Source organism: Choloepus didactylus, chromosome 5 (assembly GCF_015220235.1).
Source record: "Choloepus didactylus isolate mChoDid1 chromosome 5, mChoDid1.pri, whole genome shotgun sequence".
NCBI lineage: Eukaryota > Metazoa > Chordata > Mammalia > Pilosa > Megalonychidae > Choloepus > Choloepus didactylus.
The window spans coordinates 165,699,805-165,770,291 of record NC_051311.1 but is presented as its reverse complement, the minus strand read 5'-3'; the positions used below and the strand labels follow the sequence as shown (position 1 = coordinate 165,770,291).

The window sequence follows — 70,487 nt, the reverse complement described above, 5'->3', positions numbered from 1 at the left end:
GACTTCCAAGTTGTAACACAAGATAAAGGGGTACAAGTGGGGCCAGTCACAAGTTATTATGATGATTGCAAAGTAAAGATTATATAGTTACACAATAAAACATCATCAAAGATCAAGGTTTCTGGCCTTGAGTACCAGTAGTTTCAGGTTTTACTTTTGGCTATTCTAAAAAATACTAGAAAGTAAAAAGCATCTGTATAGTGATTCAGCAACTATAATCATTTGTTAACTCTTTAACTCTCGGTTACGTTACCATCACTGAATATTAACCACTTCCCTTACAGGCTGATGCAGACTATTTCTTTTTCCTTGAGGATAGTCCTAAAGTATATTATCAGAATCCTGAAATCCAAAACAGGGAAGCCAGCTCTAGAGGCTTCCTACAAATCAAGGATTCTTTACAAGGGGTCTATCCATTGTCCAAAGATAAAATCCAAACAGTGAATTTCTAGTTATGTGTGTGCATTTTTTTCTGGGGAGAGTGTTCATCACTTTCATCAGATTTTCAAACGGGTGCAGTCCAAAATAAGTTAATAACTACTTAGCAATAAGAAAAATGATCAAACATCTGCCCCTAGGATTTTATTTTTTAAACAGAAAGACCATAAATTTAATGGACTTGGAGCAAGAGAGGTTGACCAGGGCAGTCGGTCTCAGGCAGGATCCATGGAAACCAAGACAGAGGATTCTAGAACTCCCCTGGGTAGTGCACAAATATTGACACTCAAACATGAAGGAACAAGAGAGACCGACCTGGAGTTTAGGATTTTTCCTTGGAGTCCCCCACGGTTCTGCCATTGCCCTTTGGGAAGGATTGATGTTGAAATGCCATGACCTGCCAAAGGGGTTAGCTTCAGTCCTTGAGGCCAGGGCTGCTCTTGTGACTGAATATTCCACAGTACCCAGGCCTTGCATCACAGCCCTGGAGTCAAAATGGTAAACTGCAGTCTCCCCTCCCCATTCTTGAATGTTCCCCACAGCCAGAGGCCCTGCCAACCGTATAACAGAAGACATCTCAGGGCCTTCATTGTTTATGGGAATTTTATTTGGCAGTCAAGAAATGTTAGAATAGCATTTCATTCTTGACTGTCCACTCGATGCATCCAGGCTTGCAGCTTTTTTTTTTTTTTTAACTGTATTCCTTTTTTTAAAAAAAATTGAAACAAGTCACATAACACAAAACTCACCCTTTTAAACTGTTTAGTCCAGTGATCTGTAGTATATACACTATGTTGTACAATGATCATCTCTTCCTGTTTCCACACATTTATTTTTTTTTAATTTTGTTATGGTAATATATATATATATGTAACTTTAAAACTATTTTAACCATTTTAAAGTTCACAATTCCATGATTTTAAGTACAATGTTTGTCTATTTCTCACTACAGTCTACTTCCAGAACATCTTCATCATCCCAAACAGAAATTCTGTACCCATTAAGCAACAACTCCCAGACCCTTTCCCACTATCCCCTGGTCACCTTCATATACTTTCTGTTTCTGTGTATTGGCCTATTCTAAATTATTTGTATAAGTGGTATCATACAATATTTCTCCTTTTGTGTCTGGCTTATTTCATTTAGGATGTTTTTTAGGTTCATCCATGTTGTAGCATGCATCAGAACTTCATTCCCTTTTATGACTGAATAATATTCCATGTATGTGGAGTTTTTCCGCATTTTGTTTACCCATTCATCTTTTAATGAACACTTGGATTGTTGGGTTGAATAGCCACCATTTGGCTATTGTGAATAATGCTGTTATGAACTTTGGTATACAGAGCTGGCTTCCCTGTTTTGGATTTCAGGATTCTGATAATATACTTTAGGACTATCCTCAAGGAAAAAGAAATAGTTTCCATTAGCCTTTAAGGGAAATGGTTAATATTCAGTGATGCTGATGTAACTGACAGTTAAAGAGTAAACAAATGATTATAGTTGCTGAATCATTATATAGATACTTTTTACTTTCTAGCATTTTTTAGACTAGCCAAAAGTAAAATCTGAAACTACTGGTACTCAAGGCTAGAAGCCTGATCTTTGATGATAATGCTTTATTGTGTAACTATATAATCTTTACTTTGTAACTGTAAATCCTTATAATAACTGTGCTGGGACAGAGGGAGAATGGGAGTGGTAGCATGGAGCCTGAACTCACAGGGGTGAGCCTGTGGGTCCTGCTCTATTTAGCCTTTATTCAAGGGAAATATGTGATCAGAGCTACTCTGGTTGCCTATCAGTGAGAGAGGATGTTTTTGAGTCACCTCTCTTGCTTTAACTGATAGGATTTCAGTGGTTGATTTATTTCCAAAATAGAGCTGAGAGCCTCTGAGATTCCTCTTGATGAATGGATTGATTATTAGGAGAAAATGAATTACCAGGAGTAGTATAAAAAACATAGATTTACAAAATTTAAAGTCAGCAGTTCTGAGTCAGGATAAACCAGGCCTTGGAAATGGAACCATCACAAGTGGAATTGTCTTGGCTAACACTCCTTGCCAATAGGGAGGCAAATGTTTCTCAGGCTCAGGAGCCCCCTCCTTGAGGCTAGATTATGATGAGTTCAGGGAATAAACTCTGTGTTCTAGGTTCTGCAAATCCAGGAGGGCCCAGAGGGATGCCTCCCACACAGTGTCACCACACCACCTGGCAATTGTTAGGTCTGCTGTATCCTCTGAGCATTACTCCAGGTGAGCCCATGGTGGCCTGCACTGGACTCAACTGGACAAACCATCTCAAAGAATTTCAGACCACCCAGCAGGTCACTCATCTGCCTTGTGGCCCAGGAGTGGCAGACTTGGGCTGAGTCCAGTCCTTTCAACATTAGAACTTATCCTTTGCATCTTCTTCCATCCGGACATGAGCTGCCTGGGTCTTCCAGGACCAGTGGGGGAAAGGAGGAGGTGTAAGGAACATCCAACTGACCTTCTTTCCCAAAGAAATTCTCTGCATATACAGGTTTTGGAAATCTCCCAAATAAACATTGAGTTTAGGGCACTTTCAACCCTGACTGCAAATTCGAATTATCTAAGGGGCACTTAAAAAGTGCTGGTGCCTAGTCCCCATGACCAAGACTTATTTAATTGTTCTGGTGTTCTGGGGGATTGTTTTGGGGATAAAACACTAGACAGGATATTTAAAACCTGTCCAAGGTATTCTATCCTGCAGCCAGAGGTGAGAACCACTTGTTTTAGAGCCTAAAAGTGTCTCCTGGTTCCTCCTGGTTTTCTTGTGGAGAGTAAGACATTATTACCTGATAAGTGTGGTTTTACATCTCTGTCTCCTCAATGGCTCCAGAGCTCTGGCCCTACATCCCGCAGCAGAAGTACGAGTGGGCCTGTAGAGTGGGATCACCACTAGGAGGATTTTCTTCCTTTCTGGATGTGGCTGCTCCATATTCAGGAAGTCCACAAAAGCCAGTCTGAAGTGGTCTGCTGCTAACCACAGATACCCAGGGCATTTTCCCATCTGAATGGGTGGAACCTCTGATTAAGTTATTTCCATGGAGGTGTGGACCCCCCCCCCCCCCACTCAGGGCGGGTCTTGATTTGTTCACTGGGTTACTTAAGAGAACTCAAGAGCCAACACCGATGCTTGCTGATGCTTGAAGATGCGGACAGAAGGATGTCTGGAGATGCTAGATGAAACCCAGAGTTTGCCCTGGAGGAGCTAAGTGAGGTCCACACCTCCATGGTACACTGGTACTATACAAGCCTACAGTAATCACAAGAGTGGGATGAATGATTATATAAAACAAAAACAACAGAAACAAAACAAAACAAAACCAGTGTGGTACCTACATAAGGATATATGTATAGACCAATGGAATAGAATTGAAAGTCCATAAAAAGATCCACATATGGCCAATAAATTTTCAACAAGGGTGCCAAGTTCATTCAGTGGGGAAAGAATAGTCTCCAACAAATTGTGCTATAAAACCTGGATATTCACATGCCAAAGAATGAAGTTGGACTGCTACATCACACCGTATACAAAAATTTTCCTAAATGAATCAATGACCTAAGTATAAGGGCTAAAACCATAAAACTCCTGTAAGATAGCATAGGAAAAAAATTTCTGGAATCTTGGATTTGGCCTTGTACTCTAATATATGACACCAAAAAGATGAGCAACAAATGAAACAAGAGGTATATTTTAGCTTATTGAAATTTAAAACTTTTGTGCTTCAAAGGGTATTATGTAGAACCTGGAAAGACAAGCTAGCAAATGGTAGAAAATAGTTGCAAATCAAATATCTGATTAGTGTTTAATATCCAGAATATATAAAGAACTCTTAGAACTTGACAACAAATAGACAAACAATTCAATGAAAAAATGGAAAAGGACTTGAATAGACATTTTTAAAGAAGATATACAAATGGACAATAAGTACATGAAAATATGCTCAACATTATTAGCCATCAGGGAAATGCAAATCAAAAGCACAATGGAATACACCTTCACACCCACAAGGAAGGGATTTTTTTTTAATTAAACTATCAAGTGTTGGCAAGGATGTGCAGAAATTAGAATCTTTATATATTATTAGTGGGATTGTAAAATGGTGCAGCCACCATGGAAAGCAGAATGGTGGTTCCTCACATAGTAAAATAAGGGATTACCAAGACCCAGCAATTCCACTCTAAGGTATGTATGCAACAAAATTGGAATTAGGAACTTAAACAGATACTTACACACCAATGTTCATAGCAGCCTTATTCACAATAGCTGAAAGTTGGAAACAAACCAAGTGTCCATCACCAGATGAATACATAAACAAAATGTGGTACCTACACAGAATGGAACATAACTTGGCTATAAGAAGGAATGAAATTCTGAGATATGCAGCAACCTGGATGACCCTTTAAACGTTATGCTGAGTGAAATAAGCAAGGCACATGAGATTAAATATTATATGATTTTACTTATATGAAATATCATGAAGTAGCAAATTTATAGAAACAGAAAGTAAATTGTGAAGTTACCAGTGAATGAACTCGAGGTGAAAGGGGGAATTGTTACTTTGTGAAAATAGATTGTTTCCAAAAACAAAACAAAACCAACCCAGTGATCTCCTAGCAAACAATAAGAGAAGGCCAACATCGCAGTTAACCCAAGGTACTGGTTGGGGCAAGCAACACACTAGTTGACCAGCCTGAAATGTAACCAGGTTTTGTGGGAAACAAGACAGTCATGGTGGGTCTTGATAAACATCCCCAAATTCCTTCTGGAAGCCCGTGTGCACGCATGCTCAGTGGAGACCTAAGAGGGCCCTCACTATCTACTCCTTCCTGATTGTGTTGTGATCTGCTCAGAAAGTAAAAGCCAGAGAGTACTTGTAAACTGCTTGACCTTTGAATGAGCTCTCCAAACCACACTTAAATCCACTGGCAAAAGGTGGAAGACTTACAGGCTCAAGGTATTTAAGCACAGTTTCTGGCCACAAAGCTATGCTGACCCACGGATGACCCTTAGGATTCCAGATTTAAAAATAAACCAGGAATTTTACACATGAGCAAAGAAATCAGCAGTACACAACATGGGGGGAAAAGAATGAATTTCAATCCCAGTATTATTTACAAAAGTGGCAAAAACCTAATTTCCACAAAAGGAGAGTAATTAAATAGTGATATTCTAAGAAGCTGGAATGTGATACAGCAATTTAAAATATAATTTAAAGAATACACAATAAAAAGGGAATATTTTCATGATATTATGTTTGATGAGAAAGCAATCTATAGATTGGATAAACACTGCGTGTACAAAACGTATAAAAGAATTTCTCCTCGTGGTTTAAAACAATGTAACAATGCATACTAATGCATAAAAATTAGTATAAAAATTTTTAGTCATGCAATCAGACTCACATGATCTCCTCTCCCCAATGAACTAACTGAAACCCTTTTTGCAACAAGGTAGGGTATAAACAAAGATAGTGAGTAAAGAGTAGGTAACAAGAATTTGACCATAGAAATGTTTGCCAACTGACATGTCCTTATCACTCTTGGAAAGATCTAGGTCAATTTGGATTTTCTGGGAGACACCTCACACCTAAGGAAAAGTGGAGAAAACAAATTTGATTATGCCTCGAGGACCAAACCTGAACTCCCATGCACAGCATTGGTGATGCAGCCTCTGTTCAGATAGCCTGTAGCATCTCCCGCTTCTAGAAAACCAGTCCCCCTCTTGTCCTTTATCTGACTCACAACTGTTTCAAAACTCAGCCCAAGCATCTGTTCTAACCCCTGTCCTGTTTCCTCTGAATAGGGTGCCATCCTGTGAGTTCTCATAGAAACCTCCATAACTGGTTCAGCTCCCTAAGAGGATGGAGATAGCAGGGACACACCATCCTTTAAAAATAAAACAAAACAAAAACATTTATTAGCTTCTCAATCTGTGCAAACATTTTACAAGGCAATTTACAGAATAACCATTTTTGTATCGATTTTATGGATGAGGGAAACTGAGGCCCAGGAAGTTGAGGTCACTTGACCAAATTACACAGACAGAGAGCAGTGGGTCCAGGATCTGCACTCAGGCAATTCAGACACCAGATCTCATGCTCCCCCCAACTTGGAGCAAGTTTAAAAACTTATCAAATTATAAAATTATCAGACTTTTTAGAAACATAAAGAAGGGGGGAAAACTGTCATTCTAGAAAGATTCTTTGGGAATAGTTGAAAGTTCTTATGTCTGGAAAGTACTGTGAATTGGAGAATATCTCATCCCTCTCCTGACTCCTTATCAATCTGCTGAACAACTGGAGGCCACACCTGAGGCCTGTACACAATCTGTACCTTTACTAATAGGTTTTATGAGGACCCAGCCTCAAGTGTGGTCAAAGAAATCTTGGTAATGCAAAATGTACTGGCCAGAAATCAAAAGGGTCCTTCTCTCTTTCCAGTGTGACCTTCAGCAGCTCACTGTTTGTCTTCATACCCCTGCCTAACCCCAAATGATAATTCAGCCCTCCCCGCCACAGGACACAAAGAAGGTGAAAACACTCCATAAACCACAGCCTAACGCAAATAATATTTGGTGAACCATATGAAATTGCCATCTTTGTCAGTCAAAAGTGGCCAAATACTGGCAACTTCACACAATTCAATCAAATACAACTAATAACAACTATCATTGCTGAAATACTCTCTCTTGATATCAACACTCTGTGAGGTGGGAACTATTACTGGTCCGTTTTACACATTAGGGAATTGAGGCTTAACTGTACCAAGATTGTTATACCTGGATCCGATTACATAGCCCATGATTTTTTGGTTTCTGTCGAGAGTTCTGAAGTAAGACACCCAGCATTGCTACTCTCCGCTCTGATATTGATGATTACTGGAAACCAGTTACAATGGTAGGCTCTGGTTTGAGTATTACAAACCCTAAATTATCCCGATGATTTTCCTTACTCACACTCCCTTTCCTCCTTACCTAAAATTTTCCTTCACAAAGTTAGCCATGTGCCCTCGTTAGCCGCTAGGGTTATAGTCACTCATGGCAAAACCCTTGGCTCTGCCTAATTCATCGTTGAAGAATTGCGACTCCTTTATTTGTGGGTCAGAGCGGGATTTTGTGCATGTGTGTGAATATCATTTGCTAATGGGGAGATGCAGCCCAGGTCTATCTTCCTTATCTCACCTCAGGTGCAGGGCTCAGCAGCCTCATTTCTAGCACCTGGAAAAAAGCATCCTTTCCTCTCGTATCCAGGCACCCCCTCAAGCTGGGTGGGAGCAGGGGATGCCTGAGCAGGGACGGCAAATTTTTCCTTTAGCCCTTCACCCTCTTCAGTACAGTGCGAGATCTTTGAGGGGGCAAAACTCATCTCGCATCATCAAATGTTCGGATGTGAAACCCGATGCAACGGTTGTGTCTCGGCTGAAAGCTGTAGGGATGAGTTTTACCAGGGTTGCTGGGACGAGCAGGAAAACCCACGTGCACAGATCTCAGAACCACCCGACCCAGCCCAGCACAACCCCGCAACAGCAAAGCGACCCACATGTAAAAACATTTTTACATTTGCATATTTAGTCACCATCACTGACCACTCTTGGTTTCACTAAGTTACACAGTCCCAGTCTTTATTGGCCATCCTTCCCTCTGGTATCATACATGCCCCCAGTCCTCCTCTTTCAGCTTTACTCACAGACATCTTTGGTCAGTGCACCTACAATACTGTGCTAACCATCACACAGCATTGCACTCTCCATTTCTGGATCTATACAGTCAATCCTGTTTAACATTCTATAATCCTTCAGCATCAAATGCCTGATCTCTACCCTCTTTCTATGTCCTCATAGCTTGTGTTCTCAGCTTTAACTCTCAAAGTTTGTTCATTAACATTAGTTCATATTAGGACGACCATACAGTGTTTGTCCTTTTGTTTCTGGCTAACTTTGCTCAACATAACATCCTCAAGGTTCATCTACATTATTATACGTTCTGTGACTTTGTTCTGTCTTCCAGATGCATAATATTCCATTGTGTGCAGTTTGTGTATCCACTGATCCCTTGATGAGCATTAGAGCTGTTTCCATCTCTAGGCAATCATGAATTATGCCGCTATAAACATTGGTTTACAAATGTCCACTCCTGTCTTAGCTTTCAGTTCCTCTGAGTATATACTTAGTAATGGAATTGCTGGATCATACAGCAATTCTATACTTAGCTTCCTGAGGAACAACTGCACTACCTTCCAGAGTGGCTGCACAATTCTACATTCCCCCCAACAGTAAGTGTGCCTCTTTCTCCACATCCTCTCCAGCATTTGTAATTTTCTGTTCCTTGGATAATGGCCATTCTGGTAGGTTTGAGATGATACCTCATTGTGGTTTTAATTTGCATTTCCATGATAGCCAGTGAAGTTGAGCGTCTTTTCAAATGTTTTCATGTCATTTGTATTTCCTATTCAGAAAAGTGTCTATCCATGTCTTTTGTCCATTTTTCAGTTGGGTTCTCTTTCTGTTGTTGAGTTGTAGAATCTCTTTATATATTCTGGATATTAAATCCTTCCAATATTGTCTTCCATTGCATAGGCTGCCTGTTTACTTTTCTGACAAAATCCTTTGATGTACAAAAGAATTTAATTTTAAGGAGATCCCATTTATCTAATTTTTCTTTGGTTGCTCATGCTTTGGGTCTAAGGTCTAGGAAACCACCTCCTATCACTAGATCATAAAGATATTTCCCTACATTTTCTTCTAAAAGTCTTACAATCTTAGTACTAATGTTTAGATCCTTGATCCATTTTCAGTTAATTTTTGTATACTGTGTGAGAAAGAGCCCTCATTCATTCTTTTGGATATGGACATCCAGTTCTCCAAACACCATTTATTGCAGTGGCTGCTCTGTCCCAGTTGCTTTGGCTTACTGCGTTATCAAAGATCAATTGTCTGCAGATAAGAGGGTCTATTTGTGAACCCTCAATTCAATTCCATTGGTTGGTAATCTATCTTTATGCCAGTACCATGCTGTTCTGACTACTGTTGCTTTGTAGTATGCTTTAAATTTGGGTAGTGTGAGACCTCCCACTTCCTCTTTCTCAAGATATTTTTGGCTATTTGGGGCCCCTTGCCCTTCCAAATGAATTTGGTTATTGGTTTTTCTATTTCTGCAAAGCAAATTGTTGGGATTTTAATTGGTATTGCATTGAATTTATAAATCAGTTCAGGTAGCACTGACAACTTAACTATATTTTGTCTTCCAGTGCATGAACACAGTATGTTCTTCCATATTTGTAGGTCCTGGCTGATTTCTACTAGCAGTTTCTTTTAGTTTTCTCTGTATAGGTCTTTTGTAGCCTTTGTTAAGTATATTGCTAAATACTTGATTCTTTTGGTTGCTATTGTAAATGGAATTTTTTTCTTGATTTCCTCCTCCTCTTCCTCATTACTTGTGTATAGGAAGATTACTGATTTTTGCACGTTGATCTTGTAGCCTGTCACTTTGAGGTATTCATTGATTAGCTCTAGTAGCTTTGCTGTAGATTTTTCTGGATTTTCTCCATATAGAATCATGTCATCTGCAAACAATTAAAGTTTTACTTCTTCCTCTCCAATTTAGATGCCTTTTTATTTCTTTTTCTTGCCTAATTGCTCTAGCTAGAACTTCCAGCACAATGTTGAATAACATTGGTGACAGTGGCATCCCTGTCTTGTTCCTGATCTTAGAGGAAAAGCTTTCGGTCTTTCCTCATTGAGTATGATGTTAGTTGTGGGTTTTTAATATATTGCCATAATCATATTGAGGAAGTTCCATTCTGTCCTTATCCTTCGAAGTGTTTTCTTCAAGAAAGGATGTTGAATTTTGTCAAATACCTATTGTGCATCAATCAAGATGATCATGTGGTTCTTCTGCTTTGATTTTTTGGTGTGGTGTATTACATTAATTGATTTTCTTGTGTTGAACCCATCTTGCACACCTGGAATAAATCCCACCTGGATTTGGTGTATAATTCTTTTAATGTGCTGCTGGATTCAATTTGCAAGTATTTTATTGAGGATTTCTGCATTTATATTCATTAAAGAGATTGGTTTATAATTTTCTGCTTTTGTAGTATCTTTGTCTGACTTTAGAATTAGGGTGATGTTGGCTTCATAGAATGAAGTAGGTAGCTTTCCCCACTCTTCAATTTTTTTTTTGAAGACTTTGAGTGGGATTGGTACTAATTCTTTCTTGAATGCTTGGTAGAATTCACATGTGAAGCCATCTGTTCCTGGGCTTTGCTTTTTGGGGAGCTTTTTCATGACTGACTCAATCTCTTTTGATTGGTTTGTTGAGGTCAACTATTTTTCTAGGAAGTTGTCCATTTCATCTTTGTGATCTAATTTATTAGCATATAATTACTATTAGTATCCTCTCATTATCTCCTTTATTTCTTCAGGGTCAATAGTTATGCCCCCTTTCCCATTTCTGATTGTGTTTATTTGCATTCTCTCTTTGTCTCTCCCTCTCCCTCTCCCCCCCCCTCCCTTTCCCCCCCCTCCCTCCACCCCCTGCTCTCAGCCTAGCTATGGGTCCATTCATTTTATTGATTTTCTCAAAGAACCAGCTTCTGGTTTTCTTGATTCTCTCTATTGTTTCCCTGTTCTCAGTTTCATTAATTTCTGCTCTAACCTTTATTTCTTTCCTTCTGTTTGCTTTGAGGTTAATTTGCAAGTTCTTTCTCTAGATCTTCCAGGTGAGCAGTTATTTCCTCAATTTTTTTTCTCTTTCTTCTCTTTCATTAGAGGCTTTTAGGACAATAAATTTTCCTCTCAGCACTGCCTTTGCTGCATCCCATAAGTTTTGATATGTTCTGTTTTCATTTTCATTTGCCTTGAGGTACTCTTGTAATTTCTTCCTTTACTCACTGGTTGTCTAAGATGGTTGTCTAAGAGTTTGCTATTTACTTCCATATATTTGTGAATTTTCTGACCTTTTGCCTGTTATTGATTTCCAACTTCATTCCATTATGATCCATGAAGGTGTTTTGTATAATATCAATTCTTTTAAATTTGTTGAGACTTGCTTTATGGCCAACATATGGTCTATCCTGGAAAATGATCCATGAGCACTTAAGAAAAATGTGTATCCTGCTGTTGTGGGGTTTCTGTAAATGCCTGTTAAGTCTCGTTCATTTATCATACAATTCAAAATCTCTGTTTCCTTATTGATCCTCTGTGTAGATGTTCTTTCCATTGATGAGAGTGGTGTACTGAAGTCTCCAACTCTTGTTGTAGAGGCATCTACTTCTCCCTTCTGTGTTGGCAGTGTTTGCCTCATGTATTTCAGGGCACTCTGATATAGCATATAAATATTTATGATTGTTATGTTTTCTTGATGAATTGTCCCCTTTAATTGTTTTACATTTGAAGTCTAATTTGTATGATTTTTCTTAACTTTATTTATAAAAAAAATTAAAAAACAAACAGAAACAACACATTTCAAACAAAACAAAGGATTAAGAAAAACAAATAACCTAAAACAACTGCATTGTTTTCAACATACCCTACAACATTTTTGAACTCTAATTTGACTGTTATTAATATAGCTACTCCCACTTTTTTCTGGTTGTTATTTGTGTGAAATATCTTTTTCCAACCTTTCTCTTTCAGCCTATTTTTTAAAAATGCAATTTTATTGATATATATTCACATAATATACTATCCTTCAAAGTGTACAATCATTTGTTCATAGTATCATCATATAGTTATGCATTCATCACCACAATCTTTGAACATTTTCATTATTCCAAAAGATAAAACAAAATTAAAATTAGAAAGAACATCCCAGACATTCCATTCCCCTCATCTGCCCATTTTTACTTTTTTTAAATTAAATTCAGTTTTATTGAGAAATATTCACATACCATACAATCATCTATGGAGTACAATCAGATGTTCACAGTACTATCGTATAGTTATGCATTCTTCACCCCAATCTATTTTTGACCACTTTCTTTACACCAGAAAGAATCAGAATAAGAATTAAAAAGAAAAGTAAAAAAGAACACCCAAATCATCCCCCCCCCATTCCCACCCTATTTTTCATTCACCCTTTGTCCCCATTCTTTTACTCATCCATCCATACACTGGATAAAGGGAGTGTGATCCACAAGGTTTTCACAATCACACTGTCACCTCTTGTAAGCTACATAGTTATACAATCATCTACAAGAGTCAAGGCCACTGGGTTGGAGTTTGGCAATTTTAGATATTTACTTCGAATACATTAAAACCTAAAAAAGTGTTATCTATATAGTGCATTAAGAGTATCCACCAGAGTGACCGCTCAACTCCATTTGAAATCTCTTAGCCACTGAAGCTTTATTTTGTTTCATTTCACACCCCCTTTTTGGTCAAGATGTTCTCAATCCCATGATGCCAGGTCCAGATTCATCTGCAGGAATAATATCCTATGTTGCCAGGGAGATTTATGCCCCTGGGAGTCAGGTCCCATGTAGAGGGGAGGGCAGTGAGATCACCTGCTGAGGTGGCTTAGCTAGAGAAAGAGAGAGAGAGGGCCACATCTGAGCAACAAAGAGGCATTCAGGGGGAGACTCTTAGGCACCATTATAAGCAGGTTTAGCCTCTCCTTGCAGCAACAAGCTTCATAAAGCCAAGCCCCAAGACAAAGGGGTCAGCATGTCAAGCCATCAGTCCTCAATGTTGTGAGAACATCAGCAACAATTCAGGTGAGGAAGTCCAACACTTCCTCATTTTCCCCCAGCTCCTCATATATATATTTATCCTCTGCCCAAATTACTTTGGGATTTGTTGCTATTTCACTCCAACCTATACAAACCCACCATATCTCACTTCCTACTCAAAGTTCCACGCAATTGTGGTGTTTGAACAAACTGAGTGTAGAAGTTTTATTGTTTAGAAAATATAGATCCTACACCAAATAAACATCTCTTCCCTTGTTCTCACATGGAAGTTGATCTTTTAACACACAGTCAGTTTCAACCTTCATCCTTTGACCTGATTTGCCCTAGTCTTAACCAGATCTGCTTCATTCATATCTCTAATTGAAGTCTGGGCTCTCTTTCAGCTTTTTTTTTTTTTTTAACAGTTGCTGCATGTATTAATACTGACATTCATATCTGCCGAGCTCTAGCTCTGGGCCTCAGGTGCCAGACAGATACCCAATGTTCCAGAGACCAATCAGGTTATATACAAAGGGATCAACATCACAGAGTTTGGTGATAGCCATTACAATTCAGGAATAGATTTGACTGCTGTAAGAGCTTGCAATCTAGGGAACATTGTAATAATAATTTCCCTCTTAGGCTGTGCTCTAAGATTCAATTCTGAGTTTACACATTGTAGTTAGTGTAGTTGGTGAGACATTATAGTGTTTCCCTTGGTTTCACTCAAAATGCTGTCTACAGAATCCATTCACCTTGTGGCATGTCTCACAGCTTCACTCCTCATAGTTGCTCAATATTCCATTGTATATGCATGTACCACAGAAGCTAAGTATGTGGGGGCTGTAAGGTCCTGCAACCTCATTATGGGGTATGTACTTGGAAGAACTGGGAGCAGAGACATGAATGGACATTTGCACACTGGTGTTTATGGAGGCAGTATTCATGATTTGCAGTGGAGGTGGCCTAGGGGTACACCAACTGAGGATCGGCCTATTTTTGTACTTGTGTCTAAAGTGAGTTTCTTGTAGACAGCATATAGATGTCTTGTTTTTTATTCCATTCTGCCAGTCAGTGTCTTTTTATTGGGGGGTTTAATCCATTAACATGTAGTGTTATTACTGTAAGGGCAGTACTTTCTTCTACCATTTTATCTTTTGGAATTTTTTGTCATATCTTATTTTTTCTCTCTCTCTCTCCTTTTACCCTTCCTGATACTCTTAATTTTTATGCTCCTCTCCAGACCTCCCTCTTCTGCCTTTTCCTATCAGCCTATAGCACTTGCTTTAGTATTTCTTGAAATGCAGGTCTCTTATTCACAAAGTTTCTCAGTATCTGTCTTTCTGAAAATATTTTAAATTCTTCATATTTGAAGAACAGTTTTGATGGATATAGAATTCTTGGTTGGCAGTTTTTCTCTTTCAGTACCTTAAATATATCACACCACTGCCTTCTCATCTCCATTGTTTCTGCAGAGAAGTATGTACATTGTCTTATCTAGCTTCACTTACATGTGATGAGTCAATTTTTTCTTGCTGCTTTCAGAATTCTCTTTGTCTTTGACATTGGACAGCTTGACCAGTAAGTGTCTTGGAGTAGGTTTATTGGGATCTATTCTGTTTGGGGTATGCTGCCCATCTTGAATCTGTAATTTTATATCTTTCATAAGAGTTGGGAAATTTTCAGTGATTATTTCTTCTATTATTCTCTCTGCCCCTTTTTCCCTTCTCTTCTCCTTCTGGGACACCCATAACATGTATATTCATGTGCTTCATGCTGTCATTCACTTCCCTAAGACTCTGCTCAGATTTTTCCATTCTTTTCCCTATCTGTTCCTTTTTCTGCAGGATTTCAGATGTCCTTTCTTCTAGTTCACTTATCCTTTCTGCTGCCACTTCAAATCTCATGTTGTAAATCTCCATTGTGTTTTTTATCTCTTCTATTCTGCCATTTCTTTTTGTACTTTCAAGTCCCTCCTTATGTTCTCCCAGTGTCTTCTTTATATTCATCATCTCTTTTACCACATCTGCCCTCAGTTCATTAATTTGATTTTTTAATTGATTTAGATTTGTTTGAACATCTCTAATTAGTTGTTTCAATTCTTGTATCTCAGTTCAAGTGCTAGTTTGTTCCTTTGGCTGGTCCATACTGTCATATTTCCTAGTATGACTCATTATCTTTAGCTGTCTAGGTATCTGATTGTCTTGATTAATTTATTCTGCAGCTCATTTTCACTCTTTTACCTTTTAGGGAATTCTTGTTGGTTGGCTTTGTTCTCTGTCCTTTCAAATTTAGTTCAACTTGTTCTAGACCTCGACCGTAGCTTCTGTTTAATTGATCAGAATTTTTCACCTCTTTTTTTTCTAGTTCTTGCTCTGCCTCTATGTAACCTTTTTGTGAGAGAGTCTCCCCAAATATGATTGACACCAATTATATTTTCCCAGTCCAGACAGGCCCAGGTCTCAGGAGGAAGGTATGGAGGTTTCCTGAGAATAAGTACCTACAGGTTGTCAAAGCCTCCTGTGAAGCCTCTAGACTGTGATTTTCCTATCCTGCTACCAGGTGGTGCTTGTCAGCCCACAGCTCCACACTAGTGTAAAGAGATGCTATAGGTGCCTTTAATTCTCTGAAGACCTTATCTCTGTGGGGGGTATGGCTGACTCAAGCTGGTTTCTGTTTTCCAGCCCCTGGGCACTGAGTTCTCTGAAGGAGGTTCACCACTTGAGCTGGGCTCTGCCCTCCCCTTTTCTTGGGGAAGTTATGCCCTTCAGGGGATTGTCTCCCCCAGTAGGCTCATTGCTTTGTCTATCAGAGCTATATTACCTCCACACTTGCCTGGGTCCAATGGCCAATTGCAAATATTTGAGGCTTTCTCTAATGAGCTACTTAGAATAGTTCTTTCCAAAAAGAAAAAAAGAAAAGTAAAAGAAAAATAAATCCCTCTTCAAGGCCTTTCAACAGCCCCCAAGTTTTGTCAGTCCCATAGTAGACTATTTAAAGATAAGCTTTTTAGGCTATTATCTCTTTCACCTGAGTAGTTACTCTGAGACAACTTTAATTCCACCCTTTCAGGAGGGCCGGACTGAAGCAGGATCTCTGATGGGCTACTGAAATGCAAATAATAAAGAGTCAGAGAGCAAGAAAAGGTGGGGGGGGGACCATTTTTCAGAGCCAGACTCCAGCTTCCCAGGTTTTCAGATAGGAGTTGGTACCCATTTCTATGTGCCCATTTTTGTTGGAGCACAACCCTTTTCTGTTATTGTGTTCACCTCCAACTCCAAAAGTCTCTGGGTTTTTTGTTTGTTTGTTTGTTTTTGTTTTGTTTGTTTTTTGTCTTTTGTTTTTTGTTTCACTGTTTTTGTTAGCTCTGCCTCCACACTGCTTGGCTTATTGTTCCCAGGTTCCTCTCTGACTGCTCTCAGTTTATCTGTGCTTGGAGCTTTTATTCAGTGGTCCACATTTGTTAATTAATTCTGTAATTGGGGCTGAGTTGAGCCCTGTGCCTTGCTCCCAGCACAGATTGTTTCTTTTTCCCTTGGGGAAGCAGCTCCAATACAGTCTTCCATGCCTGGTGGGGAGAGGAGCCATACCTTTGGGTGGGGAAACTTACCACCCAAAGACAACATTCTGGCAAGTGGAAAGTAATCAGAAATGGTATATGCAATGCCTGGGAATTATACTTTGAGAGAAAGGGCATACCTTTCTCTGGCTATTCCTCCTCCTACATATTGGAATGCTGATGTAATGCTAGAGTTGAACAACTATCTTGGAACATGATGTAGAAGCCAAACATTGAGGACATGGCAGAACGAGACAGAGGCCTGGGTCCCTGGTGATTGTTTCAGTGGCTCTTACCTGGGGTTTTCTTTCATTCCCAGGCAAGCCCAACCCTAACTGCTCCCCAGTCTGACCCAGAGAACTCCATTTCAGGTCTCCTTCTTGGGTTCTCAAATCTGCTAAGTCCCTGGGTTTATAATCTCACTGGATAACAAAATACTTTCTTGAGGCTACAGTTTTATCTTTGCCCTTTCTGCCCCTAAAGGCTGCAAAGGCTAATCTTCTGGAAATGTGTGTTGGATGAAGTGTCTGCACAGGATAGAAGAGACTGAGGAAGATGTGGTTCCTGTTTTTAGATCTGTGGCTTTAACCAGTCAACAAATAGTGAGTGAGCATTATCTTCCAGGCATTGGGAAGGTTCCAGGGGCTTAGCAATGGACAGGATGTCAAACCTGGCCCTGTTTTCATGAAACAGAGAGACTAGCCCCAAATATGCTCTTGCTCCAGACATCTCCATTTAAATCTGTACTCACATGTCACTACATACACTCTGTCTAAAATGGTAACTCCTCAATCACTTGCTATCCCATTGCCCTACTTTTTTATAGCACTTCTCACCCCCTGACATACACAATTCATCAATGTTATTGTTTTCATTGGTCTTAAACCACTAAAATATAAAATTCATGAAGACAGGGACTTTATTTACTGCTGATTCCATAGTGTCTACAACAGAGCCCATCACATAGAGAGGCACTCAATATTTGTCAAATTAATGATAAATAGTTAATCAACTAATTACAAGTCTGAAAAATTCTCTGAAGTGGAAGTACAGGGTGACTCAGCTGAGCTAGATGTAGGGGGAAGGCTGAGAAAGCTGAATCCTGAAGGATGAGCAGGCAAAAAGATGGCATAAGAAAAAAATGCAAGAAAGTATTCCAGACAGAGGGTACAGTATGTTCAAAGGCCCTAAGCGAGGTGACAGCCCATGTTTGAGGGACTGAATGGCTTCAGTTTGGGTGGAATGTCGTGAGTGAAGTGATAATGCCAGGGGAAACAACAAAAATGAACTCTGGTGCCATTAGAAAGGAAAAGAGACAGTGCTCACTTTGAGAGACCAGGGGACCACTGATAAGATGTGAGAATGGTTTGAGAGGGAGCTGGTTCATGGTCCTGCTTGGATGCAGAGTGTAATTTTAGACCTGGGCAAGTGGGAAGGCAGAGGTATCCTGCTGGCAGCTGTTAAGTGTACAGAGAGGAGTCAGAGCTAGAGAGAGATATGAGAGAATCATTTGCCCTGACATGAATTGAAGGCACAGGAGTGGGCTCTTTGAGGGAGTGTGTAGAAAAAAGAGTGGTGGGAGGATGGTGGAACCCCAAGGAAACACCAACATTTATATAAGGAGGGAACAGGAGGCTGAGGAACAGGCAAAGAAAAACAGGAGGATCAGCATAAGGTACCTTCAGGGAGGCCCAAAGAAGGATTATCCTGGTCACCCCCTTCAGATTCTCTGGTCACAGCACAGATTTCCAGCTTGAAGGGAACTTGGGACTATGGGACATAGGCAGAGAGGTTTCAGGCTCCCATACTCTGGTCTGTACCACATCCTCAGACGTTGACATCATGAAAAGCCCACACTTCACCAGTCATCACAAAACCTTTACATTGATGGGTGACAATGGGGACAGCATATCCATCCACTTTGGTTTTCTTCCATGTTTCTACTCTCCAGAGAGATGTTCAAAATCCTTTTGAGTTTTCTATGTCACATTCTAATACTCCAATTCTGGGACCACAATCCCCCTCAATCGGTGCTCTTTGGAGTGAGATTTGCTTATCTTCTGTGGAGTAAATCCTAGGAAACTGCATGAATTTCACTGTTGGGAATCTTCCCCATATCATCTTCTCGATCTAGGGTGCTCTGAAGAGTGCTTGGGGTATGAAGTGTAGATGTGTAAGAAAGGACCCTGAGGTCTGATTTCTAAATCACACATGTACTTACTGGTCTTGCCCATTTAATGTTTCCTTTTCAATGTCCACCTCTGGTTTTGCCCCCTGCCAGTTACTGATTATGGCAGAACCCTAGGGCTTCATATCAGAATTTAAACAGCATTGTCTTTTTTTTTTTTAATCATGTTATCCATCACTTAACTCTTTTGAGTCTGTTTCTTCAATAATTAAATGAGAATTACAACACCTTGTATGGCTGGTGGTGGCATTAAATCACATGTTGTACATGGGCTTAGATTTCTCTTGAGTGTCTCTCTTTTTCCTTTCTGCAGTTGACAGAATTTCAGCAGAAAAATAGAGCTGGTGTTTCTACAGGAGCCAAAAGGAAAAAGGAAGATCAAAAATGGCAGTAACCCTGAGAAACCAACTTCTGGTGGCCACTTGCTGGAGGATGTGAGTCCTGGCTGGTTTGGCTCCTGGGGATAGGGATGCTTAAGGTGCAGTAGAGGGGAAGGGTTAAGATTGAGGAAGAGGAAGTGTCAAGTACTGGTTAAGAATTCTGCCTCTGTCTCCCTCTGCTAAGTATATGGTTTTGGAAAAATTGTTTAAGCTCTTTGGGACTCTTTCCACATCTGTAAATAGTGATAATGTTTTACTTACACTTGTGAAGCTTAAATGAGATTTCTTGCTGTTTTCATATAAACCCCTTAGTACAGGGTCTGGTATAGAGTAAACATTCAATAAATGGTAGTTCCTATTTGACCTATTGCTCTGGTGATTTTCCTCATTCCCAGCACGACAGAGAAGACAAGCTGATGAGAACAGCCACTTGCCATCAGGCTCTCCCTTTAGAAAGTCCCTAAAGAGCCCCAGTGTGATGAAGACTGCCCCAGGCACTAGGATTAGGACAAGGTCTGAGTTCTGAGTTTCTTTGCCACCAACCTGCTGAGTGACCTCAAGAAAATCTCTCCCTCCCCTGAATCTCAGTTTCCTTATATGTAACATGATATTGCTGGATTAGAACAGCATCTTTCAAATGGCTTTTTAGGCTGTAGCCCCCTTTGTTCAAGTGAAATCTTACTCAAAAGTCTGTTTCCCCCACTCTATGTAACTACTTCATTCAGTGAACTTTTCCATTTATTTGTGTACACTGATTTCTGTCTCTGGCAATGCAGCAAGTGGGTGTTTGGAAGGATGACACCGCGCAAGGTATTGATCCCCTCCTCTATCTTTGTTCTGGTTTGCTAATGCTTCCAGAATGCAAAACACCAGAAACGGATTGGCTTTTATAAAAGGGGGTTTTATTTGGTTACACAGTTACATTCTTAGGGCCATAAAGTGTCCCAGGTAATGCATCAACAATCAGGTACCTTCACTGGAGGATGGCCAATGGTGTCCGGAAACCTCTGTTAGGCACGTGGCTGGCATCTGCTCTGGAGTTCTGGTTTCAAAATGGCTTCCTCCCAGGACATTCCTCCCTAGGCTGCAGCTCCTCAAAAATGTCACTCTTAGTTGCTCTTGAGGTGTTTGTCCTCTCTCAGCTTCTGTGGAGCAGAAGTCTGCTTTCAAAGGCCATCTCCAAAATGTCTCTGTAAGCTGAAGCTCCTCTTCAGCTTCTGTGCATTCTTCAAAGTGTCCCTCTTGGCTGTGTCAAGCTTGCTCCTTCTGTCTGAGCTTATGTAGTGCTCCAGTAAACTAATCAATGCACAAGCTGAATGGGTGGGGCCACACATCCATGGAAATTATCCAATCAGAATTATCACCCACAGTTGGGTGGGTCACATCCCCATGGAAACAGCCAATGGATTCCAATCTATTCAATACTAATATGACTGTCCCCACAAGACTGCATCAAAGAATATGGCCTTTTCTGGGGGACATAATACATTCAAACTGGCACAATCTTCTTCAGCACCTTCTCCTCCTGCCCTGAATTTTCCCTCTTTCTAAGTCACTTCTCTCTTTCTCCCCACTACCCATTTCCCCCTTTGCCTCCTGTAGATTCAGGACTTTCTGAAGGTGGTGTTGTCTGACCTTAAACACTCCAATTGGGTAACACTACCCCACTGGACAAGTGGAAGGTGAGGCAGTGCTGAGACCCCCTCTCTGGCTCACTCTCTCCTGACTATGCATGCCCCCAAGGCTTCTCTGGTTTGCCTCTAGCTTATCTTATGTTGCTGTCATTAACCCTTGGCCTGCTAATGTCTCCTTTTTCATCTGATTGATTGATTGGGTTTTTTTTTTTTTTTACTTCCCCTACATATTTTATCACCTTGGAGAAGGTGGAGGTGCACCTTGAAAGTTAAAGATAATTTGGGAATAACTTTCAGAGCATGGATATAGGATCTTTAGGCCTTAATATTGAATGTCCACTCTGTGGTGATGTGAGACCTGATTCCCAGGAATGAGCCTGGCCCTGACAGCAAGCGATTGAAAATGCCTACTTGACCAAGAGGGGGAAAAAAAGAAAAAAAAGGTAATAAGCTGAAGTATTTGGGGATTACTTTTGTAAGGGCACAGCATACTGTGTCCATTTGGGTGTCTAGCTGGAGCTTGCATAAGAGAAACCTCCAGGATAGCCTCTCAGCTCTATCTGGGATCTCTCAGCCACTCCTGTAGATTCAGGACTTTCTGAACTTGTGATCCTGTAGTACATCTTAAATCAGGGGGAAATGGTAAAACATATTGAGACAATTGGTGAAATTTGAATACAGACTGTTTATTCAATGCTACTTTATCAAACTCAAGTTTCCCCCATTTCAGTCTTTGTACTGTGGTTATGTAAGAGAATGTTCTTTTTCTTAAGAAATATATGTGAAAGTATTTAGGAGTAAAGGGCACAATATTTGAGGGATAAAGCAAATGTGGCAAGATGTCAACAATTAGTGAATGTGAGTGAAAAGTTAAAAAAAAATAATGGAATGTCCAGTGGTGCTGTCAGAGCAGCAGAGATTTTTAGAAATCCCTTAGGTCTTGCCCTTAGGGCATCTGTTCCCAGAGGACCAGCAGAATTTGTGAATTTTAGAATTGATGAATTGTTTTTGGTCTGAGCATAGAAACTATAGGTGTAAGAGAAAGAGAGTGCATTACAGCTTGTATTAGTTAGGGTTCTCTAGGGAAACAGAATCAATGAGAGGTGTCTCTGACTATCAAATTGTAAAAGTGACTCATGCAACTGTGGGTATGCACAAGTCCAAATTCTGTAGAGCAGTCAACAAACTGTCAACTCCAAGAAAGATGTCTGATGAACTCCTCAGGAAACAAACCAGCAACTTCGATGAACTCCTCAGGAAATGCTTCACTGGGCAGCCGAAGAAGAAGTGAAGATCCTCTATCTGTCTTGCTTATAAGTCTTCAACTGATTAATTGGATTAAATCCAGCCAATTTCATTCTCTCATTGTGGAAGGCACGTCCTTTGGTGAGTCATCAGTCACAGCTGCAGTCAATTGACTGATGATTTAATAAACCAGCCTACTGCTTTATTAATCAGCCTCAAACATCCTCACAGCAATTGTTAGGCCAGTGTTTGCTTGACCAGACAGCTGGGTCACCTGGCCATGTTGACACATGAACCTAACCATCACACAGCCATAAGGACTGAGGTTCTTTTTTTCGAGGAACTAATTGTAAAAATTGTGAGATTAACCACACAGATGAGTAACCAGGACATTCTGCTCCTGGGCCCCTCTAAAAATCAACTCGATACCCAGCCATACTCATTGGGCTGGAGAAAACAGATGAATAAGATGTAGTGCACACTGAGGAAGGCAGACCCCTTTGAAGGAAGCAAGGTAGAATGTGGCAACATTCAAGATAGTCAATTGAAGTAGAGCTTGGTTCTGAATGGGCTTGAGGATGGAGAAAGTGGCCTTTGGTGCTGGCTTGAAGGGTAAAGGTGGGTGGTATTCATCCAGTGGAGAGTGGGGGAAATGGGAATTCCAAGCGCCGGGAGCAGTGTAGGTAGGGGCTGGGATCATAAGCTCACAAAGCACCTTCTAGGAAGGCAGGGAGCCTGGAGTGGAGGGTGCTGGGGCTGCATGGGACTGGGAGATGACCTCTGACCTCTTCCATATATGATGCTCCCTCCTTAACTAACTTGCCCAAGAGTCATCTCCCAAGGCAGAGGCTGGAGGCTGGAATGGGGCTAAATCCTGTTTGCGGTAGGCAGGGGAAAGGGACTGGGAGAGGGTGCTGCTGGTTGGTGTTAGAAAGATTTTTCAGATCATCAGGACTGTTCACACCCAGTCATCAGGTCTATCAGCTGTTGTGACTTGCCTGGCTGACTTAGAGGAGAGGTGGCGTGGCACGGGGAGGGGAGCACAGCCCTAGACGAGTCGTGAATCCATGTGTTTTGCTTTTGCTCTGTCGATGATCCAGTCATTCAGGGGATCTGGCACCTCAGTTCCTCATGGGAAAAACATTCTGCTCTACATGTTCTAAGAGTCTGTGCCTAGGATCCTGTGTAAGGCACAGTAACTAGAAAAATTTAGGGGAGAATTACTTTCCCTCAAAAGTCCTCAGAAAAATACTTCTTCCCCTTCTGAGTTTTCCTTGTCTAATCCTAGAGATCAGTGGGAAACCAGGATGCCTGGTGGGACCCAGTTCCCGGCAGGGTCTGTGGTGAGGCGTGCCAGCCTCCTCCTCCAAAGTCCCGTGCCTAGCCAGCTGCGGAAGCCCTGCTATTACCTAATAGATTCAGTTGAAGAAATAAGCAAGGCAAGTTCCAGGTTCAAACGTCACAACACAGACAGTAAACCTACCAAGACAAGTTTGCTCATCTTCAGCTCTCTCAGGCTCCACAACACTTCCTTCTGAGGAACAAAGTAGATTTGGGTTTTCAGAGGCCAGAGCCTTAGGGTCCAGAGAGCAGGGAGCCCTTTCCCGAGACAGGTGTGGCCTCTTCCAGCCCAGGTCCAGCTTCCCTAGTCAGGTGTTGGCTCCCTCACAGTCTTGCCTTGTTAAGCATCAGTTTGTCATCTTTCCCATGGCAGAGGGAAGAAAGGAAGAGAACAGAAGAAAAAGGCAGCTAGCTAGATCATATCTACTTCTTCATCACTGCCCTCCTCTGCCCAGCAGGGGCCAAGGGTCACTCTGGGGAACAAACTAGCTTTCTGAAAGAATAATGTCTTTCTTTTCTCTGACTTTGACATACCTTCTTTCTACTTGCTCTGGCTGTCACAGGTGAAAGCCTGACACTGTTTCTCAGCTCCAAGGAGAACAAGGTCCTCAAGTTCTCATGAAGGAAGTTTGCAGGCCCTGCTTTGAGTTTTGGCTGTCCAAAATGCTGCAGAGTGGCCAGATGCCTGGGCAAGCCATGTCCATGCCCCAGAGAGGCTTCCAGCATGTATGACAGTCACTCCAATGGCACCAACACCTGTCCTCTGCATCCCTATGTCCATGGCCTCACTGCCACAGGATCCCAATGTCCTCTTTCCTACGTGTCCTCCTAACCCCCTGCTCTGTTCTGTGACAGGTGCCCAAAGACCGCGCCACTCCTGCTTCATCTGCTGATGACACTGTACTTCCTGGCGGTGTCCATCTCCTCTGTGCTAGTTCCCCGTGTACTAGCATGGCATCACCTAAGGTTTGCACCTCTTCCTCCTTTGCCCACTGCCCCACTGTATCTTCACCACCCCTCCTTCCTAGAAGTCTATACCTACTTCGGATTCTCCTCTGCTTTCTCAAGGTAGCTTGGTTCCTAGAGCCAAGCATCCTTCCTAAGGACAGGAATGGGAGAGGCCAAGACTGGGGTTTTACTTAAGGTCTGGGAAAGGGGTGAGGTTGTTAGACTTTGCTTGGTTTACCCTACTTCATGCAATTCTTTTCAGAAACTGAGTGAACACTTTAAGCATTTCTTCCCAAACAGAACTATGATGCAGACAATGGTCCTCTCACCTTGGATGAAAACAAGTGAGTGTCTCTTATGGGGGCAGCAGTCCCTAGACTGTGAGTGTTGGGATGTGCCACTGCCCATGACCCTCTCTTTCCTGTGAGTTGCCTTTAGCCCTGACCCACGTGCCTTCATCCTCAGGACCGTGTCATCTACTGAGAGCCTGCAACAGATTTCCCAGCAGCTCAACGGGCTCGTGTCTGAGGTATGCCAGAAATTGGGGCCCAGGAGTGGAGAGACGATGAAGGAAAGTAGGATAGAAAGAAACCTCCTTCACAATAGGGAGAGCAGCACGGTATTGTGGAAAGATCATGGGGCCTACTGACTTGGTGGGTAATGTTTGGTCAGTCCTTCTCTGAGCCTCCTTTTTTGATACTGTATGAATGAGAGTTAGACCATAAGTTACATCCTCTTATCCTACTGTAGAAAGCACAGAATGAGCACTACTGAGGGGAAGGACAGGAAAATAAGAACCATGAAAAAGTGGCATATAAGGGATTACAAGAGGAGACCATGTTTGGCAGAAAATCTCTTGCCAGTTGGTGGGGAAGAAAGGAAGTCAGAGGGCTTAGACATGGCTGGGGACAATGAGCATCTCCATGTGAGCTCTTTCAATCTCTTCTAGTCTTCATCCTACATCAATCGGGAGGGCCTAGCATCTTCTGCTAAGATGAAAGATCTGGAGGTAAGTGGCCCTGGACTGTGGCCCAGTGACCCTGCAGGCCAGTCTCCCCATTTCCTCCCACAGTGGGGGCTGGGTACCCAGCTGCCAGCTGAGACAGCACCAGACACCCCCAACCCTGATTGCTCTACCTCTCCCCCAACTCTCTTCCCACTCCTCCTCTTCTCTGCATGTGCCTCAGCACCGATGCCAAGGGCTCTCAGTAGCCCTGGATTCCAGCGATCTTATAAACAAGCAACTCAGTAAACAGAGGAATTGGCAAGAGTCTGATGGGGTCCCCTGATTCCATGATGTCAACCCTGGTCTCCAATTTCCCTGTTGGGTTCTGAAGAAAGGAGGGATCCCTAGTACCAAGAGAAAATGGGGTGCTCAGGGGCCTATGTCTCAGCTGGAGGTATCCAGAACACTCAGCATGCAGCATGGCTCTTTCTGTCACTGCCCCCTTTACCCAGTCTCTTCTCTAAACACCACTGCTTGAGTCCTCCCCAACCTTGTCCTGCACTGTGGACTCTCAGTGGAAGCACTAACCTCACTGGATCCTCGGATTCCAGTCTGGACTCAGAACCTAATTTGTTCTGTTTCACTTTGGACAAGTCATCTCTCTTCCATGGGGTTCAGTTTCCTGAGGAGTAGAATTAAGATGTCTTTTAGGTCTAAAAATAAAATGTAAAGGTCCACTGAAATGAAGATGTTAGGGAATGTGGGGGTCTTGTCCTTTGCATTCCTGTATCCCTGCTATTATGGGTAGTACCTGGCCCATAGTATGTGCTGAGTAAACACCTGCTGGGTGAATGCACCTTTCCAAGTCATGAGCTGGCAGGTGGGTTGTCCTTCCCTTCTCAGCCTCCATTTCTAGAGGTTTATGTTATTGTCCTTTAGAAGGACTCCAGGTTCAGACTTTCAGTTCCATAGCTGTGAGAGACAACCAAGGAAGACACAAGTTCTCTTTTCTTGGGAACTTGAGAAGAGTTTGTCTTTAAGTCTCCATAGGGTCTGAGAACTTTTCCTTAAAAATCCATTCCTTGCCCCTACCTGCCCCTTCTTACTTGGTCTGGGGAATGTAGTAAAGGGGAACAACCTCAGACACCTAGCTTTGCTCTCTCCACAGAAACAGCAGAAACAAGATGCATTGGATTAAATGGAGTAGAAACAAGATGTTTTGGATCAACTCCAAAAAGTAGTGTTATTTCCTTGCTTAGCCACTATGTGGATGATGGGTTTTGGGGAGGGTTCAGATGTAAAGGCTCCAGTCTCTTGCCCACTCCCAATCTGGAGAAATAAAGGGCTCCTACCCCACCCCTCTTCTGCCCCGCCAGAGTTCCTGATAATCTGGTCTCATTGGTGGGCCCTTTCTGGGCCATGGGGGCATGTGCTTTGCTGTTCCATCTCTGCCTCCTCCCAGTGAGGGCTGTCCCCCCACCCCCACCCCCATCCTACAGGAGAAAGAATTTGAGCAAAAGTTTGCAAAGGAGGGAGTCCTAAGGGAACAGCTTCAGGTGAGTAGATTCTATGGTGTTCCTTCATGTCCTAGGAAACATCTTGTTTCCTGTTTCTCAGTACTTGTTTGGCTTTTCTCCCAAAGTTTCACATCCAGACCATTGGGATTCTAGTGTCCGAGAAGGCCGAGTTATATACGGCCCTGACTTGCACCCAGCAGGCAGTCAGGCAGAAAGCAGGTAGGAGCCTGGCACACCCCTTCATCCTTCACCTTGTCACGTGGTCAGCCCATCAATGGGATTCCTTCTTCTGGCTTCCATCTCTGTACCTCTCTCATTCCAGGAGAGTCAGAGGATCTCATGAATCACCTGCTGTCTTCCCATCAGCATGTAGGAGAGCTGGAGCGGACCCTGTCTGCTGTCTCCACTCAGCAGAAGTAGATGGACAGGGTGAGCCCTAGTTTCCATGATGGGGCAGATGGCCTGAAGTTCCCTTCTGCAGGATGGAGAGCCCTGATGCTAGAAGGAAGCACCGGACATTCCTTGCTGCTTGAGTTAATGTGGTTGGGGGTGCTGTCCTAGAGGGAGCACTGGATCTGGAGCCGGGAGCCTGAGTTTGAGCCCTGCCATTACCTGGTTTTGGCTCCAGCAGGAGGGACAAATGAAGGTGCAGAGCAGCATTGGTGAAGAAAGGGGGGAGCACGTATTTACATTCACATTTTTATCTATGGTTGAATTTACATAAAATGTGTGTGGAAGAATTCATTGAAAACTCAGGAGAGGAACAGGGCCACTAGGAGACATTTTACTTCTGTACCTTTGGACCAGGTGAATATATTTGTTTAAAATACAAACTTAATTTCCCCTTCATGTCTACCCTCCCTTACAAGAAAAAAAAAATATGGTTATAGAGTCAGACACACTTGAATGGTCAAATCCCAGTTCTGCCTATGTGACCTTAGGCAAGGGTCTTAATTCTGAGGGTTTCCTGTCTGTAAAATGGGGATAACAGTAACCGCCACACATTGTGGTTGTGAGGAATACATGGGATCATGCGTACAAAGTGTTCACCTGGTGCCTGGCAAAGGACTCAAATGTTGGCTGGTCAAACGATGATGATAACAGTAATAATAATAGCAGCAAATAGTACCTGGTGTTTCTGGAACTCCATTTTCCAGCTCTAAATTAGTTCACTGTACCTGCTTCTTGCATCCTTACGGAGTTCATATTACAAGCAAACAGAACATGGGCTTGGAAATGCTTTGAAAAAATGTAAAGTGACTCAGGGTGAGGAAGAGTTAGTTATTGTTGCTGTTGCTATTAGCAGGGAAGTTGCACCTTGCGTGTGCCAAATGCTGATGTAACTTTTCTGTGTTTGTAGAATAACAAAGCCTCAATCAGAAAGAGTGAAAAACTCAAACCAGAGTTATAAAAGGAAAGGAAAGATGGGGGGAGGCAGGTTGGGTCCTTAGCAGCCATGGAGGGTGGTGGTAAGTGGAAGGGGGCTACAAGTGGGCACAGTGAGGACGGTGGTATAGATTTGGAAATGTGCAGAGCCAGGCTAGTCCCAGCTGTGCCACCAGCTTATTCTGTTGCCTTGGACAACTGATCTCCTCTCTGGCCGACCACTTGCAAATTTCTTGATTTCTGGGGTCCCTTCCATGGACACAGTTGGATGGTTCTGGGCTGAGGGCAGGTGGGTTGATCACCAAAGTGATCCTTTCTGTTCTTTGTTAGTGCCTTTCTCCACTGCCAGCAAAAGCAGAGAGGACCAGAAGCAACAGAACTCAGAACTAAAAGAGAAATTTTGGGTTTTGCTCATGGAAAAGCCAGCCACACAGTGTGGGACCTCCTCTCTCGGAAGGCTCAGTCTGCTCACCCATACAATGGGAGGTCAGTTTACGATGACCCAGTAAGGCTGTGGGTAAAGGTCAAATGACAGCCACCCAGGCTTTTCTAGAAGTAAACATGCAAGGGGCTAGATCTGAAACCTGAGAGTTGGAGTGGGTTTTGGGAGAGACCTGTTTTGTGCAGCTCGGGCAGGAAGCACAGGAAGATGGGGCATGTGTACAGGGGCAGCTCCTTCTCCAGGACCTGAGCAAAGTGCTCCAGGTCACAGCTGCCAGTGGGGTTGGCCAGAGCAGCCATTCTGGCCCGACCCTCAGTTCCTGGAGGCAGTAAGGTGGACAGTGAGCAGCTGGTGGCAGGGAGCCCCTGGGTGGTACTGGCCAGCTGACCCTCCACCTGCCCACCCATGCCTTCCCCCACACACCTGGCACCTCGACACCACAAACGGCCACACTGGCCATGTCCCACAGGCAGCTGAGTGTGCCCTCCATGGCGGACACGTTCTCTCCTTCCAGTGGAACGTGTCCCCAGTGCTGTCTCAGAAGCACAGGCAGCCCAGCTCGTCCATCACCAGCACATCGCCTAGGGAGGGGTGGTGTGTGGCAGAGCTTGGGCCTGCCCTGGCTCCTGACTCAGAGGTGTAGACCAGGCAGTCCTCGCTGGATCCCAAGGATTTGTTTACCACAAGGCCTGGAAGTGGGGGAGCCCTCGGGAGGTGTTCTCTGAAGGCGGCGGGGAGTTCCCCTCATTCCCCTCCCCCAGGAAGGGGCTACTAAGGGAGGAAGGGGGCTGTGAAGAGCTGGGGAGAGGTGTCCGCCCACAGGTGAGGTAGGCCTGGTCCTCTTTCCTGAAGCCATCCTTGGTGATCTTCTTGTTACTGTCACCTTGGTTGAGGTAGCTGTCGAAGCGGCACAGGGGGTCCTGCTGGAGGATGTGGCCCACCAGCTGGCCTGGCTCACCTGGGGGCAAGGAAGGCAGAGTCGGATTTGGAAACACCCCCAGGTTGTCTCTTCCACCTGTTCCTTCCACCCCTGAACACACCCTGTGTCCTGATCTAACTTCCATTCACACTGCTTCCCAGGAAATGCCCCATTTCTCCCCGTAGCCCAGGAGCACCCTCAGGGCAGGGAGCCTATCTGGGCATCTCTGACACTGGTAGACCCTCAGTAATGTCTGTCACTGAATGCATGGGAAGATGAACAAATAAACAATGGGTGGCCAAGTTCCACGTGGACAGTCTGAGCAAAGCTAGTGCTCACCGAGCCCCTCGTCTGTGCCTGGAGGAGCTTTACACTGTCACAGCTAATCCTCAGGTCAGCCTGATGGAGTGGGTGCTGCTTTCATCCCCATTTGCCGATGAGGAAACTCAGGCAGAAAGGCTCAATAACTCGTCCGTGTCCCAGAGCCAAGTGGCTGAGCCGGGATCAAACAGGGCAGCCTGGAGAGTCTTATCGAGTCAACACGAAAATGAATGAATGGACTGATGGAGGGATGGATGGATGGTGAAGGAATGAATGGATGAAAGAAATGAAAAACCTGTAGAACTAAGAGAAGAACTGACTGTTGGCCACTGGTCAGAATAGGGCTCCCCACCCACCGGCACCTGTGCTCTCTCTCCTGGAACACCCCCAACTCCAGCCCCACACAGACCTGGTTGGCAGGGAACACAGACACCACCAGGCCTCCAGATCAGCTCCAAGGTGTCCTCATTGACATGCACCAGCCGGATGGGGTACACGAAGGTCAGGATGCAGCTGTTGAAGCCACAGGCCCCCACCTGTGAAAACCAAGACTTGTGCCTGGACCAAGCCTAGGGATACAAGAGGGACTAAGATGGGCACAGTCTCAGCCCTAGAGGAGGTCACAGCCTAGTGGGACAGTCAGATGAGTGCACAGGCAATTCCAGTACCAGGCACAAAGTCCTGGGATGAGGGTGGAAAGCACAGGACCTGTCAACACACAGCAGAGGCACTTGACACAGGCTTGAGGGGAGGTGGGAGCCCGAGGGTGGGCTTCCTGAAGGAGGTGATGCCCATGCCAAGCCTTAAGAGTGTGGGTAGGCATTATGCAGGAAGTGGGGTGTTCCAGGTGGAGGAAGAGACTGTGCAGCTTCTACACCAGTGACCACTTATTTACCCTCCCCCCCTTCATGCCTGAACAGGGACCATCACATTGTCATTTCTGAATGAGGTTCAATCCCACCACACCTGAGGTCAGGAATTCTGTGGGATGACTCTGCATATTAAATAGCAACCATCTCATGCTCTCTGAATGCCTGCCATATGCCAGCCCTAGGCTGGGCACCATGAGGGCACCAGGGTGAATCAGCCACAGTCTCTGCCCTCAGGCAGCTGACAAAAGCACCAAGGAGACAGGACATGCATGCAAGGGAGCTTAAATAAGAATGACCATGACCACTAACTGAGCACTTCTTGCCACACTCTAGCTTCATGGCTTTACCCACTGTTATCTTTTCGATCCTCAGAGCCATCCTATAAACTAGGTGTTTTTACTGTCCTCAGTTTTATGGCTGAGGGAATAAAAAGTCAGATTTCCAGAGTAACAGAAGGTAAGAGGTAGAGCTGGGATATGAACTCAGATCTGACTTGACAGTCTAAGCTCTGAGCCACTAGTCAATGCATCAAGCTGAGCAGTTTCACAAGGAAAGTGTGAGAGCCAAAGGGGCAAGGCAGTCTGGGGTGTAGGGGGAGAGAGGTGCAGCCCCGGAACGCTGCCTGGAAGAGGTGGAGGGGAAGGCAGCCAGTGCAGGGAGATCAAGGAGAAGACCCAGCATGTCTTACACTGAAAAGGGGCTTGATGACTATTGAAAGTCTTGCCTCTCACCCCCTCCCCCAGCCAAAATTCGGACACAGCAGCTTCCTGCTCATGTCAGGCATAAATGAAGGCTCGCTCAACAAATCAAAGAACTGGATTTTGTGTGCTGGGCACTTTCACATACACTAGCCCATTAACCCTTCAGTGACCCCTGGAGTGTCCCATGGAAGTACCCAGTTTTCTGGCCCCAATGTCAGTGCTCTGTCCTCAGCCCATCTTGGAACCCCTCTGTGGGCGTGAGGAACCCACCTGTGATGCCCTTCTCAGGGGGACTGGGCAGGTGCTGGGGGCATCTTCCAGTAGGGGTCCAGGTGCTCTGTGCCAGAAGGCACTGCCCTGGGCTCCCAGGAGCCGGAGCAGAAGAGGCTCAGTGAGGGACCCAGGCCGGCAGGGATCTCACAGACAGCTGTAGGGGAGACAGGGCAGGTCAGCAGCTAGTCCAGGAAACCCCCTGTCCCAGGACCTCTGTTCAGGTCAGTGCCAGCCGTGTTGTCAGGGGAGACTGACTGGGCCACCCCCAGAGATGGTAAAGCCCCTGGGACTTCATACCAAGGAAGTTGCTGATTGCAGCAACATCCCCATTAGCAGCTGGCTCTCATCACAGCAGGTTCCTTACATGCCTTCTCCTGCTGACATGGCCCTATGAAGTAGGTACCAGTAACAGCTGATTTTTCAGATGAGGAAGTGGAGGCTGTGAGAATCGGAGGGTCTTGCTCACAGCTATAATGTGCTGGACCTGGGATGCAATGCCAGTTCTGCCTCACACCAAGGTTTGAGCACTTCACTGCTGTACTAACTACTCCATGGGGTCTAGTTAGAAGGGAGAAATGGGGGGGTCAGAGTCCAGCAGCCTTCGAGCCCCTTCAGAGAGTGGGAACCTTCTCTCAGGCTCCCCTGGGTCCTGCAGACACCCAGATAATCCTGTGCCCTGGACATGGGCCGGTCCTGGCCTGCTGAGACCCACTCCCTCTGGCTTCCTCATGTTTGTCCAAACCTCTCCCCTCTCCCCACTAAATCTTCCCCTTTCTGCATCTTAATAACCTTCCCTATTATCCTACAACCACAGCAGTGTCGGGAGAAAGAACACAGACACTGTAGTCAAATTTGAGTTCCTCCACTCACCAGCTGTGTGACCTTGGTGAGTTCCTCAAACTCCACTGAACCTCAGTCTCCTCATCCATAAAACCTATATGACAATCTCTACCTTACCCTATCTTTGTGAAGATTAAAGCTGCTGTTTCTAAAGTACCCAGCTAGCACACTGTCAGTGCTCAATGGAGTAGCAAATAAAACACAAGCTCTGAAGACAGCAGGGAATGGATTTGTGTTCCCATTTTACAGATGAGGCAAATGAGGCCTAATGAGTCTCATTATATCTGGGTGTTTGCCCAGCATCCCACACTGTGCTTAGCACTTCAGGTGAAGTATCTTCTTGAAAACAGGGCAAGGGAGGAACCAACGGTCTCAGGAAACTGAAGTTCAGAGAATTCACATCTCTTACTAGTATCTGCAGTTTACCAGCAGCAGAGCCCAGGTGGTCTGACTCTAGGGCTCCTACCCTTGCCCACTGAGCCACACAGCCTCTGCCACCTGGGGGTGGGTGGGCGGCACAAGGTCCTAAGGGACACTCCACTACCACTGCTCCCTCCCTGGAGCTCACTGGGGACCATCTCGCTGTCAAAGATGAGGGCCCCTGCCCTGGAGGTGGTCAGGCAGTGGCGCAGGGTGTCCCCTCTGGAGGTTGGTGCTGATGAGTGCCGCCTCCACACCCACCTTGGCCATGCTGAGCCACAGGTCCACGAACTCACTGTTCTCCATGAAGAGGGCAGCCACATCTCCTGAGGCCAGGCCCTGGGCTTACAGGAAGTTGGCCATGCTGCTCAAATAGTCTTCCAGCTGGCAGAAGTTCCAATGCATGTCTGTGCCCTGTAAGATCAGAGTTGTCTTGTCAGGATGGCATGGAACCATCAAAGTAAACAAAATGGGCATTGTCCACTGCAGCTGCAGGTACCGCCACACTTTTGCCTTCACTTTTAGGAGCACCAGGTCACCCTGTGTGACAGCAAAGGAGCCATGACTGCTGGGGAGTGGGGGTGGGAGCTAACACTCCAGCCAGCCCAGGGTGTGCCACTTCTGAGCACCGTCTGCCTGCCAGGTACTGCGTAAGCCCCACAACGTGCATCATCTCATTGATTCTTCACAACAATGAGCAGAGACTGGCATGATTACTCTCTGTACTGTACAGAGGAGGAAACTGAGGCCCCAGTGGGACAATGGCTTGTCCAGGGCTTCCTAGATGGGATATAGCCAACCCAGGATATCAACACCAAGCCTCTCTGGCTCCACAGTTCAACTTCTACCCTCTAAGCTCTGCTCTGAACCCGCTACTCTGTCAGAAGCCTTGCAGGGGTCTTCTGGTCCCCAAGTTAAAGTTCAAACTCCTAATTTTGGGCCCCTCAGAGCCCCTGATTTGAACTTGCCCCCCACCACTCATTACCACAGTAAATAAAGGATGGGTTTGCCAAGGGAGGGACTCTGTCTTGTTCACTGTCTCCTCCCCTGTATCCTGCTCAGCGCCAAGCACAGAGCAAGTTCAGTGTTTGTGGAACCACCTGGAAACATCCCCCTTCCCTGCACCTCCCACCTCTGACCCCCAGAACTCTGGCAGCTCTCAGACCTCGCTGCCTTTGCTGATCCTGTTCCCTCTGGTTGGAATACCCTCTCCTCACTTCCTTGGAGGTGCAATTCAAGTACAACTACTTTTCCTCCAAGAGGCCTCTCTGGTTCCCAAGCCCCTGACCTGAGGCTACCTCTCCTTGCTCCACACTCCCTGAGCTCAGCACCATGGTCACTCATCTCATTTTGTAATCAATGCAGATGGACAAATGCTCAGCCACCTATTCTAGGTAGAGGTCACTGCTGGGCACGGGGACACATTGGAGCGAGTCCACCAGGGTCTCTGTCCACATGGCACTGCCAGTTTAGGGCTTTACTGTGTACCCTTCTTATCTCCCTGACCAGTCTGAGCCTGGCCGAGGAGTGGACCTGCCTTGTTCCCACTGGGTCCCAGAGCCCAGCCCAGCCTCTGGCACAGAGGAGGAGAGAGCAGGTATTTTCGGTACAGGATGCCCCTGTGGACCATGTCTGACTTTCCTGGGGGAGTGGGTTCTCCAAGACATCTGACTCAGGGCCCTGCTTTAGGATGTCAGTGCCCCTCATGCCCTCCCTGACTCATGCCAACCCAAGGGCAGGGCCTTTCTCAGAGGATAGGTCTTCAACCTCTCAGGAGTTGCAGGTGTCCATGCAACACACCTGGGTGTTCAACGGATAACCTAGGCCCCAAGCCTGCTCCAGGCTAGGGAACTCAGCACAATTCCCCAAGAGGAGATTTTGACCTTGCAGATGGAGGTACTAAGTACTGCCACATAAAGTGTGTGGAGCAAAGCTGCGCCTTTGGGGTCCTGATGCCCTGTGCTGGCAGAGGCTATAGGGTCAGACCTGGGGAGATTTGGGGGATTAGAAACCTGGCAGGTCATGGGAGATTGAGCAAAGGGGTAGATGTGGAACTCACAAGACATCACATCTGAGAGTGGTGACAAACATCCAGATAAAGCACCAGCAGCCAGAGCCCAGGTAGAGGAGCAGCAGGGATAACCCCACCTGGGTCCAGGGTAGTTTCAGCACCAACTGGGAGAACAGCAGCACTCCCATCAGTCATGCCCCAAGCAGCATCATGGCCTGTGGGCATAGGGCAGCCAGCAGACCCAAAACCTAGGTCCCCCAACTCCTGGCCCAAACAGCCAGGGAACTGCTACTCCAAAGGGTCAAAATATGGTGAAGCTAGTGGCACTGAATAGGAATGCTGAGGTCAGGGATCCATTTCCAGGCTTGGCTCCCAGGGCTGGCTGGGAGAGGTAGGCTAGAGGCACGGGACTTAAGGTGAGGAGTCCAGGGGGGAGAGGCAGGAGGCTGGGTTCTAGTCCCCTAGTCCACCTTTGCCCACCACTTTGTGTGACCTTGGGAAAGTCCTTTTCCCACTTTAGGCTTTAGTTCCCTCCTCTGGGCAATGGGTGTAGTGAGACTTGCCATCAGAGGCCCTTTCAGCCAGAAAAGAGGAGTCCACTTTCCTGGATGCTTATCAAGGTGGGGAGCTTGACTCCCAACCCAGACACTCAGGCTGGTTCTGTGGATGACCAAGCCAAGCCACAAAACCCAAATGAGCAGCTTACTCGGAAAGGGGACCAGGTTCAGACCTTGTTCCCAGTCTCAGGCAGCTCCATGCTCTGCCTGCGATAGAGGACTGAAGAGCAAAGGGGTTGGAGCCTGAGAGGTGCCTGTGAGGTAAGGGGTAAAGGTGACTGAGGGAGAGGAAGAGGGCCTTGAAGGCACCCACACACATACACAGCCAGTGGCTCAGCTGAATCCTTGGGGGCTGGGGCTGAGAGCGAGGGAATGGCTGACTGTGCCACAAGGGCTGGCCTAGGATTAGGACTCTCAGGCTCTATCCCTGGTGCTTTACGGACTTATTTAAGGGGCAGCAATTGGGACTCAGTTTCCTTTCCGGTTCTCCTATTCCTGGGGAGAGGCTGAAGGTCATGGCTGTGAAGTAGCCTTAGTGCCTCCAAGCCAGATGACATGACAGGGGCCTAAGGAAGCCCTTTACAAACTACCCGCCCCTCTCGCAGAAAGCCCAAAGCTGGAAGAGCCGAACCAGCAGTGTCCCAACACTGATGCCTGGGTCTTCAGGGTCGGAGAACCTCTGGGCTCTCCGAGCCCACCAGGACAGGGTTCAGCCACTCTGGAAGTCAGTCTGGCAGTTCCTTAGAAAACTAGATATAGAGTTACCATTCAATCCAGCGATTGCACTTCTCGGTATATACCCGGAAGATCGGAAAGCAGTGACACGAACAGATATCTGCACGCCAATGTTCATAGCAGCATTATTCACAATTGCCAAGAGATGGAAACAACCCAAATGTCCTTCAACAGATGAGTGGATAAATAAAATGTGGTATATACACACGATGGAATACTACGCGGCAGTAAGAAGGAACGATCTCGTGAAACATATGACAACATGGATGAACCTTGAAGACATAATGCTGAGCGAAATAAGCCAGGCACAAAAAGAGAAATATTATATGCTACCAGTAATGTGAACTTTGAAAAATGTAAAACAAATGGTTTATAATGTAGAATGTAGGGGAACTAGCAATAGAGAGCAATTAAGGAAGGGGGAACAATAATCCAAGAAGAACAGATAAGCTATTTAACGTTCTGGGGATGCCCAGGAATGACTATGGTCTGTTAATTTCTGATGGATATAGTAGGAGCAAGTTCACAGAAATGTTGCTATATTAGGTAACTTTCTTGGGGTAAAGTAGGAACATGTTGGAAGTTAAGCAGTTATCCTAGGTTAGTTGTCTTTTTCTTACTCCCTTGTTATGGTCTCTTTGAAATGTTCTTTTATTGTATGTTTGTTTTCTTTTTAACTTTTTTTTCATACAGTTGATTTAAAAAAGAAGGGAAAGTTAAAAAAAAAAAAAAAAGATGTAGTGCCCCCTTGAGGAGCCTGTGGAGAATGCAGGGGTATTCGCCTACCCCACCTCCATGGTTGCTAACATGACCACAGACATAGGGGACTGGTGGTTTGATGGGTTGAGCCCTCTACCACAGGTTTTACCCTTGGGAAGATGGTTGCTGCAAAGGAGAGGCTAGGCCTCCCTATGGTTGTGCCTAAGAGCCTCCTCCCGAATGCCTCTTTGTTGCTCAGATGTGGCCCTGTCTCTCTAGCTAAGCCAACTTGAAAGGTGAAATCACTGCCCTCTCCCCTACGTGGGATCAGACACCCAGGGGAGTGAATCTCCCTGGCAACGTGGAATATGACTCCTGGGGAGGAATGTAGACCTGGCATTGTGGGACGGAGAACATCTTCTTGACCAAAAGGGGGATGTGAAAGGAAATGAAATAAGCTTCAGTGGCAGAGAGATTCCGAAAGGAGCCGAGAGGTCACTCTGGTGGGCACTCTTATGCACACTTTAGTCAACCCTTTTTAGGTTCTAAAGAATTGGGGTAGCTGGTGGTGGATACCTGAAACTATCAAACTACAACCCAGAACCCATGAATCTCGAAGACAGTTGTATAAAAATGTAGCTTATGACGGGTGACAATGGGATTGGGAAAGCCATAAGGACCACACTCCACTTTGTCTAGTTTATGGATGCATGAGTAGAAAAATAGGGGAAGGAAACAAACAGACAAAGGTACCCAGTGTTCTTTTTTACTTCAATTGCTCTTTTTCACTCTAATTATTATTCTTGTTATTTTTGTGTGTGTGCTAATGAAGGTGCCAGGGATTGATTTGGGTGATGAATGTACCACTATGTAATGGTACTGTAAACAATCGAAAGTACGATTTGTTTTGTATGACTGCGTGGTATGTGAATATATCTCAATAAAATGAAGATTAAAAATAATAATAATAATAATAATTATAAAACCCACTCTATGCGAGGTTGTGGGATATCTTGCAATCTCATCCATTCGTATTTGAGGATAAAGTTGTTAACACATTTTAAAGGAAATTTTGCAATAATTTTTAAAATTTGAAATGAGCATACCCTTAATCTCAGCAACTTATTATAAGATAGTAGACTAGTGAAAATTAATTTATACATAGGGAAGTTCATTGCACATAAATTTGGTGCTAATATACATATCTATGAATGAGAAATGCTTAAGATATTTGTATTTCATCTACAAAACAGTCATAGAGTCATTCTACAAATGGCATGGATGTGTATTATGGAAATGGTAAAGAGCCGTTTAAAAGATTGTTAGGTGAAAGGTAACTTGCAGAGACCTCTGGAAGCTGGCAGATAGCCTGAAGTTGCAATTGCCAATGAATCATTTCCATTGGGATGCAAAGATTCTTTACTTATCTTAACACATGTAAATGATTAGGAGTCCTCATAAGCTGTGAGGACCAGAGACCCCTCAAAGTTGGGATTTGCTTGGTGATGGAGATGCCAATGAATGAAAGCCATTTGGATGGAAAGAGTCTAGATTTATTTTAACAACAGGTGGTGCAAGAAAGGCCCTGCAAGCAGTGTGGCTCTGAGTCTTCTGGAATCTGATAAGCAGCACATGGCCTTGGAGTTGGCAATGATTGAATGTCTTTGGGATATGAAGGCCCTCCGCTTATTTTTTTTTAATTTAGTTTTATTGAGAAATATTGACATACCATATAATCACCCATGGTGTACAATCAGCTGTCACAATACCATCTTACAGTTGTGCCTTCATCACCCCAGTCTACTTTTGAACATTTCTTACACCAGAAAGAATCAGCATCAGAATAAAAAGTAAAAAACAAAACACATTCCCCTCCATCCCACCCTATTTTTCATTTAGGTTTTGTCCCCATTTTTCTACTCATCCATCCATACACTGGATAAAGGGAGTGTGATCCACAAGGTTTTCACGATCACACTATCACCCATTGCAAGGTACATTGTTATACAATTGTCTTCAAGAGTCAAGGCTACTGGGTTGGAGTTTGGTAGTTTCATGTATTTACTTCTAGATATTCCAGTATATTAAAACCTAAAAACTGTTATCAGTATAGTGAATGAGAATGTCCACCAGAGTGACCTCTCGACTCCATTTGAAATTTTTCAGCCACTGAAGCTTTATTTCATTTCATTTCATACCCTCTTTTGGTCAAGAAGATGTTCTCAATCCCATGGTGCCAGGTCCAGATTCATCCCCGGGAGTTATATCCTGCATTGCCAGGGAGATTTACATCCCTGGGAGTCAGGACCCACATACAAGGTGGCTTAGTTAGAGAGAGAGGACCACATCTGAGCAACAAAGAGGCACTCAGGGGGAGACTCTTAGGCACAGTTATAAGCAGGGTTAGCCTCTCCTTGCAGCAACAAGCTTGACAGGGGCAAGCCCCAAAACAGAGGGCTCAGCACATCAAGACGTCAGTCCCCAATGTTTGTGAGAACATCAGCAATAATCCAGCTGAGGAAGTCCAACACCTCTGCATCCTCCCCAGATCTTCACAGGGGCCCTGAATATATATTTTTAATCTGCACCCAAATTACTTTTGGATGTGTTGCTATTTCATTCTAATTTATACAGACCTATCATAGCTCACTTCCTATTCAAAGTTCCATGTAATTGTAGTGTTTGAACCAACTGATTGTGGAAGTTATATTGTTTAGAAAATATAGATCCTACACCAAATAAACATCTCTTCCCTTGGTCTCACATGGAAGTTGAAGTTTGAACACAGTCAGTTTCAAACCTTTGGCCCAATTTCCTCTAGTCTTGACCAGATCTGCTTTATTCATATCTCTAACAGAAGTCTGGGCTCTGTTTTGGCTTTTTTTTTTTTTTTAACAGTTGCTATATGTGTAAATACTGATATTCATATCTGCCAAGCTCTAGCTCTGAGTTTCAAGTGTAACACAGATACCCAACATTCTAGAGACCAATCAGGTTATACCTTAAGGTATGAACATCTCAGAGTTTGGAGATAGCCATTACAATTCAGGAATAGATTTGACTGCTGTAAGAGCTTACAATCTAGGGGCCATTTCAATAATCATTTCCCTGTTAGGCTGTGCTCTAAGATTTAATTCTGAATAACAACAGGTGGTGCAAGAAAGACACTCAAGCAGTGTGGCTCTGAGCCTTCTGGAATCTGATAAGCTTCACATGGCCTCGGAGTTGGGAATGATTGAATGTCTTTGGGATGTGAAGTCCCTCCACTTAACACATGTAGATGATCGGTCATCTCTGTAAGTGGCAAGACCAGGGACCCCTGGGAGCTGGTAAATGCCTTGGCAATGGATGTACACCAGTCACAGGATTACATATTGAAGAGTTATTTCTTCCCCTTGAGACATGGCATGAATGAGAGTATCAGGAATATGTTGTCATTCATTCCTCAAGGACAACTATTAATTTTCAGATTGCTTGGAACATATAGAAGGGAAGGAACATGTTTGTGCATGGAACTCTCACCCTCATGAATGTATCATGTAACCAGCTCCCTTCTCTGGGAAGGAGCAAAGTGATGTTCTTCAAGGTGGATGTAGACCAAATACAGGCAAATATGTGAAAGAGCTGTATCCTCCCTTTGACATATGATGTCAGGAAGAGTGCCAAGAATAAGTCTGTCATCCAGTCCTCAGGGACCAATTGGATATGATATTGGAAGGAAGACACATTTGATACTCACATCTTCAGGGGGAAAGAATGATGTATTTCAGAGGATTTTTACCCTTACTGTATCTTCCTGATGGTGCCTCACAGAGGATTTATGCATGGAGAATGATGGAAACTGCATCCCACGCCAGCATGACTGAGGATGAATGAAGTTAGTTTGAATGCACTGAGCTCTCAGCAGTGTGTCCAGGTGGATGTGGACCAAGCACAGATTTCCATACGAAAGAGTTATGTTTTCCTCTCAAGACATGATTTTTTTTTTTAATTTTAAATTAATTTAAATTTTTTTTATTAGAACAGTTGTAGGTTTACAGAAACATCATGCAGGAAATCCAAAGTTCCCCTGTATCCACCTCTCACACACAGAATATTCATTTTTGTAAACTCAGTTCACATGAGGCTGCTTCCTGGGAGAGATTATTTTTTTAGACTTAAAATTCAGCTTTATTTATAAATGTTCTCCTGTAAATGAAGATGTCATTCCATTCCTTCAAAATACTATAACATTATTTCCAAAAAAAATTATGTAATTTTAATCTTTTTGCACAAAACTGTATTAAGGGATGAGCAGATAACCTCACAAGATGATCTTAGACATAAAAATAAAATCAAGCATGCAACTTATCCAGCATGAATGTTCAATTGTCAGACAGAATGAAGAATTAAACTCACACCTTCACACTTCTACCAGGAAATGAAAGCATGAAAAATTTTGGAGAAAATCCTTCACAATAAACATAGTCGTTTATGTAAAATGGTTGAATTGTGATTGCTTAGGATTGCTCTTGTAGGCTTACATTTATGCTGATTTAAAAAATGATGTTATCATTGTAAAATGGGCACAGACTTTTCTACACAAATTTTCTACCAATGGAAATACTTTCTGTTCTCATCATTAAGACAAGTCAATAAAATAACAAATGTGAGAAAGAACTTAAAAGCACAATCATCATGTGACTGACTGACTTACAAAATTAGAATTCTCCCTGAAATCAGGGAGTAATGCTCTTCAAAATTACTATAAATTTGACTTTTCCATAGCTGAGACAATATGTAGTCAAAAATTTTAACTGAAAATTTAAAATTATTATTATATATATAATAGATTTTTTAAATCCTTCAAATTTTATCTAGGGGGGATAATCATTCTCACAACATAGCTAAGTCATAAGGAATGTCAAAAAGTTAGGAAAACAACAACAAAACAAACTCATCCCTGAGAAGTTAGAGAAAGAAAAATCTCTTTGGACATAGACACGACAGTCTAGTACCTTTTTAACAAACTTCTCCACAGCATGGACTATTATTAACAGCCAGCATTTCAATTCTCTATAGTTACTGCCTGTGTTTTCTTGATCTGATCTTTTTGTGATGAAAGTACAAGCGCAACATTTTAAAAAATCAGATGAATAGGAACTCTTATTTTATTGTCAGCCTTACATTTTTGTCAAGTCAAGGTTGGCCAGCTAAGATATCTAGATTCCAATAATGACTGAAGTAATAACTTCTGTTGCATCTTTTCTTCCAAGTCTCCATTTCCCCCATGGATCTTCACTCAAAAAATAAAAGTAATACAAATGCAGTTGAGTTTACTATTATCAATGGCAATCTCTTCATGGTTCTTCCAGATTGAATAAGATTCATTAGCTGAGATTTGATTCCTGGCTTCTCTCTGAATCCTCCAATTCCCGGGTCTGTTCCCAGCCAGTGTTTCTGAGGAAGTGCTCCTTGTGCTGTACGGCGATGGCATTGACCCAGAGCAGGGCTGCCTGCAGCGAGTACAGGGTAAAGGCCATGGCTCCAAGAGCCACCCTGGGCCCAACAGCTCACACTCCTGCCACTGCTTGAGACATGGTGACACCACAGTCTCCCTGGGAGACAGTTTTGTGTTCACTGCATGTGAAAAAAATCAAGGTTCTCAGCTAGAAAGCTGAGGAGCAAACCCTGGGCCTGAACAAATCTCACAAATATAAGTGATGCTTATCCCCATTCTATAGATGAGGAAAAGGAAGCCTAGGAGGGGTTAAGGACTTGCCCCAGATCACATGACCTGAGTGCCTAGATCTGAGCTCATGAGCCAGTGTTCTGGACCACTGGGCTCTATGCCTCTCCTACCGGCCACTTACCTTCTGCCAAACTCCTACGGTTTCCAGGCTCACCCCTGGCCTGGCCCACTTCCAGGTTATCTCCTCATCTGACTTCCTCACCTCTGGGCCAGGCTTTCTCCATAAGATCATGTGTAGCCCACTTGCCAACACAGGACTTAGCAGCTAAGCCAACTACTTTGGGCTCCTGCCCTGTCAAATTTTCTGCTAGAATACTTACTTGCATAGGCCCTCTTCAAGGGCCAACAACGATTACCTCACTGAGCCTTGGAACCCAGCCCCTGCTGTAACATCAGACTCTTAAAAACTACTTCTTGGTCCTCTGAATCTTGCTATTTAGACCTTGCAGTCTCTTTCCTCTGTATTTCATGACTCGAGAAATATCTGTCTCCTCTCTGAGTGGTGACTGAGAGCTCCTGTCATGTGACTCAACATGATGAAGTTAGAAATAATCTAAACATTGAGCATTCACAAACTGATTACATGTCTAGTCACAGGATATATGTAAGGGAATACAGGTCTTACTGATGGGCATGATTTTCAGTATTATAATGAGGTATAGGTCACCTATAGGTTAAGGTTTAAGCTACAATGCACGTCAGATGGGCCAATTTTGGTGAGAACTAGCTTTATCTATTAAGATAGCTTAGGAGTTGGGGTGAGTTAGTTCTGGGCTGACTCAAGTTCTTTCATGAATAAACAGTAAGGGGCTCTCTACAAGACTGCAGGACTTCAAAGTTGCAAAACAAGATAAAGGGGTTCAAGTGGGGCCAGTCAAGAATTATCATAAGACTTTACAAAGTAAAGATTATATAGTTACACAATAAACCATTATCATGAAAGATCAAGGCATCTGGCTTTGAGTTTCAGTAATTTCAGGTTTTACTTTTGTCTATTCTAGAAAACTAGAAAGTAAAAAGGCATCTATATAATGATTCAGTAACTATAATCATTTGTTAACTCTAACTCTCAGTTACATTAGCATCACTGAATATTAACCAGTTCTCTTAAGGGCTGATGCAAACTATTTCTCTTCCCTTGGGGAGAGTCCTAAAGTATATTATCAGAATCCTGAAATCCAAAACAGGGAAGCCAGCTGTTCTAGTTTGCTAATGCTGCAGAATGCAAAACACCAGAGATGGATTGGCTTTTATAAAAAGGGGGTTTATTTTGGCTACACAGTTACAGTCTTAAGGCCATAAAATGTCCAAGGTAACACATCAGTAATCAGGTACCTTCACTGAGGAGGGCCAATGGTGTCCGGAAAACCTCTGTTAGCTGGGAAGGTCCAAAGTTCTGGTTTCAAAATGGCTTTCTCCCAGGACGTTCCTCTCTAGCAAGCTTGCTCCTCTTCAAAACATCATTCACAGCTGCACTCAGTCCAGTCTCTTTGAGACAGCTCATTTATATGGCTCCACTGATCAAGGCCCACCCTGAATGGGTGGGGCCATGCCTCCATGGAAATATCCCATCAGTTATCATCTACAGTTGGGTGGGGCGCATCTCCATGCAAACAACCTAATCCAAACGTTCCAACTTAATCCCCACTATTATGTCTGCCCCACAAGATTGCATCAAAGAATATGGCTTTTTCTGGGGGACATAATACATTCAAACTGGCATACCAGTCCTAGTGGCTTCCTACAAATCAAGGTTTCCTTACCATTGTTCAAAGATAAGAATCAAAGACTGAATTCCTGAAAATTAGGTGTGCGCATGTTTTTCTGGGGAGAGTGTTCATCACATTCATGAGATTTTCAAAGGCCTCAGAGTGCAAAATAAGTTAATAACTGTTTAGTAATGAGAAAAATGATCAAATATTTGCCCCCCAGATTTAAACTTTTAAACAGAAAGACCATAGATTTAATGCACTTAGAGTAAGGGTGGTTGACCTGGGCAGTCGGTCTCAGGCAGAATTCATGGAAAGCAACCCAAAGAATTCTAGAACTCCCCTGGGTAGTGCAGGATTGACCCTTAAACATGTAGAAACAAGAGAGACTGACCTGGAGATGCAGATTTTTCCTTTGAGTTCTCCGTGGTTCTGCCATTGCCCTTTGGGAAGGATTGATCTTGAAACGCCATGACCTGCTAAAGGGTTAGCTTCAGGCCTTGAGGCCAGGGCTGCTCTTGTGACTGAATATTCCACAGTACCCAGGCCTTGCATCACAGCCCTGGAGTCAAAATGGTAAACATCAGTCTTCCCTCCCCATTCTTGAATGTTCCCCACAGCCAGAGGCCCTGCGTTCTTTGGAGCAGATGACATCTCAGGGCCTGAGAGGCCCCAGAACTTGCCCTGGGACTACCCCTACTGGACAGTAATGTTCTTGGAGCAGTTTAGTGATAGGAGAGCCTCTCGGACTTGCATAAAGAGTGAGTCTCCCTAGAGGAGAGCGCGTGGACAGTGTAGCAGGTTGTTCACAGCAAAAGGGCCACACGCTAATAAGGGATTTTGGTTCCTCTGGTGAAGCAAGTAAATATAATCTTGTGGGTGTGTATGTGAGTTGTTTCCTTTGATCTATATCATTTAATTTTTAGAGAATTTTAGATGTATTTTATTGGGATAAAATTCATGTACCATGAAATTCACAAGTTTGAAATTCCAGAAATGTTCACCACCCTAAAAAGAAACTCTTTCCCCATGAGCAGTATTACTCCCAATTCTCCCCATCCTCCAGCCCCTGGCAACTACTAATCCACTTTCTGTCTTTATGGATTTGCCTATTCTGGATATTTCATATACATGGAATCACACAATGAATAGCCATTTGTGCCTGGCTTCTTTCAGTTAATATACTGTTATCCATATCATAGCATGTATGAGAACTTCATTACTTTTTATTGCAGAATAACATTCCATTGTATATATATGCCATATTTTATATACCTGTTTATCAGTTAATAGCCATTTGGGTTGTTTCCATTTTTTGGCTCTTATGAATAATGTCAAAACATTTGTGCACAAGTTTTATATTCATCCAACATTTTATTTTGGGGGACATTCATGTGCAAGATTTGTGACAGTATGTTTCCAAATGCCTTGGGTATATACTTAGGAGTAGAATTATTGAGTTATTCATGTAATTTTTTATGGTTTGACACTTGCATCATTTAATCTACAACACACTCTATAATCCAGAGTTCCAAGACACTGAGTATTTATTTCTTTGAATACAACAAAGTCTGTTTCCTTAGTCTTTGGAGCCACTCTGCCTAGTTGCATGTCCCCATCTAACTCTCGACACTCCCTGTGGCCAGTGCTCATCAGGGCTTACTATTGTATGTACAGAGGTGGGCCATGGATCTAGTGGATGGCTGCCAGAGTTTCCTGATGGTTCAGGTCAAGTGGTGTATTATTAGTGTTCTCTAGAGAAACAGAACTAACAGGAGATATCTGCAAATATGAGATTCTATAAGTGTCTCATGCTACTGTGGGGCTGCATGAGTCCCAATCCCTTAGGGCAGGATGCACAAGTCCAAATTCCACAAGGCAGGCACCAAGTTGGTAACTCTGATGAACATCTTCAGTGAACTCCCCAGAAGAGACTGACTGGCTGAAGAAGTGAAATTTCTCTCTCTTCTCCCTTAAAAGTCTTCAACTGATTGGGTTAAATCCTGCTGATTGCATTATCTCATTGAAGAAGACACTCCCTTCTTGAGGTAATCAGCCACAAATGCAATCAGTTGACTGATGATGTAATAAATCAGCCTTCTGGTTTATTTACCAGTGACAAATGTCCTTGCAGTAATGGTTAGGACATTGGTTGCTTGAACAGCTATGTGGGCACCATCACCTGGCCAAGTTCACACATGAATCTAAACATCTCAGGGGGACATCTCTTGGAAAAACATCTTCAGATATTCCATTACCACCCTTTGCAAGGTACATACCTTTGTATTCTTCCCTCAATCTTAGTTTTCATTTTCTATGCTACCCTTCATTGTGTTTACAGGAATTGTATTTAGCAGTCAAGAAATGTTAAAGTAACATTTCTTTTTTGACTGTCCTTCACATCCAGGCTTGTTGCTTTTTTTTCTTTTACCATATTCCTTTTAAAACCAATTGAAACATAAGTTACATAACATAAAACTTACCCTTTTAAAGTGTTTATTTCAGTGATCTGTAGAATATACACTAAGTTGTGCAGTGATCACCTCTTCCTATTTGCACACAGTCATTTAAAAAATTTTTGTGGTAAAATATAAATAACATAAAACCCATTTTAACCACTTTCAAGTTCACAATTCAGTGATTTTAAGTACTTGGACAATATTGTCTATTTCTCACTGCTATCTACATCTGGAACATTTTCATCATCCATAAGAGAAATTCTGTACCCATTAAACAACAACTCCAAATACCCCACCCACTATCCCCTGGTAACCTTCATATACTTTCTGTTTCTGTGTATTGGGCTGTTCTAAATTATTTGTGAAATCATACTTTGAAAGTGATCACTGTTATGTATGTATGTTAAAGTTCACAATAAAAAAAGTTATGAGATCATTTCATTCTCCTGCTCAAAATCCTTTAATAGTTTTCCAAATCAGAGCAAAAGCCGAAGTCCTTTCAATGAGCCTTACTTTTAGTACATGATGTGGCCACCCACTGTTTCTCGGATCTCATTTATTATTTCCTCCTTCCTTATTCTTCTTCCTTTATATATATTACGTTCTACTTCCTTTATGTATGTTCAGCTGTGCAACCTCCTACCTTTTGCAAACTGCAGGCAAGCCATTAGCTCAGGGCCTTTGCACTTGCTATTTGTTCTGCAAAGATCTCTTCCCTCATATATTCTACTTGGCTACTTCCCTTATCTCTTTCAGATCTTTACTCAAAAAACGCCATCGTTCCTGACCTCAATATTAAAAGTAGCAACTCCCTAAACACTTCTCCATTCCCCTTCCTCTTCTATTTTCTCCATATTGTGAGAAACAGAAAGTGTATTTGTAATTACTGTATGTTTATTTGTTTATTTCTATTTTCCCTCACTCTCTACTAAAATATGGGCTCCAAAGGGCAGAGATTTTTCTGTTTTGTTCACTGCTGCATCCACAATTTGTAGAACAGTGCCTGGCACAATTAAGAGCTCAATTAACTATTACAATTACAAATTACAACTATTAGGAAGAATTCTCCAAGTGTGGAATTAAAACTAAAGTTCACTAACCCCTTATTTATAAAAAGCTTTCAGAGATGGAAGCTGGGAGAGATGTTCTTGGCCTTTCACACTGTTCCAAGCGTTTGTCCACCATTTACTGAGTACCAGTTGTGTACCAGATACTGCTGGGTGCTGGAGAAACAAGAGGGGTAAGAACACAGGACCTCACCTGCCAAGCCCTGCAGCCACAGCTCACCACAAACTTCCATTTCCTTTCCCTCTCTGCCAGTCCACACAGCCAAGCCTTCTCATCAAATTTCACATGAATATCCAAAACGAATGACATTCTACAAAACAACAGACCTGTGCTCTTCAAAGTCAATGTCATGAAAGGCAAGGATAGAATGAAGAACTATTCCAGATTAAAGGAGGTGATGAGACAAGATAAGAAAATGCAACCTGTGATCCCTTCATGCATCCTAAATCAGGGAGAAATTGTAATAAAAGATGAGACAACTGGTGAAATTTGAATACAGGCTGTAGATTCAACAATAGTATTTTATCAATGTCAAGTTCCCCCATTTCAGTCTTTGTACTATGGTTCTGTAATAGAATGTTCCTGTTCTTAGGAAATCCATGTGAAAGTATTTAGGAGTAAAAGGCATAAGTTTGAGGGATGAAGCAAATGTGGCAAGATGCCAACAGTTGGTGAATGTGAGCGAAAAGTGAAAATACATAGAGAGAGAGAGAATGTCCAATGGTGCTGTCGGACCAGGAGAGATTTTTAGAAAACCCTTAGGTCTTGCCTTAGGGCATCTGTTCCCAGAGGATCAGTAGACCATATGGAAGTTTGTGACTTTTAGAATTGATGAATTCTTTTTGGTCTGAGTGCAGGAATTATAGGGGTAAAAGAAAGAGTGCATTATAGCTGCAAGGATTGAGGTGCTTTTTTCAGACGAACTAATTGTAAAGTCTGTGAGGTTAACCAAACAGATGAGTGACCGGGACATTCTGCTCCTGGTCTCTTCTAAAAATCGACTGTGCACCCAACCATATTCACTGGGCCTGGGCCCTCTGCTAGACACTGGAGAAGACAGATGAACAAGACGCAGTGCACACTGAGGGAGGAAGGCCCCTCTGAAGGGAGCGAGGTAGAGTGTGGCAACATTCTAGATGCTCAGCTGAAGTAGAGGTTGGTTCAGAGTGAACCTGAGGATGGAGAAAGTGGCCTTTGGTGCTGGCTTGAAGGGTAAAGGTGGGTGGTATTCATCCATGTGGAGAGTGGGGGAAATGGGAATTCCAAGCGCCGGGAGCAGTGCAGGTAGGGGCTGGGATCATAAGCTCACAAAGCACCTTCTAGGGAGGCAGGGAGCCTGGAGTGGAGGGTGCTGGGGCTGCATGGGACTGGGAGATGACCGCTGACCTCTTCCAGATGTGATGCTCCCTCCTTAACTAATTTGCCCAACAGACATCTGCCAAGGCAGAGGAGGGGGGCTGGAATGGGGCCAAATCCTGTTTGCGGTAGGCAGGGGAAAGGGACTGGGAGAGGGTGCCGCTGGTTGGTGTCAGAAAGATTTTTCAGATCATCAGGCCTGTTCACACCCAGTCATCAGGTCTATCAGCTGTTGTGACTTGCCTGGCTGACTTAGAGGAGAGGTGGCACGCCACGGGGAGGGGAGCACAGCCCTAGAGGAGTTGTGAATCCATGTGTTTTGCTTTTGCTCTGTCAATGATCCAGTCATTCAGGGGATCTGGCACCTCAGTTCTTCATGGGAAAAACATTCTGCTCTACATGTTCTAAGATTCTGTACCTAGGTCCTCTATAAGGCACAGCAACTAGAAAAATTTAGGGGAGAATTACTTTTCCCTCAAAAGTGCTCAAAAAATACTTTGTCCCCTTCTGTTCTTTGCTTGTCTAATCCTAGAGATCAGTGGGAAACCAGGATGCCTGGTGGGACCCAGTTCCCGACAGGGTCTGTGGTGAGGCGCGCCAGCCTCCTCCTCCAAAGTCCCGAGCCTAGCCAGCTGCGGAAGCCCTGCTATTACCTAAAAGATTCAGTTGTGGAAATTAGCAAGGCAGGTTCCAGGGTCAAAGGTCAGAACAGATAGTAAACTTCCCGAGACAACTTTGCTCACCTTCAGCTCTCTCAGGCTCCACAACACTTCCCTCTGAGGAACAAAGCAGATTTGGGTTTTCAGAGGCCAGAGCCTGAGTGTCCAGAGAGCAGGGAGCCCTTTCCCGAGACAGGTGTGGCCTCTTCCAGCCCAGGTCCAGCTTCCCTAGTCAGGCCTTGGCTCCCTCAGTGTCTTCCCTTGTCAAGCATCGGCTTGTCTACCATCTTTCCCATGAGAAAAGGAAGAAAGGAGGAGGACAACCCAAGAAAAAGGCAGCCGGCTATGCTGATCATATCTACCTCTCTCTCACTGCCCTCCTCTGCCCAGCAGGGGCCGAGGGTTAGGGTCACTCTGGGCATAAACTAGCTTTCTGAAAGAATAATGTCTTTCTTCTCCCTGACTTTGACATACCTTCCTTCTACCTGCTGTGGCTGTCACAGGTCAGAGCCTGAAACTGTTCCTCAGCCCCGGGGAGAACAAAGTCCTCATGTCCTCATGAAGGAGTCTGTGCAGGCCCTGCTTTGAGTTTTGCTGCCCAAATGCTGCAGAGTGGCCAGAGGCCTGGGCAAGCCGTGTCTATGCCCCAGAAAGGCTGCCAGCATGTGTGACAGTCACTCCAATGGCACCAACACCTGTCCTACTCACTCCGCACCCGTGTCCATGGCCTCACTGCCACAGGATCCCAGCGCCCTCTTTCCTGCATGTCCCCCTAACCCCTGCTCTGTTCTGTGACAGGCGCCCAAAGACCGCGCCACTCCTGCTTCATCTGCTGATGACACCGTACTTCCTGGCGGTGTCCGTCTCCTCTGTGCTAGTTCCCCGGGTACTAGCATGGCATCACCTAAGGTTTGCACCTCTTCCTCCTTTCCCTGCTGCCCCACTGTATCTTCACCACCCCTCCTTCCTAGAAGTCTATACCTACTTTGGATTCTCCTCTGCTTTCTCTGGATAACTTGGTTCCTAGAGCCAAGCTTTCTTCCTGAGGGCTGGGATTGGGGAGCCCAACACTGGGCTTTTCCTTAAGGTCTGGGAAAGGGGTGAGGTTACTGGAATTTGCTTGGTTTACCCTACCTCATGCAATTCTTATCGGAAACTGAATGAACACCTCAAGCATTTCTTCCCAAATAGATCTATGATGCAGACAATGGTCCTCTCACCTTGGATGAAAACAAGTGAGTGTCTCTTATGGGGGCAGCAGTCCCTAGACTGTGAGTGTTGGGATGTGCCACTGCCCATGACCCTCTCTTTCCTGTGAGTTGCCTTTAGCCCTGACCCATGTGCCTTCATCCTCAGGACCGTGTCATCTACTGAGAGCCTGCAACAGATTTCCCAGGAGCTCAATGGGCTCGTGTCTGAGGTATGCCAGAAATTGGGGCCCAGGAGTGGAGAGACGATGAAGGAAAGTAGGATAGAAAGAAACCTCCTTCACAATAGGGAGGGCAGCACGGTATTGTGGAAAGATCATGGGGCCTACTGACTTGGTGGGTAATATTTGGTCAGTCCTTCTCTGAGCCTCCTTTTTCGATGCTGTAAGAGTTGGGCCATAAGTTACATCTCATCCTACTGCAAAAAGTACATAATGAGAGCTACTTAGGAGGGGAGGAAGGATGGGAAGATAAGAACCATGAAAATATGGCATATAAGGGAATACAAGAAGAGGGGCCCAAGTTTGGCAGAAAATCTCTTGCCAGTTAGTGGGGAAGAAAGGAAGTCAGAGGGCTTAGACATGGCTGGGGACAATGAGCATCTCCACGTGAGCTCTTTCAATCTCTTCTAGTCTTCATCCAACATCAATCGGGAGGGCCTAGCATCTTCTGCTAAGATGAAAGATCTGGAGGTAAGTGGCCCTGGACTGTGGCCCAGTGACCCTGCAGGCCAGTCTCCCCATTTCCTCCCACAGTGGGGGCTGGGTACCCAGCTGCCAGCTGAGACAGCACCAGACACCCCCAACCCTGATTGCTCTACCTCTCCCCCAACTCTCTTCCCACTCCTCCTCTTCTCTGCATGTGCCTCAGCACCGATGCCAAGAGCTCTCAGTAGCCCTGGATTCCAGCGATCTTATAAACAAGCAACTCACTAACCAGATAGAGGAATTGGTAAGAGTTCAGTGGGGTCCCCTGAGGACATCCTGTCAACCATGGGCTCCAGTTTCCCAATAGGTCTCTGAAGAAAGGGGCTGGGATCCCTGGTACCAAGAGAGAATGGGGTGCTGGGGGGCCTATGTCTCAGCTGGAGGGACCCAGATCCTGAGCATGCAGCATGGCTCTTTCTGTTGCTGCCCTCTTTACCCAGCCTCTTCTCCAACACCCCTGCCTGACTCCTCCCCACCCTTCCCTGTGCTGTGGCCTCTCACTGGAAGCACTAACCTCACTGGTTGTCAGGAGCCCTGTGTCCAGCCCTGACTTAACACCTAATCTGCTTTGTTTCACTTTGGACAAGTTACCTCTCTTCCCTGGGCTTCAGTTTCCTGAGGCAGTAGAATTAAGATGTCTTTTAGGTCTAAAAATAAAATGTAAAGGTCCACTGAAATGAAGATGTTAGGGAATGTGGGGGTCTTGTCCTTTGCATTCCTGTATCCCTGCTATTATGGGTAGTACCTGGACCATAGTATGTGCTGAGTAAACACCTGCTGGGTGAATGCACCTTTCCAAGTCATGAGCTGGCAGGTGGGTTGTCCTTCCCTTCTCAGCCTCCATTTCTAGGGGTTTATGTTATTGTCCTTTAGAAGGACTCCAGGTTCAGACTTTCAGTTCCATAGCTGTGAGAGACAACCAAGGAAGACCCAAGTTCTCTTTTCTTGGGAACTTGAGAAGAGTTTCTCTAAAGTCTCCATAGGGTCTCCATAGGGTCTGAGAACTTTTTCTTAAAAATCCATTCCTTGCCCCTACCTGCCCCTTCTTACTTGGTCTGGGGAATGTAGTAAAGGGGAACAACCTCAGACACCTAGCTTTGCTCCCTTCACAGAAACAGCAGAAACAAGATGCATTGGATCAACTGGAGAAAGTAACGTGGTTCCCTTGCTTGCTCATTACATGGCTGATGGGTATGGGGAGGGTTCAGATGTAAAGGCTCCAGTCTCTTGCCCATTCCCAGTCTGCAGAAATAAAGGGCTCCTACCCCACCCCTCTTCTGCCCTGCCAGAGTTCCTGATAATCTGGTCTCACTGGTGGGCCCTTCCTTGGCCACGGGGGCGTGTGCTTTGCTGTTCCATCTCTGCTTCCTCCCAGTAAGGGCTGTCCCCTACCCCTATCCCCCATCCTACAGGAGAATAAACAATTTGAGCAAAATTTTGCAAAGGAGCACAGAGCTCTAAGGGAACAGCTTCAGGTGACTAGACTCTATGGTGTTCCTTCATGTCCTAGGAAACATTTCTTTTACTCTTTTCCGGGACTTGTTTGGCTTTTCTCCCAAAGGTTCAAATCCAGACCATTGGGATTCTAGTGGCTGAGAAGGCCGAGTTATATACGGCCCTGACTCGCACCCAGCAGGCAGTCAGGCAGAAAGCAGGTAGGAGCCTGGGACAACCCCTTCATCCTTCACCCTGTCACATGGTCAGCCTTCCAGTGGGATTCCTTCTTTTGGCTTCCATCTCTGTGCCTCTCTCATTCCAGGAGAGTCAGAGGATCTCATGAATCACCTGCTGTCTTCCTGTCAGCGCATAGGAGAGCTGGAGCGGACCCTGTCTGCTGTCTCCACTCAGCTGAGGCAGATGGACAGGGTGAGCCCCAGCTTCCCTGATGGGGCAGTTGGCCTAAAGGTCCCTTCTGCAGGATGGAGAGCCCTGATGCTAGAAAGCAACAGGGGACGTTTCTTCCTGCTTTAGTTAACATGGTTTGGGGTGCTTTCCTAGAGGGAGCACTGGATCTGGAGCCGGGAGCCTGAGTTTGAGCCCTGCCATTACCTGGGTAGGGCCCCAGGAGAAGGGACAAATGAAGGTGCAGAACAGCATTGGTGTAGAAATTGGGGGTGTATGTATTTATATTCACATTTTTATCTATGGTTGAAGACATATAAAATGTGTCCTAAAGGATTCATTGAAAACTCAGGACAGGAACAGGGCCACTAGGAGACACTTCACTTCTGTACCTTCAGACCAGGTGAATGTATTATCCACTCAAAGACTGAACAAAAGGTTAAAATACAAATTTAATTTCCCCCTTCATGTCTACCCTCCTTCACAAGAAAAAAAATGTGGTTATAGGGTCAGACAGAGCTGGATGTTCAAATCCCAGTTCTGCCTGTGTGACCTTAAGCGAGGGATTTAATTCAGGGGGTTTGCTGTCTGTAAAATGGGGATAATAGTAACTGCCACTTATCGTGGTTGTGAGGAATAAACGGTATTGTGTCTATAATTTGTTTGCATGGTGCCTGGTAAAGGACTCAAATGTTGGCTGGTCAAACAATGATGATAATAGTAATAACAATAGTAGCAGATATTATCTGATATTTCTGGAACTCCATTTACTAGCTCTAAATTAGTTCACTTGACCTGCTTCTTGCATCCTTACTGAGTTCTTATTGCAAGCAGAGAACATGGGGTTAGAAATACTTTGAAAAATGTAGTGTGATTCAGGGTGAGGAAGAGTTAGTTTTTGTTCTTGGCTGCACCTTTCACTTGCTAAATGCTGATGTAACTTTTCTGTTTGTAGAACAACAAAGAGTTAACCATGGAGTGTGAAAACCTCAAACTGAAGTTATATAAAGAGAGGTAGGATGGGGGAAGGCAGGTTGGGACCTTAGCCCTGGAGGGTGGTGGTAAGTGGAAGGGGTCTATAGGTGGGCATGGTGAGGAGGGTAGCACAGGTTTGGAAACGTGCAGAGTCAGGCTAGTCCCAGCTGTGCCACCAGCTTCTGTCACCTTTGACAACTCATGTCCTCTCTGGCCGGCCACTTGTAAATCTTTTGATTTCTAGGGTCCCTTCCACTGCCACAGGTGCATAGTTCTGTGCCAAGGGCAGGTGGGTTGATCGCCAAAGTGATCCTTTCTGTTCTTTATTCATGCCTTTCTCCACCGCCACTGACCACAGCAAAAACAAAGAGGACCTGAAGCGGCAGAACTTAAAATTGAAAGAGGCACTTCGGGTTTTGCTCGAGGAAAAGCCAGCCACGCAGCATGGGATGGAGGAGCTGTGCAACAAACTGGAGACGGCAGAACGCATGCCACTGGTGAGGGGCTGGGAGCCCTAGGGAGTCTGGGTCCCATCCAGCTGGGGCCAGGGGACTAGGGGATCATCCTGGCCTTCAGCCAAGAGCTGGGAACTTTGGATCCATGTTCTGGTCCTGCTATAGAATCTCCAGAGAATGATAAAAGTCCAGAATAGTGCCCTGCCCAGACGTATAGAATCAGAATCTCAGGAATAGGGCTTTTTTCCTTCAAGCATCCTGGTTGAAATCCATCATTTTAGAGATTATAAAGTTGGCCCTGCAGTCTATTTACTTTCCCCTGGGTCCAAGCCAACACTTTGGCTAAGTAACCACCAGGCTGTCAGAGTGTTGGGTCAGAGCTCTTCTTCTCCAGTTGTTTCTTCACACTGAACTATATACTCCGTCTTCATGTACCTTCCCTCTGGAGCAACCCAGGAAATGTCTCTCTCTTCCCCAGGATAGGCTTTTAGATACTTGAAAGGGGCTTGTGTGGGATCCCTTGTTTTCCGAGCTAAACAGCCCCAGTTCCTTCACATATTTCCCATGCATTCCATCACCCTCTTGTTTAAATAATTACTGTCAACACTTAGATATTGTTTGAATTTTTCACTAATGTATATGATTTTAGTTATTAAAACCAAGATCTACATGAAAATAATAAGAGGGTAGAGAAGTTCGCTGAGTCCTAGTTTCAGTTGATCCTAGCTCACACCCCTTTTGGGGAGGGGGGTGCATCCTGTGAAACAGCCTCAGATCTAACCTCGTTTTTCTTCATCCAGTTACCTCTCCAGCCTGGAGTCCCTGAGAGCTCCCAGCAGTTACAGCAGGCCCTGGAGGAGCGGGCGCAGCTGGAGATGCATGTTGGGGAGGTGAGGTTTACAGAGGGTGGGGTGTGGGAGGAGAACCCCAGGTGGCCAGGAGCAGGTGAAGCCCAGTGACAGCCCCTCCTAACTTCTGGGCCCATTCCTGCAGTTTACAGAATCACTAAGCCTCTGCAATTAGAGAGAGCTAGCTATGCAGAGGCTCTGACAGAAGAGTGCCATTTCCAGAAGAAGGTACAGCATTTATGTGAGGAGATAAGCTCTGACCTTTCACACACACACACACACAACACCCTCAGAGGTCACTTGATCTTTCTAGGCTTCTATTTACACAGCTGTAAAATGGGAATCCTATCCCTTGCTATGTTGTGTGGCCAAAGGGATTGTGTGTTTTGCTTTTTTGGAGGTGGGGGTAGAAAGGGAGATTGTAGTGAGAACAGTATGTTAAGAAAAAGGTGGCCAAGAAGCTGGGTCAGCTGCAGGAAAAGCTGGCAGAACTTAAAGAAATGGTAACCCCTGCCCTGTTTGGACAAAAGCTTAGTAGACGGGCACCATCCTCAGGGCAGGAGGTGGGGATGGGTAGTGCTTGGAACAGGGATGAAGTTGGGTTCTGGAGGACAAGAGAGCCAGCTCCAGCCTGGGAGGACAAGTGACCCTAGAGTCCTGCAGAGCCTGGGACTATTCATTACCCCAGGCTCTCTGACTTTAGGATGGGTAACCCTGGGCCATAGGTCATTTTCCTGGCTTGAGGCACTGAGTCCCTGGTTATAGGGAAAGAGACAGTGATATGATGGGAGGCTCCTTGCAGTCAGACCTGGATTCCCATATGGGCTGTGCTGGTCACTATTCATTTGACATCTCTATGCATCAGTTACCTTAACTTTGGGAGGAGACGAACATTTTCTCTTGGTTTCCTTGCCCTCTGATTTCCCTTGGTCCTTCCCCCTCCCCTGGGGGCTGGTGGGTCAGACACTACCCCAGCCATTGAACAACAGGTGAGCACACTGAGGCCCAGAGAGGGGAGGGCTCCTCTCAGCTTCACTGTGTAACCCTCTTCCTCAGTATTCCCCCCACACAAGCACTTCTTGCCTGCAGGTGGCTTTTCTGAACTTGGCTGTAGCCAGTTCTAAAAAGAATATGCACATCTGCAGGGGCAGCTGAAGGAGCAAAATGTTCACCTCTAGCACTTGTCACTCCAGGTGATCTCATCTCAGCCTGAGCCGGAGGCCCCTCCTCCCCCCAGGACCAGTGGGGACAGCGTGTCTGTGGAGACCTACCAGGCCCTACAGGTGGCCATGGAAAAGCTGCAGGTGAGTGAGTGTCTCCTGACATGGACCAACAAGGGTTGGGGGCAGATCGCTGCTGTGCCCTGACCCTGTCATTTTGGCTCCAGGAACGGGTCATCCACCTCATGGATGAAAAAGTGGCCATGAAGGAGCAGATGGAAGAGCTGGAACATCACCTGGGCCTGGGCAACAATCCCTGCATCCCCTTCTTTTACCGGGCTAATGAAAACCTAAACATCCTAGTGATCTAAGATCCTGACACTAGCAGGGAAAGCCCGGTGACCTGGGGCTGGGGTCTCTGCCCCCACTTCTTCCCTACCGACCCTCCCCTGCCTCCTTGCCTGCCCCCCCTTTTCTACCACACATTCACCTCCCAGTGTCCTCCATACTGCCCCCTCTCCACCACCCACAGCAGCCCAGCACCCTACTGGCTGGTACATGCACACAGACCTGGGGCACACAGCCACTGGGCACACTGAAGGGCACGCATGGGCTGAGTCACAACACAGAAGCTCACCCACACACAGAAGGCATTTGCAGCAGCTCCCTGCACACCGGCATGTTCAGAGGGCCATCCACCCTGTTCCATAAGGGGCAGGGCTTGCTTTCTTGGGGTCTGGCTGTCACTTTTCAGCCCAAGAGTCTTCCATGGCTCCCTACTGCCCATAGCACTGAGTCCCAACAAGTCAAAACTCCTCTGTGGCCTTTGAAGATTCCCCAAACCTTCCCTGCCCTACCCAGGGCAACCTGCTCGCATTCCTCCTTGCTCTCTGCATTCTCTCCTCTGCCAGGCGGCTCTCCTCAATATACCCCATGTGAAACCTTTCCATCACTCAGAAAGATCTGTTGGGCAATGCTGCAAAACCCGCCAGCTGAGAGCCTGCCGTGGAGTAATGCCACCTTAGACTTTCCAGCCGCAGCTGAGTCACCACATGACTGCAGCTCTTTGCACGACCCCAGGTGAGGCCAACTGAAGGACCGCTGAGCTGAGCTTCACCCCCAATTCTTAGACTCATGAGCAAATACAGTCATTATTTTAGGCTATAATTAGGTTTTGTGGTGGTTTGTTCTGCAGCAAAGCCTATCTGAAATCCTAAGTCTGATAGCTTCCTGTCTCTTCTGGACAAGAAGCCACAGTGGCCATCCAATCCTCGGGAAACTCCCAGTCTTGGTCAAGAGTTCAGCACTAGCGTCCCCACCCTCGGCTACACTGAAGCCCAAGACCCACCCCCTGCTTCAGAGGCCTAGGTGCCCGCTACTGGGCAGGGGCCAGATCATCAGGGAAAGGCTTTCACCAGGGGGCAGGAGTTGCCATGAGGACCCCATGGGAGGCACCCAGGCAGAAGTGGTCAGAGGCTGAGTAGTGGGGAGAGCCAGGAAGGGCCAGGGTCTGGGCACAAGCCTCAGTGCTTCTAGGCACCCACCAGAGAACTTCCAAGAGGCCTCAGCAGAGCAACAGCTGGAAGGATGGCATTGCCCTGCTGGTGGGAGAGGGCAAACTGCTCATCTCTCACCCAGATGTCTGTGACAGCCCTTGCACTCCTCTCCCCACCTATAGTCCTCTCCCCTGCACACAGCAGCTGAGCTCTTGTCCTGGGTTCTGGCCCCTGCTGGCCTCTCTATCCCACCACACTCCTCGGCCCACCCCTCACTCTCTGCTCCAGCTTCAGGGGCCTCCTTTCATTCCTCCAGCTCCCAAGCTCCTTCCTGCTTCAGGAGCTTTGTGCTCGCTGTTCCCACAGCCTGGAATGCCTCCCTCCCTCCATAAAATCTTCCTTTGCATTCCTGTCTCAGCTTAAACATTTCCTTCCAGGGGAACTTCCCAGTTATCCCAGCAGTAGGCCAAACCCCTTTCATCTGCTTTGTGGACAGCCTGGTCACTTCATTGCATATATCTTAGGAATTCCTACAGCTCCATGAACTACTCTAGAACCTTCAAGAAGGCAAAGGCCCTGTCAAAACTTATTACCTGTATCCCCAAGGCCTAGCACAGTGACTGGTTCCTAGTAGGCACCCAACAGATATTTGTTCCATTAACAAATGAAGGAACCTCCTCTCCCGGAAGGCTCAGTCTGCTCACGCATACAATGGGAGGTCAGTTTACCATGACCCAGTAAGGCTGTGGGTAAAGGTCAAATGACAGCCACCCAGGCTTTTCTAGAAGTAAACATGCAAGGGGCTAGATCTGAAACCTGAGAGTTGGAGTGGGTTTTGGGAGAGACCTGTTTTGTGCAGCTCGGGCAGGAAGCACAGGAAGATGGGGCATGTGTACAGGGGCAGCTCCTTCTCCAGGACCTGAGCAAAGTGCTCCAGGTCACAGCTGCCAGTGGGGTTGGCCAGAGCAGCCATTCTGGCCTGACCCTCAGTTCCTGGAGGCAGTAAGGTGGACAGTGAGCAGCTGGTGGCAGGGAGCCCCTGGGTGGTACTGGCCAGCTGACCCTCCACCTGCCCACCCATGCCTTCCCCCACACACCTGGCACCTCGACACCATAAACGGCCACACTGGCCACGTCCTGCAGGCAGCTGAGTGTGCCCTCCATGGTGGACACGTTCTCCCCTTCCAGTGGAACGTGTCCCCAGTGCTGTCTCAGAAGCACAGGCAGCCCAGCTCGTCCATCACCAGCACATCGCCTAGGGAGGGGTGGTGTGTGGCAGAGCTTGGGCCTGCCCTGGCTCCTGACTCAGAGGTGTAGACCAGGCAGTCCTCGCTGGATCCCAAGGATTTGTTTACCACAAGGCCTGGAAGTGGGGGAGCCCTCGGGAGGTGTTCTCTGAAGGCGGCGGGGAGTTCCCCTCATTCCCCTCCCCCAGGAAGGGGCTACTAAGGGAGGAAGGGGGCTGTGAAGAGCTGGGGAGAGGTGTCCGCCCACAGGTGAGGTAGGCCTGGTCCTCTTTCCTGAAGCCATCCTTGGTGATCTTCTTGTTACTGTCACCTTGGTTGAAGTAGCTGTCGAAGCGGCGCAGGGGGTCCTGCCGGAGGATGTGGCCCACCAGCTGGCCTGGCTCACCTGGGGGCAGGGAAGGCAGAGTCGGATTTGGAAACACCCCCAGGTTGTCTCTTCCACCTGTTCCTTCCACCCCTGAACACACCCTGTGTCCTGATCTAACTTCCATTCACACTGCTTCCCAGGAAATGCCCCATTTCTCCCCGTAGCCCAGGAGCACCCTTGGGGCAGGGAGCTTATCTGGGCATCTCTGACACTGGTAGACCCTCAGTAATGTCTGTCACTGAATGCATGGGAAGATGAACAAATAAACAATGGGTGGCCAAGTTCCACGTGGACAGTCTGAGCAAAGCTAGTGCTTACCGAGCCCCTCGTCTGTGCCTGGAGGAGCTTTACACTGTCACAGCTAATCCTCAGGTCAGCCTGATGGAGCGGGTGCTGCTTTCATCCCCATTTGCCGATGAGGAAACTCAGGGAGAAAGGCTGAATAACTTGTCCGTGTCCCAGAGCCAAGTGGCTGAGCCGGGATCAAACCCAGGCAGCCTGGAGAGTCTTCTCGAGTCAACACGAAAACAAATGAATGGACTGATGGAGGGATGGATGGTGAAGGAATGAATGGATAAAAGAAATGAAAACTTGTAGAACTAAGAGAAGAACTGACTGATGGCCACTGGTCAGAATAGGGCTCCCCACCCACTGGCACCTGTGCTCTTTCTCTCCTGGAACAACCCCAACTCCAGCCCCACACAGACCTGGTTGGCAGGGAACGCAGACACCACCAGGCCTCCAGATCAGCTCCAAGGTGTCCTCATTGACATGCACCAGCCAGATGGGGTACACGAAGGTCAGGATGCAGCTGTTGAAGCCACAGTCGCCCACCTGTGAAAACCAAGACTTGTGCCTGGACCAAGCCTAGGGATACAAGAGGGACTAAGATGGGCACAGTCTCAGCCCTAGAGGGGGGGGTCACAGCCTAGTAGGACAGTCAGATGAGTGCACAGGCAATTCCAGTACCAGGCACAAAGTCCTGGGATGAGGGTGGGAAGCACAGGACCTGTCAACACACAGCAGAGGCACTTGACACAGGCTTGAGGGGAGGTGGGAGCCCGAGGGTGGGCTTCCTGAAGGAGGTGATGCCCATGCCAAGCCTTAAGAGTGTGGGTAGGCATTATGCAGGAAGTGGGATGTTCCAGGTGGAGGAAGAGACTGTGCAGCTTCTACAACAGTGACCACTTATTTACCCTCCCCCCCTTCATGCCTGAACAGGGACCATCACATTGTCATTTCTGAATGAGGTTCAATCCCACCACACATGAGGTCAGGAATTCTGTGGGATGACTCTGCATATTAAATAGCAACCATCTCATGCTCTCTGAATGCCTGCCATATGCCAGCCCTAGGCTGGGCACCATGAGGGCACCAGGGTGAATCAGCCACAGTCTCTGCCCTCAGGTAGCTGACAAAAGCACCAAAGAGACAGGACATGCACGCAAGGGAGCTTAAATAAGAATGACCATGACCACTAACTAAGCACTTCTCGCCACACTCTAGCTTCAGGGCTTTACCCACTGTTATCTTTTCGATCCTCAGAGCCATCCTATAAACTAGGTGGCTTTTACTGTCCTCAGTTTTATGGCTGAGGGAATAAAAAGTCAGATTTCCAGAGTAACAGAAGGTAAGAGGTAGAGCTGGGATATGAACTCAGATCTGGCTTGACAGTCTAAGCTCTGAGCCACTAATCAATGCATCAAGCTGAGCAGTTTCACAAGGAAAGTGTGAGAGCCAAAGGGGCAAGGCAGTCTGGGGTGTAGGGGGAGAGAGGTGCAGCCCCGGAACGCTGCCTGGAAGAGGTGGAGGGGAAGGCAGCCAGTGCAGGGAGATCAAGGAGAAGACCCAGCATGTCTTACACTGAAAAGGGGCTTGATGACTATTGAAAGTCTTGCCTCTCACCCCCTCCCCCAGCCAAAATTCGGACACAGCAGCTTCCTGCTCATGTCAGGCATAAATGAAGGCTCGCTCAACAAATCAAAGAACTGGATTTTGTGTGCTGGGCACTTTCACATACATTAGCCCATTAACCCTTCAGTGACCCCTGGAGTGTCCCATGGAAGTACCCAGTTTTCTGGCCCCAATGTCAGTGCTCTGTCCTCAGCCCATCTTGGAACCCCTCTGTGGGCGTGAGGAACCCACCTGTGATGCCCTTCTCAGGGGGACTGGGCAGGTGCTGGGGGCATCTTCCAGTAGGGGTCTAGGTGCTCTGTGCCAGAAGGCACTGCCCTGGGCTCCCAGGAGCCAGAGCAGAAGAGGCTCAGTGAGGGACCCAGGCCAGCAGGGATCTCACAGACAGCTGTAGGGGAGACAGGGCAGGTCAGCAGCTAGTCCAGGAAACCCCCTGTCCCAGGACCTCTGTTCAGGTCAGTGCCAGCCGTGTTGTCAGGGGAGACTGACTGGGCCACCCCCAGAGATGGTAAAGCCCCTGGGGCTTCATACCAAGGAAGTTGCTGATTGCAGCAACATCCCCATTAGCAGCTGGCTCTCATCACAGCAGGTTCCTTACATGCCTTCTCCTGCTGACATGGCCCTATGAAGTAGGTACCAGTAACAGCTGATTTTTCAGATGAGGAAGTGGAGGCTGTGAGAATCGGAGGGTCTTACTCACAGCTATAATGTGCTGGACCTGGGATGCAATGCCAGTTCTGCCTCACACCAAGGTTTGAGCACTTCACAGCTGTACTAACTACTCCATGGGGTCTAGATAGAAGGGAGAAATGGGGGGTCAGAGTCCAGCAGCCTTCGAGCCCCTTCAGAGAGTGGGAACCTTCTCTCAGGCTCCCCTGGGTCCTGCACAGACACCCAGATAATCCTGTGCCCTGGGCATGGGCCGGTCCTGGCCTGCTCAGCCCCACTCCCTCTGGCTTCCTCATGTTTGTCCAAACCTCTCCCCTCTCCCCACTAAATCTTCCCCTTTCTGCATCTTAATAACCTTCCCTATTATCCTACCACCACAGCAGTGTCGGGAGAAAGAACACAGACACTGTAGTCAAATTTGAGTTCCTCCACTCACCAGCTGTGTGACCTTGGGTGAGTTCCTCAAACTCCACTGAATCTCAGTCTCCTCATCCATAAAACCTATATGACAATCTCTACCTTACCCTATGTTTGTGAAGATTAAAGCTGCTGTTTCTAAAGTACCCAGCTAGCACACTGTCAGTGCTCAATGGAGTAGCAAATAAAACACAAGCTCTGAAGACAGCAGGGAATGGATTTGTGTTCCCATTTTACAGATGAGGCAAATGAGGCCTAATGAGTCTCATTATATCTGGGTGTTTGCCCAGCATCCCACACTGTGCTTAGTACTTCAGGTGAAGTATCTTCTTGAAAACAGGGCAAGGGAGGAACCAACGGTCTCAGGAAACTGAAGTTCAGAGAATTCACATCTCTTACTAGTATCTGCAGTTTACCCGCAGCAGAGCCCAGGTGGTCTGACTCTAGGGCTCCTGCCCTTGCCCACTGAGCCACACAGCCTCTGCCACCTGGGGGTGGGTGGGCGGCACAAGGTCCTAAGGGACACTCCACTACCACTGCTCCCTCCCTGGAGCTCACTGGGGACCATCTCACTGTCAAAGATGAGGGCCCGTGCCCTGGAGGTGGTCAGGCAGTGGCGCAGGGTGCCCCTCTGGAGGTTGGTGTTGATGAGTGCCACCTCCACGCCCAGCTTGGCCATGCCGAGCCACAGGTCCACGAACTCACTGTTCTCCACGAAGAGGGCAGCCACATCTCCTAAGGCCAGGCCCTGGGCTTACAGGAAGTTGGCCATGCTGCTCAAATAGTCTTCCAGCTGGCAGAAGTTCCAATGCATGTCTGTGCCCTGTAAGATCAGAGTTGTCTTGTCAGGATGGCATGGAACCATCAAAGTAAACAAAATGGGCACTGTCCACTGCAGCTGCAGGTACCGCCACACTTCTGCCTTCACTTCTAGGAGCACCAGGTCACCCTGTGTGACAGCAAAGGAGCCATGACTGCTAGGGAGTGGGGGTGGGGGCTAACACTCCAGCCAGCCCAGGGTGTGCCACTTCTGAGCACCATCTGCCTGCCAAGTACTGCGTAAGCCCCACAACGTGCATCATCTCACTGATTCTTCACAACAATGAGCAGAGACTGGCATGATTACTCTCTGTACTGTACAGAGGAGGAAACTGAGGCTCCAGTGGGACAATGGCTTGTCCAGGGCTTCCTAGATGGGATATGGCCAACCCAGGATATCAACACCAAGCCTCTCTGGCGCCACAGTTCAACTTCTACCCTCTAAGCTCTGCTCTGAACCCGCTACTCTGTCAGAAGCCTTGCAGGGGTCTCCTGGTCCCCAAGTTAAAGTTCAAACTCCTAATTTTGGGCCCCTCAGAGCCCCTGATTTGAACTTGCCCCCCACCACTCATTACCACAGTAAATAAAGGATGGGTTTGCCAAGGGGGGGACTCTGTCTTGTTCACTGTCTCCTCCCCTGTATCCTGCTCAGCGCCAAGCACAGAGCAAGTTCAGTGTTTGTGGAACCACCTGGAAACATCCCCCTACTCTGCACCCCCCCCACCCCTCCAGTTTCTGACCCCCAGAATTCTCACAGCTCTCAGACCTTGCTGCCTTTGTTGACGCTGTTCCCTCTGGTTGGAACACCCTCTTCTCACTTCCTTGGAGGTACAATTCAAGTACGACTACTTTTCCTCCAAGAGGCCTCTCTGGTTCCCAAGCCCCTGACCTGAGGCTACCTCTCCTTGCTCCACACTCCCTCAGCTCAGCACCATGGTCACTCATCTCATTTTGTAATCAATGCAGATGGACAAATGCTCAGCCACCTATTCTAGGTACAGGTCACTGCTGGGCACGGGGACACATTGGAGCGAGTCCACCAGGGTCTCTGTCCACATGGCACTGCCAGTTTAGGGCTTTACTGTGTACCCTTCTTATCTCCCTGACCAGTCTGAGCCTGGCCGAGGAGTGGACCTGCCTTGTTCCCACTGGGTCCCAGAGCCCAGCCCAGCCTCTGGCACAGAGGAGGAGAAAGCAGGTATTTTCGGTACAGGATGCCCCTGTGGACCATGTCTGACTTTCCTGGGGGAGTGGGTTCTCCAAGACATCTGACTCAGGGCCCTGCTTTAGGATGTCAGTGCCCCTCATGCCCTCCCTGACTCATGCCAACCCAAGAGCAGGGCCTTTCTCAGAGGATAGGTCTTCAACCTCTCAGGAGCTGCAGGTGTCCATGCAACACACCTGGGTGTTCAACGGATAACCTAGGCCCCAAGCCTGCTCCAGGCTAGGGAACTCAGCACAATTCCCCAAGAGGAGATTTTGACCTTGCAGATGGAGGTACTAAGTACTGCCACATAAAGTGTGTGGAGCAAAGCTGCGCCTTTGGGGTCCTGATGCCCTGTGCTGGCAGAGGCTATAGGGTCAGACCTGGGGAGATTTGGGGGATTAGAAACCTGGCAGGTCATGGGAGATTGAGCAAAGGGGTAGATGTGGAACTCACAAGACATCACACCTGAGAGTGTTGACAAACATCCAGATAAAGCACCAGCAGCCAGAGCCCAGGTAAAGGAGCAGCAGGGATAACCCCACCTGGGTCCAGGGTAGTTTCAGCACCAACTGGGAGAACAGCAGCACTCCCATCAGTCATGCCCCAAGCAGCATCATGGCCTGTGGGCATAGGACAGCCAGCAGACCCAAAACCTAGGTCCCCTAACTCCTGGCCCAAACAGCCAGGGAACTGCTACTCCAAAGGGTCAAAATATGGTGAAGCTAGTGGCACTGAATAGGAATGCTGAGGTCAGGGATCCATTTCCAGGCTTGGCTCCCAGGGCTGGCTGGGAGAGGTAGGCTAGAGGCACGGGACTTAAGGTGAGGAGTCCAGGGGGGAGAGGCAGGAGGCTGGGTTCTAGTCCCCTAGTCCACCTTTGCCCGCCACTTTGTGTGACCTTGGGAAAGTCCTTTTCCCACTTTAGGCTTTAGTTCCCTCCTCTGGACAATGGGTGTAGTGAGACTTGCCATCAGAGGACCTTTCAGCCAGAAAAGAGGAGTCCACTTTCCTGGATGCTTATTAGGGTGGGGAGCTCGACTCCCAACCCAGACACTCAGGCTGGTTCTGTGGATGACCAAGCCAAGCCACAAAACCCAAATGAGCAGCTTCCTCAGAAAGGGGACCAGGTTCAGACCTTGTTCCCAGTCTCAGGCAGCTCCATGCTCTGCCTGCGATAGAGGACTGAAGAGCAAAGGGGTTGGAGCCTGAGAGGTGCCTGTGAGGTAAGGAGTAAAGGTGACTGAGGGAGAGGAAGAGGGCCTTGAAGGCACCCACACACATACACAGCCAGTGGCTCAGCTGAATCCTTGGGGGCTGGGGCTGAGAGCGAGGTAATGGCTGACTGTGCCACAAGGGCTGGCCTAGGATTAGGACTCTCAGGCTCTATCCCTGGTGCTTTACGGACTTATTTAAGGGGCAGCAATTGGGACTCAGTTTCCTTTCCGGTTTTCCTATTCCTGGGGAGAGGCTGAAGGTCACGGCTGTGAAGTAGCCTTAGCGCCTCCAAGCCAGATGATGACATGACAGGGGCCTAAGGAAGCCCTTTACAAACTACCCGCCCCTCTCGCAGAAAGCCCAAAGCTGGAAGGGCCGAACCAGCAGCGTCCCAACACTGACGCCTGGGTCTTCAGGGTCGGAGAACCTCTGGGCTCTCCGAGCCCACCAGGACAGGGGTCAGGATCCCCTCCCGGAAGTCGGGATGGGCCGAGGAGAGGAGGGGCGCCCCATTCCCTCGGGCCCCCGTCCCGGGTCCTGCGGACCCCCAGAGAGCGAGGGTAGCAGAGCGCCCAGCGAGAAGTTAGAGCGGCAGGGCGCGCCCCCATTACCTCTCCCGACTCGGCCGGGCATATTCCCCGGTTCGCTCGCCGCAAGCCAAACATCATCCCGCGACTTACCCGCCGTCGGTGCGCCCTGCGTGCGGGTCATCCTCGGGCGCCGGTCCCGCACTGCCCGCTGGGAATTGTAGTTCGTTCGCGCCGCGCCCGGCTTCCGAGATCCCGGAGACCTCGTAGGACTTCGGCGGGCTTCCTTCTACCTCTCATCCCCGGTTCCTGGGTGCCGGGGTCGTGGGAAAAGAGCCGTCATCCGCAGCATCAGCCGAGAGTGCGGAATCCGCGCCTCAAGCCCCGGCAGACTTTAGCAAAGGCCTAGCATCCCGCCGAGAGAAAGCTAAAAAGGGCGGTTCCGGGCGGAGGCTGAGCAAGGGGTCGTCTCAGATACATGTCTCTGTGGTACGATGTGGAGCACTGGACTTCCAGCTAAACGTGGCGTGGCTGTTTAAGTGTTGTGAGTTCGGGTCTCACCAAATTTTGACAGCTTCCCTGCAGAAGTTTTACAGCCTCCAGAAGGTTCAGAAGACGGCCGGCTACCGGCATACCTGAGTCTTGCTGAGTCCTCCAGGCCAGGAGTGTTATTGAGGCCCAGGAATCCTTTCCCATCCGTGGGTCTCTTCTAAGCAGCGGAAAACCTGTTTGAGGTGGCTGTAGTGGATCCGCTGGAATAGTGGATGGCACATGACAGACGAGGAATAAATGAACAAATTCCTCAACAGTTGGAAACACCCTCACGTCCGAGTACTCCCAGCCTGGGGCTGAAGTGTACCACAACTTGTATGCTAGGGAGAGCACTGTCCCTGTGCAGTGTTAAGAGCATGGTCTGGGTTTGAAGAGTGCCTCTGTTACTACTGGCTGTATGATATTAGCAAGTTGCTTAACTTCCTAAAAAAATGGTTATTAAGTGGTCAATACCTTGACATTAAGTACGTTGACAATACTGTATAACAGTCACTACTATCTATTTCCAGACTATTTTCATCATCCCAACTCAAAACTCATACTAATTCAGCAATAATTCCCCACTGCCCACTCCCCCACCCCAGTTAACTACTATTTGTCCTTTTGTGTCTGGCTTATTTCACTCAAGGTGACATCTTCAAATTTCATCTATATTGTAGCATGTACTAGCACTTCACTTCTTTTTATGGCTGAGTAATATTCCGTTATATGGATATACCATTTTTGTCTAGCCATTCAAATGATGGACACATGACTTGCTTCTACCTTTTGGCTATTGTACAATGCTGCAATGAACATCAGTACACAAACATCTGTTTGAGTTCCTCCTTTCAATTATTTTAGGTATATACCTAGGAATAGAATTGTAGAGTCATATGGTAATTCCATACTTAACTTTCCGAGGAAAATCCATTGCATACTATGGAGTCATGAAGATATTTCCCTAAATTTTCTTGTAAGGGTTTTATAGCATTAGCTTTTCTATTTAGGTCATTGGTCCATTTTGAAGTATTTTTTGTATATGGGGAGAGCCACATTCATTTTTTTGCATGTGGATTTCTAGTTGTCCCAGCACTGTTTAAGATACTATTTTTGACCCTTGTCAAAAATTAACTGGCCACAGATGTGTGGATTTATTTATGAACTCTCAATTCTAGTCTATAGCTCTATATGTCTGTCCTTTGTCAGTATGAGCATTTTGGTTACTGTAGCTTTGTAGTAAATTTAAAACCAGGAAGTATGAGTCCTGCAAGTTTTTCTTTTTCAAGATTATTTGGGCTATTTGGGGCCCCTTGCAAATCCATTTCCACATGCAGAAAAGTTGCTGGAATTTTGATAGGGATTGCATTGACTTTATAGATAGCTTTAGGCAGTATTGACATCTTAATGTTGTCTTCCAATCCACGATTCTGAGATGCCTTTCCTTTTATTTAGGTCTTCTTTAATTTCTTTCAGCAATATTTAGTAGTTTTTGGTGTATTAGTCTTTCACCTCCTTGTTAAATTTAGTCCTAGGTAGGTATTTTATTCTTTTAGATACTATCGTAAAGGGAACTGTTTTCTTGATTTCTTTTTCAGGTTGTTTATTACAAGTGTACAAAACCCAACTGACTTTTACATGTGTATCTTATATTTTGCAACTTTGTTGAATTCATTTATTAGTAAGGGTCATGTCACTTACAAATAGGGATAATTTGGCTTTTTCTTTCCCAGTTTGGATGCCTTTTATTTCTTTTTGTTGCCTGATTGCTCTGGTAGAATTTCCAGTATAACATTGAGTAACACTGGTGACAGTGGGTATCCTTGTCTTGTTCCTGATCTTAGGGGGAAAGCTTTAGAATTTTCACCACTGAATATGATATTTGCTGTGGTGCTTTGTTTTTTTTTTTTCCATGAATGCCCTTTATCATGTTGAGAAAGTTCCCTTCTATCCCTAGTTTTCTGAGCATTTTTATCTTTAAAAAAAATTGGTTTTGTTGATTCTTTCTGTTGTTTTTCTCTTCTCTATTTATCTTTGCTGTAATCTTTACTATTTCCTTCCATTAACTTTGGGTTTAGTTTGGTCTTGTTCTAGTTTCTTTTGATGTGAAGTTAAGTTATTGACTTGTGATCTTTCTTCTTTCTAAACATAGGTATTTAGAGCTATAAATTTCCTTCTCTGGACTGCCTTTGCTGCATCACATAAGCGTTGGTATATTGTGATTTTGTTCATCTCAATATATATTCTAGTTTCCCTTGTGATTTCTTCTTTGACCCATTGGTTGTTTGATAGTGTATTGTTTAATTCCCATGTATTTGTAAAATTTCCAGGTTTAATTGTTATTGATTTCTAACTTTATTCCATTGTGGTCTGAGAAGATACTTTGTATGAATCTGATATGGTAGCATTTATTAAGATGTGATTTGTGACCTAACATCTGGTCTATTTCAGAAAATTTTCCATGTGCACTCGAGAAGAATTTGTATTCTCTTGCTGTTCGGTAGAGTTGGTCCATATATGCTCCATATATGTCTATTAAGTCTAACTGGTTAATAGTATTGTTCAAGTCCTCTGTTCTCTTGTTGATCTTCTCTTTAGGTGTTCTATGAATTACTGAAAGGGGTGCTTTCAATTCTCCTACTATTATTGTAGAAGTATCTGTTTCTTTCTTCAATTCTGTCTATTTTTGCTTCATATATTTGGGAGCTCTGTTATGAGGTGATAGGTTTGTAATCATTTTATCTTTTTCATTAAATGTTTTATCAATATATAATATCCTTGTGTCTTATAATCTTTTTTGACTTAAAGTCTATTTTATCTGACAGTAATATAGCC

The 70,487-nt window shown here is 45.7% G+C and overlaps 3 protein-coding genes and 1 pseudogene across 10 annotated transcripts; 1 reads left to right on the top strand and 3 right to left on the bottom strand.

Annotated features, from left to right (window-relative positions):
- Positions 1-20,054: 20,054 nt before the first annotated feature.
- On the top strand, positions 20,055-27,399 carry LOC119535502 (golgin subfamily A member 2-like). Its single transcript, XM_037837819.1, has 7 exons — positions 20,055-20,069; positions 20,862-20,941; positions 24,893-24,956; positions 25,377-25,436; positions 26,873-26,929; positions 27,016-27,109; positions 27,213-27,399. The coding sequence occupies exons 1-7, from the start codon at positions 20,055-20,057 to the stop codon at positions 27,308-27,310; spliced, it is 468 nt and encodes a 155-aa protein (XP_037693747.1). The 3' UTR covers positions 27,311-27,399.
- A 1,381-nt stretch (positions 27,400-28,780) lies between these two features.
- Positions 28,781-34,694, bottom strand: LOC119535501. Its single transcript, XM_037837818.1, has 4 exons — positions 34,571-34,694; positions 33,326-33,390; positions 30,368-30,527; positions 28,781-29,676 (listed from the first exon to the last, which is right to left on the bottom strand). The coding sequence occupies exons 1-4, from the start codon at positions 34,692-34,694 to the stop codon at positions 29,396-29,398; spliced, it is 630 nt and encodes a 209-aa protein (XP_037693746.1). The 3' UTR covers positions 28,781-29,395.
- A 7,649-nt stretch (positions 34,695-42,343) lies between these two features.
- Positions 42,344-42,588, bottom strand: LOC119535500 (annotated as a pseudogene).
- Positions 42,589-54,050: 11,462 nt separating this feature from the next.
- LOC119534670 (long-chain fatty acid transport protein 4-like) lies at positions 54,051-67,290 on the bottom strand. 8 transcript variants are annotated; one of them, XR_005217088.1, is made up of 6 exons: positions 67,275-67,288; positions 63,927-64,176; positions 62,499-62,655; positions 61,061-61,187; positions 60,672-60,893; positions 60,230-60,371 (listed from the first exon to the last, which is right to left on the bottom strand). XR_005217088.1 is itself a non-coding variant. In XM_037837286.1 (4 exons), exons 2-4 carry the CDS (start codon positions 64,083-64,085, stop codon positions 60,091-60,093), a joined length of 435 nt encoding a protein of 144 aa, XP_037693214.1. In that variant the 5' UTR covers positions 64,086-64,176; positions 67,275-67,290; the 3' UTR covers positions 54,051-60,090. The 8 variants fall into 8 exon arrangements, 2 of the variants coding, with proteins under 2 accessions (XP_037693214.1, XP_037693213.1); XR_005217089.1 differs by having other exon boundaries at positions 60,672-60,860; XR_005217085.1 differs by having other exon boundaries at positions 60,672-61,187.
- Between the last annotated feature and the right edge of the window lie 3,197 nt (positions 67,291-70,487).

Coding starts and splice junctions, on each gene's coding strand:
- LOC119535502 (XM_037837819.1), top strand. Junction 26,930..27,015: donor TCCTAAGGGAACAGCTTCAG/GTGAGTAGATTC, acceptor TTTCTCCCAAAG/TTTCACATCCAGACCATTGG. Junction 27,110..27,212: donor GGCAGTCAGGCAGAAAGCAG/GTAGGAGCCTGG, acceptor CTCTCATTCCAG/GAGAGTCAGAGGATCTCATG.
- LOC119535501 (XM_037837818.1), bottom strand. CDS start 34,694: ATGGTCCACAGGGGCATCCTGTACCGAAAATACCTGCTCTCTCCTCCT. Junction 33,391..34,570: donor CCTCGGCCAGGCTCAGACTG/GTCAGGGAGATA, acceptor GCCTGGCCTCAG/GAGATGTGGCTGCCCTCTTC. Junction 29,677..30,367: donor CTGTGTTCCCTGCCAACCAG/GTCTGTGTGGGG, acceptor CCTTGCCCCCAG/GTGAGCCAGGCCAGCTGGTG.
- LOC119534670 (XM_037837286.1), bottom strand. CDS start 64,085: ATGTGGCTGCCCTCTTCGTGGAGAACA. Junction 61,188..64,058: donor TGCCCTCTTCGTGGAGAACA/GTGAGTTCGTGG, acceptor TGGTTTTCACAG/GTGGGCGACTGTGGCTTCAA. Junction 60,372..61,060: donor CTGCGTTCCCTGCCAACCAG/GTCTGTGTGGGG, acceptor CCCTGCCCCCAG/GTGAGCCAGGCCAGCTGGTG.